The sequence below is a fragment of the Nicotiana tabacum genome, chromosome 22, assembly GCF_000715075.1.
Source record: "Nicotiana tabacum cultivar K326 chromosome 22, ASM71507v2, whole genome shotgun sequence".
Classification (NCBI taxonomy): domain Eukaryota; kingdom Viridiplantae; phylum Streptophyta; class Magnoliopsida; order Solanales; family Solanaceae; genus Nicotiana; species Nicotiana tabacum.
This window is the reverse complement of record NC_134101.1, coordinates 79,887,998-79,960,086: the sequence shown is the minus strand read 5'-3', so window position 1 is coordinate 79,960,086 and position 72,089 is coordinate 79,887,998. Positions and strand designations below refer to the sequence as shown.

General features: G+C 37.8%; 1 protein-coding gene and 1 non-coding gene across 4 annotated transcripts; one reads left to right on the top strand and one right to left on the bottom strand.

Annotated features, from left to right (window-relative positions):
- Positions 1-24,000: 24,000 nt before the first annotated feature.
- Positions 24,001-39,967, top strand: LOC107759513 (CBS domain-containing protein CBSCBSPB1-like). 3 transcript variants are annotated; one of them, XM_075243863.1, is made up of 14 exons: positions 24,001-24,451; positions 31,877-32,045; positions 32,208-32,340; positions 32,414-32,584; positions 32,740-32,821; positions 32,913-33,026; positions 33,135-33,201; positions 33,409-33,514; positions 33,599-33,657; positions 34,599-34,705; positions 34,791-34,924; positions 37,871-37,956; positions 38,060-38,149; positions 39,458-39,967. In XM_075243863.1, exons 1-14 carry the CDS (start codon positions 24,300-24,302, stop codon positions 39,638-39,640), a joined length of 1,653 nt encoding a protein of 550 aa, XP_075099964.1. In that variant the 5' UTR covers positions 24,001-24,299; the 3' UTR covers positions 39,641-39,967. The 3 variants fall into 3 exon arrangements, 2 of the variants coding, with proteins under 2 accessions (XP_075099964.1, XP_075099963.1); XM_075243862.1 differs by having other exon boundaries at positions 39,422-39,967; XR_012704903.1 differs by having other exon boundaries at positions 24,015-24,451; positions 37,871-37,978; positions 39,458-39,476.
- Positions 39,968-43,874: 3,907 nt separating this feature from the next.
- Positions 43,875-43,956, bottom strand: TRNAS-UGA (transfer RNA serine (anticodon UGA)). The gene has a single exon. It is a non-coding gene; the product is annotated as a tRNA-Ser (tRNA).
- Positions 43,957-72,089: the final 28,133 nt, after the last annotated feature.

Below are 72,089 nucleotides of genomic sequence, written 5' to 3'. Positions count from 1 at the left end.
TTCTCCAATGTAGACATGTCCATACCATCGAAAAAGGAGTTGACGGGGTCATCTCAACCATGCACTCCCTCACATGATTTTTCTTTGCTCGCTTAGGACTCCTCGAGTATGGACTCGGTATAGGAGGGCGTTTCTATGATGTCTATGACACCGGTCGCCTCCTTAGGAAGAGACCTGCTTCCTCGGAGGTCACATCCTCTATCTCCCCCTCAGGTTCCCGAGCCTGAAGGGATTGGCCTCGTGGCTCCCTTTATCGGTCGTCGCCTGCTCCCCGGTGGGGGTCGATCCATGGGCGACGAATATGTCGTCTTCTTCAGGCTCATCCCTGAGACGGTAGAGATAGCCAGGATCTGGTGCCCTAGACTTGGTATTCTTCTTGTGCTTCCAGGCCCGGGTGGCCGCCCTTGTCTTCCTCTTTCGGGGGGGGAAGAACCCGAGGACTTTCTCTTTTTCTTCTTCTCCTCCTTCGCGGAAGCCCCGGGCTATCTCGAGACGAATGGCTCAACAGGCAAAGACGTATCTTTGTCCTCATCGAGCGGCCTAAGTTCAGTGGTCTTAGGCAGACCTGCGAGAAAAAGGGAGAAGTTAACACTATGTAAGTTAAAAACGTGATGATAACAATTTCGGGAAGGAACCTCACCATGAGAACGGGCCTACCATCTGCCCTTTGAGAGTCCGCGCCATGCGCGCTAAGAGTAAGGCATCTTCTTACAAACCCTCATGATCCACTCCTTGAAATGGGGGATTACATCTGGAACTCGGGCAATGGCTGCATGACCACAAACAAAATCGATGAGAAAAAAGAAATAGAAGGGGAGGAATACTAAGAAAGACAGTACTTACGGGATACGTTCCACTCCTCGGGGAATGACAGAAACTCAGGGGGAATCAGGTCTCCGCTCTTCACCCGAACGAACAGCCCCTGCCAACCTCGGTCTCGGTCCTCGTCAATGCTCGAGTAATAAGCCTTACATGCTCGACATACTAGCTTGATCAGTCCCCCTCGAAAGATTCGGGGACTGTATAAATAGAGTAGGTAGTTGAGAGTGAACCGGTGAGACTCGGTGTTGTTTACGAAGTAGCGTAGGAGGATCACGATCCTCCAGAAGGATGGGTGGATTTTCCTGAGACATACCTTGTACCTCTTGCAGAAAGCAAGAACTATGGAATCCATATGGGAGAATGTAAAGGGGTAAGTGTAAACACTCAGATACCCCTTTCACTTGAGTGGTTATATTGTCGTCAGGCCCAGGGACAACCACGTCTTTACCTTCCCACTTACAGTCCGCTCGGACTACATGTAAGGTTTCTTCGGTGATGGAGCATATGTATCTCGATGCTCCCTCACGCCGTTCTTGTTAGCTAGAAGCCTTCTCGACCTTCAAGTAATCCCCGATTGAACAGCCTCTGAGTATAAAGCTTTTCATAAGGGGCTCTGGGGCTACTTCGGCATCTGTGATCCGGTGGGAAGATGAAGGGACAACCTGCTGAGGAACTGATTTGGAAGTTTTAGCCATCGTGACCCAGGAAGATATGAAGATTTGAAAGAAAAGTATGGTGGTTTGAAGAAACAAGTATGAAGGTTTGAAGAAAATAGTATGAAGGTTGAAGGTGGGATGAAGATCTGTGTTAGAAATCTAAGAATAATTATGAAGATTTGAAAAAGTTGAAATCCGCTTGAAAATTCGAAGGTAAAAGCTAGGATCGGAAAATAAAAGAAGTATAAAAGGTCGAAGCTTTTATAGGGAAAAATGTAATCAATACGCGACGTTTTGGATTCCAAAGCAACCAGCCGATGATCGACACGTGTCTGAAGCCATAACGACACGACTGATGGGACGTTTCAGCTTATTCGTCATCTCAGTTGTAACGTACGAAGGAAGGAACCGGGGTTCATATATTGTTTTTCATCATTTCGGCAAACCTACTCTCTCAGAAATGAGGGGACTATTTGTATATGAGTGAAACTGGGGTGAACACACACCCCGATTTCCCGGCGGGTCAAACGAAGCAAGGGTATGAATACATGGGATTGAAGTCAAAGCTGGGGTCTTCTTGTACCAAGGCCCGAACGGAGTGCTCACCAACGAACTTGATAAAACGATACACCCCGGATTCGGAATGAGTTCTAAGACTTCAGGAAGCGCATGAACGGTTGTAGGCGATAGATAGAGGGTCGTGATATTCAAAACCAATCGGATATCACGGCACGGATCTCGCTCTAACGAGAGAAGATGATTTTCACCTTTTCTTAGACTTGTACTAGAGGTGAAACTCTCCTACTAGATAAAGGGGAAGTTTTTTCTTTGATAACACACATTGTAACACGCAAACCAAGGCAATGCAAATTCATTTACTCTGCTTTCTAGCTATTGCAAAGTTCTTATTTTATTGTTGTTCTTCATATACAATTGGCTTCGAATCGAGGGTCCGATCAAGGCAAAACTATTGTTCATCCTGAATCCGAGCTTGGCCGTAACATCACAATTGGTTTGGTTATTCATTCTATATTTAATTCATTTATCTAACATTCTTGATTATTTGCATTGAATCAATCCACATATCTTTAAAATGACGTATAAATTTATTTGTTATCCATTTTAAGGGTAAATAATTTGGCACCCACGTGGGGCTAAGGATAATAGTGGTTATTTAATACAAATCTCTATAACACATCCTATTTTACGCTTGTTCTTTAAAGTCTTAATTTCAGGTCAGTTTAGAAAACATTAAATTCTCAGTTTGCTCACTTGAACGTTGAGGTTGAGTCTGGCCATCATGGCAAAACAACAATCTAGAGCCTAGCAATGAGGTGCCCCCTGCTGATCCCAACGGAGTCCCAATTGTTGATCCGATCGATGCCAATTCACAGGTTGTTATCGACGTCAACCTACTAACTGACCCCAAAAACAGCGTTCGCGGAGGTCCCCGACCAACAGTTTGAGAAACGCCTGAGAGCGAAGGTGATAGGATAAGCCTACGGCTAATCTTTGAAATATTGTAGGCTCAACAGATGATGATAGCGCAGACACAGAATCAAGGTCACACCCCTAGCAGGGACGAGCCCGAACGGTCCCGGGAGAACACCCGAAGAAACGAACAAATCACCGAGAGGTCGGGTGAAGTCGAGCCCGGAGTTAGTCCCGAAGTAATGAAAATGCTTGAAGCATTAACGAAGCATGTGGAATCAGGTGAAAAGAAAATTGAGGCCAACGATAAGAAGGTGGAAACATATAATTCCAGGGTCGACCAAATCCCAGGAGCACCCCCGATATTGAAGGGGTCGGATTCCAAGAAGTTTATCCAGAATCCTTTTCCTCCGAGCGCGGCACCAAAACCGATCCCTAAGAGATTTTGTATGCCCGACATTCCAAAATATAATGAAACCACGGACTTGAATAAGCACGTGACCCCCTATACATGCGCAATCAAAGAAAATGATTTGGAAGATGATGAAATCGAGTCGGTGTTACTAAAGAAGTTCGAGGACACTTTGTCCAAATGGGAAATATTATGGTACCAAAACGTACCCACAAATTCCATTGACTCATTGTATATGCTCGCAGATGCTTTTGTGAAGGCTCATGTCGGAGCCATCAAGGTCGAGATTAGAAATCGGACCTTTTCAAGGTTACGCAAAGAGACAACGAGATGCTCAGGGAGTTCGTGTCTAGGTTTCAAATGGAATGGATGGATCTGCCTCCGGTTGCGGATGATTGGGTCGTTCGGGCATTCACTCAAGGACTTAACCCCCGAAGCTCATTGGCTTCGCAGTAGCAAAAACAAAATTTGGTAAGTACCCAGCAGTAACTTGGGCCGACGTCCACAACAGGTACCAGTAAAAAATCAGGGTCGAGGACGACCAACTTGGAGCCCCTTCTGGGTTCATTTATCCCATCAAAGCCGATGACGGGTCTAAGAGAGATGTCGATCATGAGCCAAGACCGTTAGGGGATCGATACCAACCATACATCACAGATCAACGGGGAAATAGGTCTGGGCGTTAACCTACAAGGAACGAAAAGATAGGTGATTGATGGCCTAGTAGCCAAGGTCTGATGAGCAAAAATGGTTTCGATAGGCCGCTCGGGGGTAGATATGCACCAAGATTGTCAAAATACAACTTCAACGTTGATGCAACCAACATCATATTAGCCATCAGGCACATCAAGGAAACCAAGTGGCCCCGACCGTTACAGTATGACCCTACCCAAAGAGATCCTAACTTGATGTGCAAATATTATGGCACTCATGGCCACAGGAGCGAGGATTGTCAACAATTGAGAAAAGAAGTTGCTCGATTGTTAAATAATGGGCACCTTCGAAAATTTCTGAGCAATCGAGCCAAAACTTATTTTAGGAACAAGGACGCCAACAAATAGTCTGAACTTGAGGAGCCTCAGCACGTCATCAACATGATCATTTGAAGGGTCGATATCCCTCAAGAACTAATGATAAAGCGCACTAAAGTATCTATCACAAGGGAAAAAACATACCCAAGATTATGTCACGGAGGGAACCATCTCGTTTAACGATAAGGATACCGAGGGCATCGTGAAACCACACAATGATGCGCTGGTAATATATGTACTTATCAATAAATCTCGAGTTAAATGTGTATTGATTGATCCGGGTAGCTCGGCCAATATCATCAGATTGAGGGTCGTAGAGTAGTTGGGGTTACAAGACCAAATTGTGTCGGCAGTCCGGGTGTTGAACGGATTTAACATAGCATGTGAAAATACTAAAGGGGAGATAACCCTGCTAGTGAACACCGTCGGGACTATCCAAGAGACAAAGTTTTATGTAATCGAAGGGGATATGAGGTACAACGCCCTATTCGGAAGGCCATGGGTTCATAACATAAGTGCGGTACCTTCAACCTTACACCAGGCACTGAAGTTCCCTATGCCGAGAGGAGTCAAGACGGTCTACGGATAGCAGCCGGCCATAAAAGAAATGTTTACAGTCGAAGAGGTAATCCCGGTACCCACAGTTTTGACATCAAGGAACCCAGAATCAACCAGAAAGAAAGAAATTAAATAGCAATCACCGATGTTGGCCCCGACCGAACCGGAGGAGCGAGGAGTAGACGGGGAGGATGATTACGGAGTTCCGAGGTCATTCATAGCTCCTGATGATACCGACGCCACCAAATCTATGGTCGAGGAGTTAGAGCAAGTCATATTAATCGAACATCTACCAGATCAAAAGGTATACTTGGACACGGGGTTAACTCCCGAGCTCAAGAAAAAACTTATTGAATTTCTTAAAGCTAACATAGACTGTTTCGCTTGGTCCTACCTTTACATGATAGGGATCCCCCCCGGAAGTGACCACTCATAAGTTGAGTTTGGACCCAAAGTTCCACTAGGTTAAATAGAAGAGAAGACCACAGTCCGAGGTCAAGCATGCATTCATCAAGGACGAGATATCTAAACTCAAAATATGGTCCATTCGGGAAGTTAAATACTCAGACCGATTAGCTAACGTAGTGGGAGTGCCTAAAAAAGGAAATAAGCTAAGAATATGTGTAGATTACAAAGATCTGAACAAGGCATGCCTTAAGGATTCTTTTTCTTTGCCTAACATCGATCAGATGATCGACGCATTGGTCGGGCACGAGATACTCAGCTTTCTCGATGCCTATTATGGGTATAACCAGATTCGGATGGAACCGGGCGATCAAGAAAAGACTTCTTTTATCACTAAATTCGGCACCTGTTGTTATAACGTAATGCCATTCGGATTAAAGAACTCTGGTGCCACCTATCAATGCCTAGTAAACTGGATGTTCGAAGAACAAATAGGAAAATCAATGGAAATTTATATTGACGACATGTTAGACAAGTCCCTGCGAACAGAGGACCGTTTGAAATATTTACAGGAAACCTTCGACATATTAAAGAAATATAATATGAAGCAAAACCCGGAGAAGTGCGCATTCGGGGTTGGATCAGGAAAATTCCTCGGGTTTATTATATCCAATCGAGGGATCAAGATCAAACCCGACAAAATCATAGCCATAAAAGACATCACCATGGCGGACAACGTCAAGGCCGTTCAGAGGCTGACCGGGCGTATAGTCGCCTTGGGCTGGTTCATATCGAGGTCCTCGGACAAAATCCATCGGTTTTTCTCACAAGCTTTGAAAGAACTTTTCCTAGACCCCGGAATGCCAACAAGCTTTGAAAGAACTCAAACAGTACTTATCGAGTCCGCCCCTGCTCCACACTCTGAAGGCAGACGAACAATTGTACCTTTACTTGGCAGTTTCAGAGGTGGCGGTAAGTGGAGTATTAGTCCGGGAAGAGGAAGTATGCAATTTCCTATTTACTATGTCAGTAGAACTCTAGGCGAGGCCGAAACAAGGTATCCTCACCTGGAAAAATTGGCGCTTGCTTTGCTAAGCGCCTTCAAAAAGTTAAATTTGTATTTTCAATGCTACCACATATGTGTCGTAACCTCTTACCCACTAAGGAACATCATGCACAAACCCGAGCTCTCGGTCCGGCTAGCCTAATGGGCCGTCAAAATTAGCGGGTACGATATCGAGTATCGACCCCGAACCACCATAAAATCTCAAATTTTGGCAGATTTCGTGGCCGACTTTATGCCGGCCTTAATACCCAAAATCAAAAGGGAATTATTGCTAACCTCGGGGTCTACCTCGAGAATTTAAACCCTTTTTACGGACGGTGCCTTGAATACAAAGGGGTCCGGGCTCGGCATCGTGTTAAAACCACCTACGGGGAATGTAGTTAGGCAGTCTATTAGAACTGTGAAATTGACTAACAATGAGGCAAAGTATGAGGTCATAATTTCAGGTCTCGAATTGGCAAAAAGCCTTGGGGTCGAGATGATCAAAGATAAGTGTGACTCCCTCCTTGTGGTAAATCAAGTCAATGGGATTTTCGAAGTGAAAGAGGAACGAATGCGAAGGTATTTAGACAAATTACAGGTAACGCTGCATCAATTCAAGGAATTAACCCAGCAGCACGTGCTCTGAGATCAGAATAGTGAGGCCGATACTCTAGCTAACTTGGGGTCATCGGTAGATATTGATGAATTCAGTTCGGGAATAGTAGTACAGCTCATGAAGTCGGTGATAGAAAAAGGCCACGCCGAAGTAAACTCAACGAATTTAACTTGGGATTGGAGGAACAAGTACATAGATTACTTGAAGATCGGAAAAATTGTCCTCGGATCCTAAAGAATCAAGAGCCCTGCATACCAAGGCTTCGATATTTAGCTTGGTCGAAGGGGCATTGTTCAGGAGAACGTTCAGCTACTAGCTAGCCAAAAGCTTAGGGTCAGGAGATACCGAATACGCCTTGAGAGAAGTTCACGAAGGCATTTCTGGGAACCATTCGGGGGCAGAATCTTTGGTCCAGAAATTAATCAGGGCTGACTATTACTGGACCGAAATGGAGAAATATGCGAAGGACTTCGTATGAAAATGCGACGACTGCTAGAGACACGCGCCGATGATTCATCAACCGGGAGAGCTACTCCACTCGGTTTTGTCCCCGTGGCCATTTATGAAGTGGGAAATGGACATCATCGGTCCCCTACCGTGGGCATTCAGTAAGGCTCAATTCATACTATTCATGACCGATTATTTTTTCAAGTAGGTCGAAGCTCAAGTGTTCGAAAACGTCCGGGAGAAAAAAGTCATTGACTTCATCTGGGACCACATAATATGTCGATTCGGGATACCACCCGAGTTCATTTGCGATAATGGAAAATAATTCAGTGGCAGCAAGGTAAATAAATTCTTCGAATATCACAAGATTAAGAAGATTCTATCAACACCTTACTACCCTAGTGAGAACGAATAATGAGAATCAACAAACAAGACCATACTTCAAAGCTTGAAAAAGAGGTTGACCGATGCCAAAGGGAATTGGAAGGAAATCCTACCCGAAGTCATGTGGGCATACCGTACGACCTCGAAATCTAGTACCGAGACCACCCTATTTTCGTTGGTCTACAGGACCGAAGCCTTAATACCAGTCGAAGTGGGAGAACCGAGCCTCATGTTCCAATATGCATCAAAAGAGTCAAACAGCGAGGCCATAATCACGATCTTAGAACTATTAGATGAAAGGCGGGGCTGCCCTAGTCTGGTTGGCCGCCTAGAAACGGCGTTTAGAAAGATACTACAACCAAAGAGCCAACCTCCGACACTTTAAGATCGGGGACTTGGTATTGAGGAATGTAATATTACACACCTGGAACCCGAACGAGGGGAAGCTGGGACCGAATTGGGAATGACCATATCGAGTCGTCAGAATTACCGACAAAGGCTCGTATAAACTTGAAGCAGAAAACGATGTGCAACTACCAAATAACTGGAATGTGACACACTTAAATTGGTACTACTACTAAGGTACGAACTCAATTACTCTTTAATCATGTTATGAATCGAACTAATATTTTTAGGTAAATGTCCAAGGATGGATATGGCTATTAGGTCTGAAAGCACGTGTTGCACTCTTTTTCCCTTGAACCGATTTTGTCCCAAAATGGGTTTCTCGGCAAGGTTTTTAACGAGGCAAAAATAAAATGTACTAACTTAGATTCAAAGACCGATCTCAAACTGGAGCCAATGATCGTTCACTTCGTATCAACTGTATCCGGGCCCTCTCAAGCTCGACCTTGAATACTAGGGCCATTACCCTCGGATTAAGGTTTTTAGTAAGGAAAAAAGAAAAACCTTATATGCTAGAAGCTAAGGCTTAGTGGTTAGGATTCATTGTAAGGGCCAAACAGTCATATGAACCGTGCTCACATAGTCCACTCTAGTCATGATACAAGTTTTTATGCACTTTCGATCATGTACTTTACACACTGAGAAATGAAAGAAAGTTTTGTCTTGCTATTACGCATTTTCTTGCTTCTTCAGTTCCAAATCCTAAGAGCCCACGGGCTACCCCTACTCGGGGACTATAGAGCCCATGAGCTACCCCTACTCGGGGACTATCGAGCCCAAGGGCTACCCCTACTCAAGGACTGTTGCCCGAAGAAAGTTTGGACAATCCGGGATACCGAATCCTGGAGGCACCAAGCCTATTAGGCGGTGACCAAATACAAAAGGCTACGACCACCCTAAAAATGACTCGAAAATATCCGAACCTCGCAATTAGAAAGTAAGGCCTTTATAAAAACTCAAAACCTGCTAAAAGGTTACCCTCGACAAAAGCATCATTTAAAATCACTTAATTATCTTGAAAATTTCCGGTCACACCGAGGTTTCAAAGCCTCGAGCAAACAAAGTTGTATCGAAGTCAAGCTCTGTTCAGACCTCCTAAAAATGAATATTTGATTCTATGCTAAGGCATCAAAAACATTACATGAATAGAAATTATAAAAAGATGTTGTAAAAGTAAAGGCACGATATTGCCAGAAAGGGAAAATTTCATATATATTCCCAAATATATTTACAAAGGCCCATTTGTCAGCTTTGTCCTTCACCACCTGGAGTTGGTTCTCAACCGATGCCAGCTCCGCCTTAGTGATTTCCTTCTCCGAAGCTATCAGGTCCATTCTGCCTTTCCACCTTTCGGCCATGGCCTTGACCTCGTTCATCTCGACTCGAAACTGGTCGATCAGGTCAATTTTCTGTTAGACCTGCAAGGTTATGTTATTAGGCATCGCGACTAGCTCCTCATTTTTAGCTTTAAAGACCTTTACCTTTTCAACCATGTCAGCATGTTCCCGCTTCAGGGTCGAAGCTTCCTTCTGAGCCTTGTCTAGCTCGGCTTGGAGGTCCTTGAGGGCCCCGTCCTATTGCTCACTGAGAAGCATGTACATGTCCTTCTTCCAGACCTGCTCTTTGATCTCAAACTCGAGTTGGTTGATTTCCAAGCATTATCGGAGGAAGCTCTCATGGTGGAGCAATGAGGCCTACAAAACGACAAAAAGAGTAAGAGACACCAAAACTTAAGCAGAATTCACGAGGGGGTGTAAAAGTGTTGATGCCTTACCCAGTTCAGTGCATGCATCGCCTCGTTGAAAAGACTTGATGCGCCCAACTCGTTTATCTTTTCCTGGTCCTCCTCGGTCACCAGGCATCGGAGGTAGCTGGCTACGCCCACTGGAGCGGATATGACCCTCACATCCTCCAGGACTATAAGAATGACTGTTATCTTGCGGCTGGGTCCACGCTCGGTATGGGAAATTACTTCACTAGTTTTAGGCTCGAACTCGGCCTGCCAGCTCCCGATGGCACGTCCGTGTTCGGGATCTCCAGGTCACCCAGCCTGGAAAAGTCCTCCAACGTAGACATATCCATACCATCGAAAAATGAGTTGAGGGGGTCATCTGAACCCTGCACTCCCTCACTTGATTTTTCTTTGCCCGCTTGGGCCTCCTCGAGTATGGACTCGGTATAAAAGGGTGTTTCTATGATGTCTATGACACCGGTCGCCTCCTTAGGAATGGGACCGGCTTCCTTGGAGGCCACAACCTCCATCTCCCCATCAGTTTCCCAAGCCTGAAGGGGATCGGCCTCGTGGCCCCCTTTATCGGTAGTCGCCTGCTCCCCGGTGGGGGTCGATCCATGGGCGACGAAGATGTCATCTTCTTCGGGCTCATCCCTGAGCCGATAGAGATAGCCAGGGTTCGATGCCCTAGACTTGGTATTCTTCTTGGGCTTTCGGGCCCGAGTGGCCGCCCTTTTCTTCATTTTTTCCTCCGGGTTCCGAGGAACCCGAAGACTTTCTCTTTTTCTTCTTCTCCTCCTTCACGGCAGCCCCAGGCTTACCCGAGGCGGAGGGCTCAGCAGGCAAAGATGGATCTTTGTCCTCATCGAGCGTCCTAAGTTCAGTGGTCTTAGGCAGACCTGCAAGAAAAAGGGAGAAGCTAACACTATGTAAGTTAAAAACATGATGATAACTATTTCAGGAAGGAACCTCACCATGAAAGCGGGCCTCCCATACTCCCTTTGAGAAATTGCGCCATGAGCGCTCGGAGTAGGGCATTTGCTTACAAATCCCCTCGATCCACTCCTTGAATCGGGAGATTGCATCTAGAACTCGGGCAATGGCTACACGGCAACAAACACAAGCGATAAGAAAAAAGAAATACAAAGGGAGGAATACCCAAGAAGGACAATACTTATGGGATGCATTCCACTCCTCAGGGAATGGCAGAAACTCAGGGGGAATCAAGTCTTCGGTCTTCACCCCAACGAACCACCTCTGCCAACCTCGGTCTCGATCCTCGTCAATGCTAGAGAAAGAGCCTTGCATGCTCAGCGGACGAGCTTGATTAATCCCCCTCGGAAGATTCGGGGACTATATAAACGGAGTAGGTGGTCGAGGGTGAACCGACAAGACTCGGTGTTGTTTACGAAGTAGCGCAAGAGGATCACGATCCTCTAGAAGGATCGGTGGATTTGCTAGAGACACACCTTGTATCTCTTATAGAATGCAAGAAATATGGGATCCACATGGGCGAACGTAAAGGGGTAAGTGTAAACACTCAGATACCCCATTCACTTGAGTGGTTATATCGTCACGAGGCCCAAGGATAACCACATCTTTACCCTTCCATTTACAGTCCGCTCGGACTACATGTAAGGTTTCTTCGGTGATGGAGCATATGTATCTCGATGCTCCCTCACCCCGGTCTTGTTGGCTAGAGGCCTTCTCGACCTTGAAGTCATCCCCGATTGAATAGCCCCCGAGTATAAAGATTTTTATGGGGGGCTTTGGGGCCACCTCGGGAGTAGCCACTTCGGCATCTGCGACCGGGTAGGAGGATGAAGGGGCAACCTGCTGAGGAACTGATTTGAAAGTTTTAGCCATCGTGATCTAGGAAGATATAAAGATTTGAAGGAAAGGTATGGAGGTTTGAAGAAAAAAGTATGAAGGTTTGAAGAAAAAAATATGAAGGTTGAAGGTGGGATGAAGATCTGTGTTAGAAATCTAAGAACAAATATAAAGATTTGAAGATCATAGATGAAGATATGAAGATTTGAAAAAGTTGAAGGCTGCTAGAAAATTCGAAGGTAAAAGTTAGGATCGGAAAGTGAAAGAAGTACAAATGGTCGAAGCTTTTATAGGGGAAAATGTAATCAATACACGGTGTTTCAGATTCGAAGGCAACCAGCCGATGATTGACACGTGTCTGAAGCCAGAATGACGCGACTCATGAGACATTTCGGCTTATCCGTCATCTCGGTTGTAACGTACGAAGGAAGGAACCGGGGTTCATCTATCGTTTTCTATCATTTCGGCAAACCTACTCTCTGGGAAACAATGGGACTATCTGTATACAGGTGAAACCGGGGCTAACACACACCCCGATGTTCCGATGGGTCAAACAAAGCAAGGGTATGAATACATGGTATTGAAGTCGAAGCTGGGGTCCTCTTGTACCAATGCCCGAACGGAGTGCTCGCCATCGAACTTGATAAAACGACGCACCCCAGACCCAGGATGAGCTTTGAGACTTCGGGAAGCGCATGAACGGTTGTAGGCGACAGATAGAGGGCCATGATATCCGAAACCAACCGAATATCATGACGCGGTTCTCACTCGATGGTGGTTACATATCAGTAATTAACGAGAAAGGATGAGTTTTATCTTTTTTAGACTTGTACTAGGGGTGAAACTCTCATACTATATAAATGAGAAGTTTTTCTTTGATAACACACATTGTAACACACAAACCAAGGCAATGCAAATTCATTTTCTATGCTTTCTAGCTATTGCAAAGTTCTTATTTTATTGTTGTTCTTCATATACAATTGGCTTCGAATCGAGGGTCCGATCGAGGCGAAACTACTGTTAAGCCTGAATCCGAGCCCAGCCGTAACATCACAATTGGTTTGGTTATTCATTCTATATTTAATTCATTTATCTAACATTTTTAATTATTTGTGTTGAATCAATCCACATATCCTTAAATCCGTGTATAAATTCAATTGTTATCCATTTTAAGGGTAAACAGACCCGACCCAATAACAATTTTTTCAGCAATATGAAAATGATTGTTTAAGTACCATGTTTCCTAGACAAGTCAATTCATGTAATTAACTTTCCTAGCAATAAACGCAGTTTCTTTTTTAACCAAAAAAAAAACAAAAACTTACAATATAAGAAAATGCTCATGGAGATTTCAAAGCATGCTTGTCATGCGCTATGTTCTTCTTTTGGACACCATTAACTACCATGGCAAAAAGGCAACCAAAATGAAGTGCGCCATAGATGGCTAGCCTTTGTTTCGACTCTAAAAAGCTTCAATTCTTTACAAAGCACAAAAGCAGGCTTCGTGACAATGCTGCGTAATTTGATTAAATATGAATGTTAGGAACTTAACCACAAAAGCTAGCTCAAGAGTGAAGAATATGATACAATAATAAGAAAATGAACCTTGAATTTAATTCAATTTCAAAAAGTTAATATTAGGGAATACTATATAAAGAGATTAATTTGCCCTCCCACAACCATTGTGGAACAACACAATTCGCCTTTTAACTCTTCCGTCTTTCAATTTTCTGTAAACAGTAGTGCCTTGAAAGCAAATTTTTCCCGCGAAACAGATAAATATTTAATTTCCAAACACATAAACGAACCACAGAAGATTAGAAAAAAGGATTCTGACCCTTGATATTTGTTACTCATGTTACCACTAGAGTGGTATTTTTAGTATATATTTAATAGTAATATGTATTAAAAGTCCTCTTTCCAATTCTGCTAGACAAATTTAGATTCATAATTTTTCTTTGAAGGATATCATAAGTTTTTAGTTTCCCGTAAAGGGGAGACATTGGCTTAAGAAGAAGTGTTTCCATTTGTCTGTTGGAAAGAGTGGCATGGAGAGCAGCTGAAAAGAGAACTTTTGCGATGGCCAGCATGTTGTGTTGTTGCTTGTTTTGTCCCTCTTTTCCTTTTTTTTCCTTAGATTAATTAATGTCCTTTTTAACTTCTTATAACTACGAATTACTCTTAATTTAAAAAAAGACATTTACCACCTCATGGTTGATCATTTTGTTATAGGATGAGTCCTGGCATATGCTTTTCGACGTTGATAGCCGGCATCGGAGTTTAGTGTGGCTTATATGCTTACTAATAGCATGTTTGACCAAACTTAAAAAATGAACTTATTTTAAAAAATATTTTTTTTAAAAGTACTTTTAGTGAGATATAGTTTATGTTTGAGTAATTTATATTTATATTATATTAAAAGTACGAAAACCTTTAGCGAAATGTCAATCATCTTTTTTACCCTTTGAAAATAGATTTCTTATTGGATTAAATAGTGATTTCATAATTTTCTAACATTATGAATTTTCTAATCAAATAATATTCTTTTACTAAATTCTTTCCTTATTTAAACTTTGTAAAATAACCACAATACGTTACTTTTCCTTATTTGAAGTTAACGAAAGTTCCATAATACATTCCAAGTTACTTTTCCTTATTTGAAATTATGTTTTTACTATCAAATCTAAATAAAATCCATACTTAGGTTAGAAAATTACATCTATAAAAGAGCAATGAACGATAAAATTGAGTGTAGCCACAATGCCCATAACTCTACTGCTTATTAAGTTATCAACTGCATTGCTTTATCTAACTTTAAATTGGTTTGATTATCGGTTTGATATTAGACGCTATAATTTTATAAATTTGATTATGTGTTCTTTGGTTTTACTATAATTTGTATGGTTTCCTATGTTCTATGCTATCTATTGCTATATCTTGTATATTTGGTTTCGGCTAATATCATTCTTAATTTTTGTGTTGTGTTTCTAATTCCTAATAATTCATGGTGCTTTATCTATGTTTTTTATTTCGTGTTTAGGTAATATTAATTTGAAAAAAATTGGGAATGTCAAGATAAAGAAATTATTTTTTGGGGGTGAACTCTATTTTCTAGCAAAATAGAAGCTGTGATGATTGGTGGGTGTGAATCTTAAATTCCCTTCGTTGAAAACTAATTTTTTGCATTTTAGACTTTATCAGTATTAAACGTTAAGTTAAGATATAATATTTTTTCTACTCGTGGATTGTAATGGTCTAGTGCTTTTAATTAAGAAATAAACTTTAGTTGGTGTTGTTTTAATGCCAGGAATATGTACTGCTCCGCTTAAGGCTTGAAAATTTCTACTATTGTATCTTCGTCCATTCAGGTATGCCATACAACGCTATAATAACGCTTCATGCAGAATTGCAATTCGTTTATGCTTGAATCAGTACTATTGTATTAGTTCGATAGTAATTTTAATATATTACATTCATGGGTTGTTTAATCATTAGGAAAAAAGCGAAGTTAAAAATCAATCAACGTTAATTCGTCTCACATCAAAAAAAAATTTCTCTAAGTACACAGATTTTAAAGATTAAAAAGAACCTCACAAATTCGAACCTCTTGAAGGGCCATTAAATAAAATGTTAAAAGGGTTTTAACTTATATTAGATCAAATAGCAAGATTTTTAATATAATTAGGTCACTTTTATTAGGTTACATAATCTCACTTTTATGGAGTGTTACCTATAGATATCTTTTGGATGATCTAATAAAATAAAACTTCTTTAAACTCGGCATATTCAAGTTAACTTATGTTAAAATTCTTTTGGGTGCAATTTAGTTCCAAGTTGTTCCCCGTGGTATTTTAGTTTTTAAATTTTTTTTTGGATATACATGATAAGTCCTTGAGATGTCGACATGCTTCGCTATGACAGACCAACTTTATTATTCGTAAAATTGGTTTGAAACTTTCTTACATGATTTCTTTGAAAAAATACATAATGGGCATAAACTAAAGTAGAAGTACCATCTATATATATATATATATATATAAAAAAGAGGGAATGTAAGAGCTGAGGTGGCACCTGGCCATCAATAGTATTTATCTCATTTCTGATTTTTTGGTCTTTTACCTTATTTTATTAATAAAAAAAATTCAATATATTCATGAAGTTACAACATAATTTAATGTGTATTTACAACTGTAAAATAAATACCAACGAGGACAATGATGAATTGTGAAAGAAACAAAGAGGATTGTCAGATTTTACCATCTTCTTTTCTTTTTTTCTCCTTCTTTTAGTTAATTTCCTCTTCTTTAAATCCCTTACCTAACGTTTCGGTTATAGAATTAAGTTTCATCTTTTAGAGGAAGACGTTTAGGAAAATGAAAGGTCAGAAAGTCCTATTCCCCTATTTAAGGTGTTTACACATAGTAACTCTCAAAATGAAACTGCAAAGTGTAGATTAAGCGGTCCCTATTTCTAAGTCTTTGTCTTCCGCAATCCATTCATATTTAGTTTCTATATATATGAGGATGTGAACACAAGTTGTTTGGAACGGCTTTTTTTTTTTTTTTTATAAAAAAAGATATAGCCGTTGGGCTGTCAAAAATAGCCGTTGACTATTTATAAAATAGCCATTTAACCCCCCCAACTTTGTTTTAATCCCAAACTTTTTATAATTACACTTTTTCCCTATTTTCAACTATAAATACCCCATCATTCTTTTATTTTTTCTTATAAAATCATCAATCTATCATAATCTCTCTCTAATTTTCTTCTATAATTGCTACTATTGCTTATTTTATTGTTACAATTTGTGAAACAATTGTGAAGTTGGTGAATTGAAGTCTTCAACGATAATCAATTTCCAACAAGTTGTTCGTCAATTCGGTAAACTCGTTCCAACTCTTAAGTTTTAATATTATAATTTTGTTTGTTTTATTTATTTTCTATTACTTTAGTAATTAAGATGGCTTCCTTAAAAAAACTTTTTGGTAAAAATAAGGGAAAATCCAAGAGTGACGAATCTAGTGCTCAATTTGTTCCTCCCCCACTGCCCCGGGCTCCCCGAACCAAACTCCATATACGTCCTACACCTGCTATTCTTGATAGCGATAATAGTTTATTACAATTTACTGAAAGTCAATTTTGCCATAATATTAGATCTGGTGAACAATTAGACCATGAATTAATGAATGCTCTTTATTCTAATCCAACTATTGATGAAAATGATGACGATGAAATAGATTTTGATGAAACTCAACCGGATGATGATACACCAACTAGTCCTGCTCCTAATGTTAACCCAACTAGTGGTAACCCTGCTAATCCAAATGATGCCCCATTTGATACTCCTGTTACTACCCCTACTTTTTCTAGATAACCTAGCAAACAGACGAAAACATCTCCCGTTTGGCCATTTTTTACTCAACTAATTCCAGAAAATAAGGCTAAGTGTAAAACTTGTGGCACGGAGTTAGTTTTTAAATATTTTGGATCGCGGGGGAGGGGAGGGGAGGGGACGGGAACTTTGGCTAGACACATAATGAAACACCCTCAAGATAAAGTGAGATATCTTCATCTGAAAGCTTTGGCCGAGGGGAAAAGTTTACCTACTCCTAGTCAGGTTGACCCTAGTACCGGTTCAAATCAATTTCAACCGGGAATTAACACTATTACCGGTAGTATTTTATATTATGATCCAAAAAAAAGATCGGAAAGAATTGGCAAAAATAGTAACTGTTATGTGTTTACCCTATAGTTTTCCTTCTGATCCTAACTTTGTGCATTATATTAGAACAAATTTTAATCCTACTTATAAAGGTTTTCCTTGCATAACCGTAAAGAGCGATATTTATAAATATAAACATGAATATGAACAATATTTACGCTATTTATTTACTCATATAAATTGTCGTATTGCTATTACAACTGATATTGGTAGAAGTAGTAACGACTGTGATTACCTTACTGTTACCAGTCATTGGATTGATGAAGATTGGATAATGCAAAAGTGCATTATTTCTTATAGAATAATTAATTCACGTCACACAGGGCAGTTTATTGCTAGCACAGTTACAGATATTTGTAAATATTTTTGCATTAGTGATAAAATAATGTCAATTTCAATGGATAATGCTACTAGTAACACAAATGCTATAGCCTTGCTTACCACTACGCTAAATCCTATATTTTAGTGATATTTTTCATGTTAGATGTATTTGTCATATTTACCATTTAATTATGGGTGATGGTATGAGAATTTTAAATATTGAAATTGAAAAGGTTAAAATGGCTCTTAACTGGCTTTTTTATTCAAACCGTAGAAGTAGACTTAGAGAATATTTTAAAAGATGCGATGAATTTGGCCAAAGAGAAAGAAAGGTTCCTAAACCTTGTCCAACTAGATGGAATTACATGTATAAAAGTTTGGTTGTTGCATATGAATATAGAAACCCCATAAACTCAACATTTAATGCGCATGTAAGTGATGATGATGAGCACCTTACAAATGGGGATTGGGCTAATATTAAAATACTTGTAGAATTTTTAGAAAAATTTCATATTGCTACAAATGAATTTTCTGGGCAATATTATCCTACTATTTCTAACTGTTTAGTTTATATTGCAGAACTTGCAAATTTGTTTGCTCATTTTTCAGAGGGTGGAAAAATTTATAAACTTGCTATTGATTCTATGAGAAAAAAGTTTAAAAAATATTTTTTCCCTATTCCCCTTATTTATGGTGTTTCTGCTTTGTTAAATCCTTGTATGAAATTAGGAGGTCCTCATTTTTGGTATGAAACTGTTTATAATGGTTTAGCACTTAAAGATGAGGAATTGTCTCAACTTCCGAAAATAATTGCACTCAAACTATTTTTAATACTTATCAAGTTGCATTAAATCATGCTAGACCAAATGTTCCAACTCATTCTTCTTATGATTCTCAATCATCTAAAAGAATTGCGGGAGTAAGAGCACTTAGTGCTTGGGCGGGGTTTAGGGTTCTCAAGGTTCTAGTAGTAGTGATTTTTCATAACTAAATGAGCTTGAAGTTTATTTGTCGCAGGGAATTGAGGAAGTGAATCCCGACGGTTCCTTTAATCTTTTGGAATGGTGGAAAGACAAAGAAAAATACTTTCCGGTTCTTTCAAGGATGGCCCGAGATATTTTAACTATTCAAGCTTCAACAGTGGCATCAGAGAGCGCTTTCAGTCAAGCAAGACTTCAACTCGGTGATTATAGAGCGTCTATGAGGGAGAGTTTGGAAAAATCAGTACTTTTCAGAGATTGGATCCGGTCGGAAAGAAGAAATTTTGGACTTGCTGAATCACAACCAGATGAAGACGAAGCTTACGAAGAAATGCTAGCTGAACTTGCGGAGGATGTTGCTTCGCCCGAAAGTGGCGATGACCAAGCAACTTTTCCGCCACCACCAACGGAAATTCCTCCGGACCTTGATAGATTTATGAAGTTTGTAAGAGATACCATGTAACTTGTATGAATAAAAATTAGTATGTATTATGTAACTTATATTTTGGCACATCTTGATTAGTTTATTTTTCTTCTCAATGGTGGTATTAGCACCTTGTTGTGCTCATTCCATAGGGGGATGAAGACTAAGAAAGATATTGCCATATTTTTTAATGCTATAATAAAATTACAAGGCATATCTCTTTACAATATTTTTGTCTTTAGACTTAGATATTATTTTTAACATCCTTTTGTCTTTAGACTAATATATATACTATACTATACTATATATACATCTTATATATTGTATATAAGCTGTATATATAGCTTATCGAATATAACTTTTTTATACTATACTATATATACATCTTATATATAGTATATAAGATGTATATATAGCATATCGAATATAGCTTATATATAAATATACTATATATACATCTTATATCGTATATATATATATATATATATATATATATATATATATATATATATATATACATACATACATACATACATACATATTCGAATATCTATACATCTTAGAAATATATTTATTTTAACATCCTTTTGTCTCTAATATCTATTTTTTTTTTAAAAATAAATAAATATTGGGCACACTTAGCCCACTTAGCCCGTTTAGCCCGCGGCCCGGGACCGTTTAGCCCGGGACCAAACGGTTCCGATCCCGGACCGGTCCTTAGAAAAAGCCCATTTCGGCCCGGGCCCGAGACCGTTTGGACCGGCCCACCTGGCCCGTTTAGGTCCAGGACCGGCCCACTTGCCAACCCTAATATACTTCATGATTCATTTCTAACAGTAGTTTATTTCTACCATATAAATTACGTGGCGTAGCACTGTCATTTAGGGCTCTAATGTTCTAATTCTGATTATATATAACTGAGAGCCGAAAGCAAACTTGCGAGAATTTATCTGTAATATGTGTAATGAAGAGGATACTACCTATGCATCAGAAATATATATAAGGGTAACCGCTTTCTACTATTTTATTTCCTCTGCTAATACTTTTATGTTCTTTCTTAAAATACAATTTGTATTTCATGTTTTTCCTCTGCTAATACTTTTATGTTCTTTCTTAAAATACAATTTGTATTTCATGTTATCAAGTAAACATCAGTGTTGCCAATCCAAGTAAGATGGGACTTGCTGAGGCAGAGTTATTGGTTAATCCATGACTAACGGGGCACAACTCTCAATTGCCCTGAGCATTAATTTTCTCTTGAATTAATTTGCTTATATATATATATATATATATATATGCACATTCAATTTTTACTCCACGCTTTTTGGAATAAAATGTTGCATACCTTTCGGGAAGAGTTGAAGAATGATTGTTCTCAACGTTTTGCATTAATTAACGCAAATAGGCATGTTGTTAAATCTTTAACTTTACCGAGTAACTATGGGACATTCACAATGAGATGAGGATAGTATAATTTTTTTTATTGGTTTTGCTATCAATTAGTGTTTGATTAATTCTTGAGCATATTTTCATGTAGGCTCTGCAATGTTAAATGAAAAACAATTTTTTCTTTTTCTTTTTTAAATCTTTTTCCAAAAGGAGTTTCCTCTAGATTCCCATTCCCTCCCAACGCACAAGGTAAAAAGAAATGGGAAATAATTTCTCATTTTTCTTTGCCTTTCACCCCTATTTTAATCTATTTTTAGTATTATTGTAAAAATATAAGTTTCAACTGCTACAATCTTTCCTTCTGATCAATTTCTATGGCGTATTAACTTATTGAGATAGCTCTGTTTTTTGTATCTTTTATTAATAGGAAAAATAAGTCTTGGGTCTAAGGAAAAAAATGAATATCTCTTCTATCTCGATTTAATATATGAAATGATCATTTTTAAATTCACTAATATACCGCGCAAGCACGGGCAATTTTACTAGTTCTTAATGTGCATAATATCTTCTAACATCTCACTCACTATTCATTTAATAGCCAATTTAATCAAAGTGCTGCAAGAAGCATATGATCTAAATGTGGAAGATCAATAATCTCGCTATTTTCAGTTTGATAAGTTTATTGCATATGTCAGAAATATTTATCATCCGATCTTGATATTTTTGACTACTCTTTTAAAAAAAATTATAGTCTTTTTTCAGAATTCTTTTGATTGTTTTGTACTTGTAGTTAAGTTATTAATTTGTACTTCTACTAGTATAAATGTGCATTTCTTACAAATCTAATAGCAGCTGATTGTACATAATCAAGTAGCCTCATAATATTTGAATTTCAGCATCCTATTGATTTGTTGTGTTATGACTTTTAAAATTTTGAACCTGGTTAAAATGTCAATCACTTAGAGATTTTTCTTTGTAGGTTCATTAATTAATTTTTTTTTGCTTTAAAGTTATTATTACATTAAAAAATTTAAATTGTAGTGAGTCGTTATCCTTCATTAATTATGTTAAAACTAGCCAACCTTAAACAAATAATCAAAATGCTTTTCGTTTTCTTCTCATAGACTTTTTGTTCGCACAATCGCACATATATAAAGAATTTCATAAATATGTCGAGTAATTTTCTTTATAATTTCGTCAAGCAGAGAACGCACTCTTAAGGAGTGTATATTTTTTTAACCTCAATAATAACATACTTATCTGAATATGATTTACAAGTAATTAAGATGACATGTGATAGTTGGAGATGAGATGTCTAAATCAAACTGACACGTGCAGAAGAAGCTTTACGGCACATTGAAAAATGTGGCTATGAGTATTGTCAATAGTTATCGTTATTAAAACACCTATTTGTTAAGTTTGTGAATAAAGAAAGAAAGTCTCACGGGTAGAAACTTTATGACGAAAAATTGGTAGAATGTCTATGGTCTAGATTAGATATCCAAGATATTTAGTATAATTATTTTGATGCCGGCATTAGTCTTATGAGGAGTGTATTAAAGAAAAATCTTTTGGGGCTGAAGTGTCTAGAACGGCTATGACTGTCATGGTGTATTATGTTTGGTGCAACGGGTATTAAATGGTATTCCAAAATACAAAGAATGATGTTTGCTTCATCATAAAGCAAATTGTTCAAGATGTGCATTGCACAGGAGTTTTGAAGTGAAAGCTTTTCAATTAGCTGAAAAGGATCAATTTCTATCATATTTAACTGGCTTCAGATCCTAGCACCATGTAGTGCTGGGATGTTGTTGATGTTTTCGACTAATACCGGGGCTTGATGGCCACTAATTTACATGCTGGGTGTTGTTGATGTTTTCGACTAATACCGGGGCTTGATGACCACTAATTAGTGTTTTTATGTACTTACACCCAAAATTTTGTTAATAAAATATACACCAAATACCAAGAACATCATCTACAAAGTATGTAAGATCAAATATAGCAACATAACATATTATTATCTCATATAATGAAATACTTATAATTACAGTATTATACCTAACACACCTAAAATTTCAGTTTTATAGGTTATAGATTGCTTGAAATTCAACTATTTTTGTCAGTGTAATAACATTTATTTTTTTTATTTAAATGAATGTTGCATCTGTCTTGACGTCAATTGCTATACGCATAATCTATTCTTATTCTATATTCCATATTTTTTTTATTAACAAACGCAGAATACACGTGCATCACACGTACATTATAACTAGTTAATTTAAAAAGCACTTTTGAGTAACAATTAGTGATTGAATAACAATTTTATACTTCTACTCAAAAATATTTTTTTTCTTTTAAAAGCTTTATCAAACACTTTACCTTTAAAAAAAATCTTTTTAAAATAAAATAATACTTTTGAATTTAAAAAAACTTGGCCAAACAGACTATAAGTAATACGGATGCAACCAGAGGGCCTCCAACTTGACCTTGAAGTAGCTATCAAAGGAATCTATCTTGGAAGAAAATGCAAAACTATCCCACATGGGTTGAAAGGAGGCAACGGGAGGGGAGAAAGAATTGATTCTAAAGTAGCTGTTATCTATTTTCCGTTAAATCATTTTTATATGTAATTTAAAGTTCCTTCTTTACATGAATAATACTATCAAATAATCAAAATTTTATTGACAATTGCTATTTTCTCTATCTTAAAAAGAATAAAGAGGTTTAGAGTATGAGTATTAAATTCTTCTAATTTTGACCTTTTAATTTTACAATTAAATATTTTTTTTCAACTAACATAAAATATTGATATTATTTAGAAATTATATTAAACCTATGATGTCACGACAAATAGCCCATGACACGTATTGTCCGTGTTGGGTCTAGGCTCGTATAGATTTGTCTTTTGGGCTACGCCACCTCAAGCCCCAAAAGCGCACGTACCATGTGATTTGTATTATATTTTATAAAGCTTTTCACTTTACTCTCCCATTCCGATATGAGTTTCGTCTGAGGTAATATGTCCACCAATTCTTCACAAGCTTGTCACTTGCCAGTCTAGAAGCCTTACGGTCCTATTTGAACCGCACTCGTTGGTCCGTCCTATGTCATAGGCTTCACATATGAAGTATAATTTTTATAATTAAAAAATCTAATAAAAATGAAAGATTTATTTGTAATAGTGTTAGATAAAATGAAATTGCGAATGGAAAAAGAAAGTTGAGGACTCCCAGGAATAGCAGTAAAATCCAAAATAGAATTTCACTGTCTCAATTCCAACCTCATGTCCTCCAGTGAAATTGGAATCCTTGTCATTGGTTAACGTGGTACAATCTTATTGGCCAAGGTCCACTCAGCACACGCGTCCTCAACAGATTATTCACTTCAACCCAGAGCTCAAACGCTAATCCTCTCTTTCCCTCTCCCATTTCGTAGGGTTTCCCTCCATCTCTTCCTTTTCCTCGCCGGAATATTCTTCCCGGAAACCCTATTCTCCGCCGTTGACTCCACTCTTTTTTTTAATTTCATTTTCTTTTGGCTCCAATTTTTAATAACAAAGCTTTCTTCCATTATTTGACTGTTGAAAACTATCCATTACGTGAATATACGATTTTTGGTTGTTCAATTTTGAAATCTTAAATTCAAAGTTAATTTTGGATAATTTTGATTGCTGTGGAGTTCAGATGCCGACAAGTCAAGGAGGAGGATCATCGTCGAGGAGAAGCATGTCGTTGACGAGCTCTTCGTCTCTCGTTAAGAAGAAAGCAGCCGCCGAAAATGGAGGAGCGCAACCTGATTCCGCTTACCGGAAGTCCATTTCTTCATCTCGTAACATGTACGCTTCATTCTTTTATTTGAACTGATGCTTAATTTGTATATATAAAATTTTTGTGGCCATCAACATCAGTACTGTTTGATTTTGTCTTGCCACTGACGCGAAATGATTAGTGTTATTCCCGCCAATATTGCTGTATTTGTAAATAATAATTCTGCAAAATATAAGTTAACGTAATGAAACAATAATAAATTCGAGCCCACTGAATTCACAGTGTTTCCTTAAGGAATTTAATCCCCTCCTAGTACCCAAGGTAATGGATTATTTCCTCCCAGGATAGAACGAATAACACACTGATGTAGCGGTACTTCAAACCCCAGTGTTTCAGCGAACACAAAGTTCGGTAGCAAATCACACTTACAGTTGCTTTGTTTGAAGTTAAAAACAATGCAGAACGAAAGAGTATAAACTCAGAAAATCGTATGGAAATGCTGAGAGGAAGGAGTGCAAATGTATAGCCAATTTGTTGAGCGAATTGTGTGTTGTGTGTTGAGTGTCTTTCTTCAACATCTGCTGCACATATATATAGCAGCAAAAATGTTGAAGAAGACCAAACGTCCACCCTCCATGGTGGAACAAACATTACATGTTTGTGGAGCAAGCACTTCATGTTTGAGGAGCAAGCACTTCATGGTGGGAAGAGCATTAGGCGGCTGACAAATGGTCAATATACGGATTGGAAAATATCCGTTACAAATGCGGATAATCTTACGTTAATATTTACTATTAACAAATAAATTTGGTCTAAAAAATTAATCAATCAATCGATCATTTGACCAAATCCAAATCCAAATCCAAATCCAAAGCCGAAGCCGAAACCGAAGCCGTAGCCGTAGCCGAAGCCGAGCCGAGCGAGCGACGACGACGACGGCGCGAGGCTTGCTTTCTTCTTAACTCTTTAAGAGCTACAAGAAGAGCCACCAAAAATGTCTTCCTCTTCCAATATGGGACAATGTCTCATTGTCAAGAGGGGGAAACTTAAAATTTTACTCAAAATTTCATTTTTCCTCCATTTCCCATTCACCCTCATTTTAAGAATATTTCATCTTAAAAACAAAACCTCAACAATCCCCCACATGAATGGGGAATGGCTATATCACGGAAGTATGCATGGAAAAACTGTGTGATTTACAAGTAAGGATTAATCGCATCTGGATAAGTAGGTTTCCCTTTGAACTTTCCGTAGTAAACTTATGTCGGATATACTCGGTCAATCGGTAGAGTTGATATCTTTGAACCGTCGATCTTTGGTGTATACCTAGACAACCATAAGTCACACAATCAACCCTTAACCGTCTTTGGTTCTCATTGTTGTGTTCGTTTCAGCCATGAACACCGCCTGGTTTCATAAGTGCGTAGAGAACTGGCCTTACAAAGTTCTCCTTGAAGCGGCTAACACTTCACACTTACATAGGTGATTCCTAAACGTGTCATCCTGTAGATACACTATTTGATATACCCCGTATCAAATTTAGAAATTATTAAAAAGCCTTAATGCTTTATCCTTGGTACTGAACATTGTCTCATCACGAGAACGGACTAAAATTTTATTTGACAATGTTGAACCGTCATTAATGACTTTGTTTGATCTCCTTGAACCTAGATCTTGGGATCTCCAGTCTTCTAGGTAGAGTTACCGCCACAATGACTTGTTCTCGGCCATAGCCCCATTCTCCTTGATGATTTCTCAACTACCTCTCTAGTTAGGCCTTTTGTAAGTGGATCCGACACATTATCACTTGACTTTACATAGTCAATCGTGATAATTCCTCTAGAGAGTAATTGCCTAACGGTTTTATGTCTTCGTCGTATATGACGAGATTTACCGTTATACATAACGCTCCCAGCCATTCCAATTGCCGCTTGATTATCACAATGTATGCATATTGGTGCCAACGGTTTGGGCCAAAATGGAATGTCTTCCAAGAAATTCTGGAGTCATTCAGCTTCTTCACCGGCTTTATCTAAGGCTATGAATTCAGCCTCCATTGTAGAGCGGGCAATACATGTTTGTTTGGACGACTTCCAAGATACCGCTCCTCCACCAATAGTGAATACATATCCACTCGTGGACTTAGAATCAGTTGACCCGGTGATCCAATTTGCATCACAGTATCCCTCAATCACCGCAGGGAAATTACTGTAGTGCAATTCAAAGTTCTGGGTATGTTCTAAATATCCCAAAACTCGTTTCATTGCCATCCAATGAGATTGGCCTGGATTGCTCGTATATCGACTCAGTTTACTTATAGCACAAGCTATATCTGGTCGTGTACAATTCATGATATACATTAAGCATCCCAACACACGAGCATAATCCAATTGTGATATGCTTTGGCCTTTGTTCTTTGCTAATGCAAGATTCACGTCAATTGGAGTCTTTGCAACTTTAAAGCCCAAGTGCTTGAATTTTTCAAGTACTGTCTTAATATAATGAGATTGTGACAATACCAGACCTTGAGGAGTCTTATGGATCTTAATTCCCAGAATTAAATCAGCAACTCCCAAGTCTTTCATATCAAACTTGCTATTGAGCATACGCTTAGTAGCATTTATGTTGGCAATGTCATTACTCATTATTAGCATATCATCCACATATAGGCAAACAATGACTATGTGATTTGGAACATTTTTAATGTACACACATTTATCACATTCATTTATCTTAAAACTATTTGACAACATTGTTTGGTCAAATTTCGCATGCCATTGTTTGGGTGCTTGTTTTAGTCCGTAAAGAGACTTAACAAGTCTACATACCTTCTTTTCTTTACCTGGAACCACAAACCCTTCAGGTTGTTCCATGTAAATTTCTTCCTCCAACTCTCCATTCAAGAAGGCAGTCTTAACATCCATTTGATGAATTTCAAGACTATACACTGCAGCTAATGCTACCAACATTCGTATGGACGTAATTCTTGTAACTGGAGAGTATGTATCAAAGTAGTCTAGACCTTCTCGTTGTCTATACCCTTTGACTACGAGCCTTGCCTTGAATTTATCAATAGTGCCATCATCTTTGATTTTTCTCTTAAAAATCCATTTAGAACCCAAAGGTTTATTTCCAGGAGGAAGATCAACCAATTCCCATGTATGGTTGTTCAATATGGATTCTATTTCACTATTGACTGCCTCTTTCCAAAACAATGATTCCGAAGAAGTCATAGCTTCTTTAAATGTTTGAGGCTCATTCTCCAATAAGAAAGTCACAAAATCTGGTCCAAATGAAGTAGACGTTCTTTGACGTTTACTACGTCTTGGATTCTCATGATTACATGTACTTTCTTTTGTTTCTTCCCGAGGTCGTTTAGATCCTTCATCAAACGACTCACATTCCTTTTTATACGGATATATATTTTCAAAGAACTCAGCATTATCTCATTCTATAACCGTATTATTATGAATGTCGGGATTTTCTGATTTATGAACTAGAAATCGATATGCTTTACTATTTGTCGCATATCCTATGAAAACACAATCAACGGTTTTCGGTCCTATCTTTACCCTTTTGGGTTTAGGAACTTGCACTTTTGCCAAACACCCCCACACTTTAAAGTAATTCAAGTTGGGCTTCCTTCCTTTCCATTTTTCATATGGAATGGATTGTGTTTTGCTATGGGGCACTCGATTTAATATTCAATTAGCCGTAAGAATGGCTTCCCCCACAAGTTCTGTGGCAAACCAGAACTTATCAACAACGCATTCATCATCTCCTTTAATGTGCGATTCTTTCTTTCCGCAATCCCATTAGATTGGGGCGTGTAAGGGGCTGTTGTTTGATGAATAATTCCATATTCTAAACATATTTCTTCAAAAGGAGATTCATATTCACCAGCCCTATCACTTCTTATCATTTTTACTTTCTTGTTAAGTTGCGTTTCAACTTCATTTTTGTATTGCCTGAATGCGTCTATTGCTTCATCTTTACTATTCAGTAAGTAAACATAGCAATATCGAGTACCATCGTCAATAAAAGTTATGAAATATTTCTTTCCACCGTGAGATGGTATTGACTTCATGTCACAAATATCTGTGTGAATTAAGTCTAAAGGATTTGAATTCCTTTCAACTGACTTATAAGGATATTTAACATACTTAGATTCCACACATGTTTGACATTTTGATTTTTCGCATTCAAACTTGGGCAGTACTTCCAAGTTAATCATTTTCCGCAAGGTTTTATAATTGACATGACCCAAACGTACATGCCATAAATCATTTGACTCAAGTAAGTAAGAAGAAGCTGAAATATTATTATTATTTTCCACAACCATTACATTTAGGTTGAAAAGGCCCTCGGTGAGGTAACCTTTTCCTACAAATATTTCATTCTTACTAATTACAACCTTGTTTGACACAAAAACGCACTTAAAACCGTGCTTAACAAGAAGTCCAGTAGAGACTAAATTCTTTCTCATTTCGGGAACATGAAGGACATTGTTCAAAGTCATGACCTTGCCAGAAGTCATTTTCAGAAATATCTTCCCATATCCTTCAACTTTTGCTGTTGAAGCATTTCCCATATAAACTGTCTCTCCGGGTTCAGCAAGAGCATAAGAAGCAAAAGCCTCTCTAACTGCACAAACATGGCGAGTGGCTCCTGAATCAAACCACCACAGTTTGGGATTTCCCACCAAGTTACATTCAGAAAGCATGGCACACAAGTTATCAACATCATCATGGTTTACTACCATGTTTGCTTGACCTCTTTTCTTGTCTTTCTTCGGAGCACGACACTCCGTAGACTTGTGTCCAGTTTTTCCACAGTTGTAGCAGTTTCCACTGAACCGCTTCTTGCTTGGGTTGTATTTCGGACCAGAAGCCTTCTTCCTCTTTTTGTTAGCTTCAACAATATTTGCTCCCATTATTGTTGAATTTCCACGGCCTCTCCTTTCAGCAGCTTTATTGTCCTCTTCGATTCTCAACCGAACAATGAGATCTTCAAGGGACATTTCCTTTCGATTGTGTTTCAAATAATTTTTGAAGTCCTTCCACAACGGAGGCAACTTCTCAATCATTGCTGCTACTTGAAATGCTTCGTTGATGACAAGACCTTCAGCAAGTAGATCATGAATAATCACTTGCAATTCCTGGACTTGGGTAATAACAGATTTGCTATCTACCATTTTGTAGTCCAAAAATTTTGCGGCAACGAATTTCTTCATCCCGGCATCTTCAGTTTTATATTTCTTTTCAAGAGCATTCCACAATTCTTTTGAGGTCTCCACGCTACTGTATACATTATACAGATTATCATCCAGTCCGCTAAGAATATATTTCTTGCATAAAAAATCAGAATGCTTCCACGCTTCAATCACGAAAAAGCGTTCATTCTCTGGAGTTTTATCTGGCAGATCAGGAACATCTTCCTTGATGAACTTCTATAGACATAACGTAGTTAGATAGAAGAACATCTTCTGCTGCCAGCGCTTGAAATCAATCCCGAAAAATTTTTCGGGTTTTTCTGCCGGTGCCAACGCCGGTGTTCGGCTTGTCGATGCGTTGGCAGTTACCATCGGCACAGCTTGGTTTTCGCTTTCAGTCATCATTTTTTTAATTGCTTTGTTTGAAGTTAAAACAATGCAGAACGAAAGAGTATAAACTCAGAAAATCGCAGAACGAAGGAGTATAAACTCAGAAATAGCCAATTTGTTGAGCAAATTGTATGTTGTGTGTTGAGTGTCTTTCTTCAACATCTGCTGCACATATATATAGCAGCAAAAATGTTGAAGAAGACCAAACGTCCACCCTCCATGGTGGAACAAGCATTACATGTTTGTGGAGCAAGCACTTCATGTTTGTGGAGCAAGCACTTCATGGTGGGAAGAGCATTAGGCGGTTGCCAAATGGTCAATACACGGATTGGAAAATATCCGTTACAAATGCGGATAATCTTACGTTAATATTTACTATTAACAAATAAATTTGGTCCAAAAAATTAATCAATCAATCGATCATTTGACCAAATCCAAATCCAAATCCAAAGCCGAAGCCGAAGCCGAAGCCGAAGCCGAGCCGAGCGAGCGACGACGACGACGGCGCGAGGCTTGCTTTCTTCTTAACTCTTTAAGAGCTACAAGAAGAGCAATTATATATATACCCACCAAAAATGTCTTCCTCTTCCAATATGGGACAATGTCTCATTGTCAAGAGGGGGAAACTTAAAATTTTACTCAAAATTTCATTTTCCCTCCATTTCCCATTCACCCTCATTTTAAGAATATTTCATCTTAAAAACAAAACCTCAACAATTACGACGTGAAATTTAAGCTTTATTTGATGCTTTCACTGCTTATTTGTTTCCCAACTTGAATACTGGAGATGGATATGAGCTCGGGTTGGGGGATATTGAATATTTATTTGCTGCTTATTTATAGCAAGATGAGGGAAAAGAAAAGAGTTTATACTTTATAGTTAGAATATTGGCAATGTGGAAAAGAGGTTTTGTAATTGGGATCTCAGCTTAATGATTGTCATTCTCACTGTGCTGCCGAAGTCTAATTTAAAGTTAAAAAACTGCATCATGGAAGTGCTTAATCACGTGTACTGCAATTGTCTGTCATTGTTGTCAAGGGCTCATTTGAGGCACGCTTAAGCCCTGATGCTCAGACAAGTTCAGGGTAGGCGATTTGCCTCACTTAGGCTGTGCTTCAGTGTGTGCAAGGCAGTAAGGTGTGCACTCCTAATTGCCCATAGTTTCTATCTTGAATAGAGCGGTACTAATATGCTTGGCAAAAAGATATATTACTTTTTAAGGAAATCACCATGAATGAAGTTGTTATTTTTCTCTTGCATTACATATGTATATTTTTTTTTTCTTCGTTGTGCCTTTTTTAATATAAAGCCTTTGCGCTTAAAGCCCCGATAGACCTGGGGAGCTTTTAAATGCTTTTCGCCTTTGACAACACTGTTGTCTGTAGATGATCTGCAACTAACAAATGCTACTTCGGAGGTCATTTTACTTGGTTATTTGTCTTGATTCACCTATGTATAGCTCTTTTAATAGCATGTAAAGGTTGTTGGCTATACACCAGTGTCCAATACTCAAATGCTCCCACCATACTTTTGAGTGGTTCAGTAGGCTACAGTGTGCAGGCTTCCTTGAGGTTCTGTTCAGTTTTTTTGGTTTGAGTTCACTCTGCCTTTTTAGGTTGGTTGATTTTTTATTTTTTTTTTGGTTTCTGATGCAGCTTTTGGAGGTTTTAAAGTCTTTGATTCTTTATTATATTCTTGGCACATGCTGTGAAATTTGATTAAGTAACAAACTGTAGCTAAGAGATTCCTTTGCTAGTAAGGATATGTAATATTTTAAAAACTTGTTTAGATCATAGTTGGGATCATTAATGGTCACTCTGAGTTGAAATCATCATTTTTTTGTGATTATTTTGAGTTTTGATAGTTTGTTCTCTCGCACATTTGGAACAGGGGACTGACTGGAGAGCGCACAGTGAAAAGATTGCGGCTGTCAAAAGCCCTAACAGTACCTGATACTACAAGTATTTATGAAGCTTGCCGCAAGATGGCTGCTCGCAGAGTTGATGCTTTATTGTTGACTGATTCAAATGCATTACTATGTGGTATCCTGACGGATAAGGTTTGACCTGAATCATGCAAAAATGCTGTAGAAAACATTTAGTAGATAGAAGTCTGTAGAGCTGCCTATTTCACTGATGCTTTTCCTATACCTACTAAAGGTGATATCCTTAACTAACTCTTCATGCATCCTTTTCTTTTACTTCCTTTGGGCATATTGAAGGATATAGCAACAAGGGTTATTGCTCGAGAAGTTAATATACAGGAAACACCTGTTTCAAAGATTATGACGAAAAATCCCGTTTTTGTGCTTTCTGACACACTTGCTGTGGAGGCTTTGCAGAAAATGGTGCTAGGTTGGTTTATCTGAAATAACTCAAGTTAACTTTTGAAAGCCTATCCAACATCTTATTTTTGTCCTGACGACAGGAAAATTTAGACATTTGCCGGTTGTAGAAAATGGAGAGGTCGTTGCTTTGCTTGATATAGCAAAATGCCTTTATGATGCAATTGCTCGCCTCGAAAGGGCAGCTGAGAAAGGAAAGGCCATTGCAGCTGCTGTTGAGGGAGTTGAAAAACACTGGGGGACATCTGGTTCTGGTTGGTTTAGAACTTTGTGTTGTTACTAATTTTCACTTATATAGTGTAGGACTGTCTATGTATTGACTGTTTGCCCAGTTCCTGTTATTGGTTGATGTTATTTGATTGGGCTTGCAAGTATATTTATTGACCTTTTCATATTTTCTTGTTTATAGCAAGTTCTAATACATTTATAGAAACACTTCGAGAGCAAATGTTCAGGCCTTCACTGTCTACCATCATTTCTGAAAATTCAAGGTAAATAATATCTTCACTTTTTAGAATAATTTAATCTTCTAAGTAATCTGCAGGTTAGTCACTATTTGTTGTGGATCTGTGGTGTTTCTAGGATTGTTACAGTTGAACCAAGTGATACTGTGTTAGCCACAGCAAAAAAGATGCTTGAATGTCGAACAAGCTCTGCAATTGTAACAGTTGACAACAAACCACGAGGGATTTTAACGTGAGCAGTTTTCCCTTGCATCCACTTGTTTACATTCATAGATTCTCTGCTATGGTGTAATAGCATATTAATCATCTCATGACAAGATATGCGTCATGGACTGTGCAGTTCAAAGGACTTATTGATGCGAGTCATAGCACAAGATCTTTCCCCCGAGTCCACTCTCGTAGAGAAGGTAATCTCTCCTCTTGATAACTGAGGGGATATCTTTGTTTGGGATAACTCTCTGTTCATTATCAAAGTAAAAAGGTTTAAATAATAGTTCTTTAAATAATTAGAAATTATTTTTCCTTTCATTATCTTTTTCCTTCCTTTCTTGAGGTTTGATAGCTAATTTATCTGATCTCTGATAACTTTCATCTTTTTTGCATGTAACATCCAGGTAATGACACCTAATCCAGAATGTGCTTCAATAGATATGCCGATTGTTGATGCTTTGCATACAATGCATGATGGGAAATTTTTACACCTTCCTGTTGTTGATAAAGGTATCATTTACCTCCAATTACACTTTGAGACTGGTTATCTTCTTTTCTAGATTTGCTTAAATTTGCAATTCTTATTTGCGGCAGAGGGAATTGTTGTTGCTGTTCTTGATGTGCTTCATATTACTCATGCAGCTGTAGCCACGGTAAGGCAGCACACACAAACATGTTAATTTCTCCCTTCTCAACTCATCATAAGCAACTGATATCTTTTGAGCTATCATTTTGGTGGTCAATTCACCTTCTGAATTCTGCCTTGTACTCAATTACCTCATTCAAGTAAAAACCTTCCAAGGGTTCTAACTACTTTGATGAGCTTTCCATTTGTCCGTGTACATCAAAAACGTATAAATTCTAGTCTGGATCTATCAAGTTGAAATCCTGGTTACCACTTTGCTAAGGCTGACTTCTTAAGGAAAGTAAAATATGTTGTCAATTTACCAATATTAAGAAAATTCCAATTTCGTTGAATGTTTGAACAGAATACTGAAGGATGTTTATTTTATATTTTATTGCATTTTAGAATTAACTTCGGTCGCGATCCACAAAAGCGATCTGCTCTAGGATGTTTCAAAGAATTTTGCATTTGATTATGACCTCACTGCTAGTATTAATATTCAGCCTTTTATTTTAATTCGGATCAGTGAATATTTCAACCAATCCTTTAGCCGTTATGGCTGATGTTTTTACTTTCTGTACAATGTGTTTGCTGGACAATATGTTTTTGTTCCTGAGTCCTTCGTATTTCATATTGACATTTAAATATTAATTGGTTAAGTTGTCATATTCACTTTGAGTTGGAAGCTGCTCAATAAGCACATGTGCTATTTCTTAAAAATTTATTGTTTCATTAATTGACTAGAAACTTTACATGAGCGTTAAATTTTGTGAGGCATTCTTCAACTATTAATATGTCAAAATCAAGGTAATCTAGGATCTAATTATTGTTAAAGTAGCAAACAACCTTGTGGAAGGCTGAAATTTTATCGCATAGTATTTAATCTTAGTTTCAATATTTAATATGTTAAGTCCTCCTTTTCTCAAAGATTGTGGAGATTTATTTCAAGGACTGTTACTCACTAACCAGGTGGGAAATACTGCTGGAATAAATAATGAAGCTGCAAACTCTATGATGCAAAGATTTTGGGATTCAGCTATGGCATTGACTCCAGATGATGACGAAGAGACGCGGAGGTTAAGGCCTTAATCTCCATATCTGTGAACTCATATTTTCTTTTCCTTTTTAATTATGTCTCACATTGTTTATTTGACATTCCAGTGACAGTTCATTGAAATTGGCTTCTGAAGGGGCAGAAACAGGAAGATCTATTCCCTATCCTTCATCGAGCCAGCCAAATAGTTTTTCATTCAAGATTGAAGACAAAAAGGGAAGGATGCACAGATTCAACTGTGGTATGTTTAGAGAATATGTTTTTAGTTAGTAAAAGTAATTAAGCACTTGTTAGTGCTTCATATATGACCAAGTGTATCTTTTACCTGGAAATTCTTGCTGCATTGGACGAATTAGTTTATATATGCAATTAGGATGCTGAATCATGCAGTACCATTGATATCATGTTAACAGAGCTAAAAATGTGAACCTCTATTTTCTCTTTTTCAGGCATCTTGAAACTTGCCTTCTGAACTGTCATACTTTTCCCAGGGCTCCTGACTCCTATCAAATTTATGGAGTTATGTCCTTGCAACTGTTTCATATCACTTGTGTTTTCCTTTTGTTCTTCATGTTGGTCCTCTTGAATTTCCAGTTTTCCACATTATGCATTGTATATTTAGCCATGCTGTTGCTTATTCATATTTTTATTATTAGAGGGACATTGAACTATGGTTTTCCCATTATTGGAAAAAATTTAAACTTGTTTGTATATATTGTCTGCTGAAACTAATTCTAGGAGGAGAAGTGGGGACGCAAGGGCTATGTGGACCACGACTGCGCAGTGCATTAGGGAAGCCGCGAGAGAGGTATTAGGGGTCTCAAAGGGTTACTCTGGTGACCACAAGGGATACTGGCGGTGGGAGAGGTGCAAGAAAAAGTGGAAACCAAGAAAGCTGCGTATCTGAAGCTAGTGGAAAGTGTAGACGAGGAGGAGAAGAGGGCGAATATGGAGCAATATAAGTTGGCTAAGGAAGAGGCAAAGCTAGCAGTTACGACGACCAAGACTGCAACTTTTACTCGTTCGTCTGAGGAACTCGAGGGCCGAGGTGGGGATAAGAGGTTGTTCAGGTTAGCCAAGGCGCGAGAAAGGAAGGCTCGTGACTTGGACCAAGTGAAGTGCATCAAAGATGAAAAAGGTAGAATTTTGTTGGATGAGGGGATTATCCGTCGGAGATGGCAGACCTACTGCCATAGTCTCTTGAACGAGGAGGGGGACAAGAGCATTGTATTGGGTGATTTGGAACTCTCTGGGAGTCATTGTGACTTTGGGTATTGTAGGCGGATTAAAGTTGATGAAGTGGAGGGGGCTATGCGTAAGATGAGCAGGGGCAAGGCGACCGGGCCGGATAAAATCCAGGTGGAATTTTGGAAGAGTGCGGGCAAGGCAGGCTTAGAGTGGCTCACTAGATTATTTAATGTCATTTTTAGAACGAAGAAGATGCCCGAATAGTGGAGGTGGAGCATGATGGTTCCTGTATACAAGAACAAGGGTGACATCTAAAATTGCAATAACTATCGGGGTATCAAGTTGCTTAGCCATACTATGAAAGTCTGGGAGAGAGTGGTAGAGCTAAGGGTGAGGAGGAGTGTGTCTATTTCCGAGAACCAGTACGGGTTTATGTCAGGGCGTTCGACTACAGAAGCCATCCGCCTTGTTAGGAGATTGATGGAGCAGTATAGGGAGAGGAAGAAGGATTTGCATATGGTGTTCATCGACTTAGAAAAGGCGTACGATAAAGTTCCGAGGTAGGTTTTGTGGAGATGTTTGGAGGCCAGAGGTGTATCTGTTGCCTGCGTAAGGGTGATTAAGGACATGTAAGATGGAGCAAAGACCCGAGTGAGGACGGTGGGTGGGGACTCGAACCATTTTCCTGTTATGATGGGGTTGCATCAGGGGTCGGCACTCGACCCTTTTTTGTTTGCCCTGGCGATGGACGTACTGACGCGCCACATCCAAGGGGAGGTGCTGTGGTGCATGCTATTTGCAGATGATATTGTATTGATTGATGAGACGCGAGGCGATGTGAACGCGCAATTAGAGGTATGGAAGCAGACCCTGTAGTCTAAAGGTTTCAAGTTGAGCAGGACTAAGACAGAATACTTGGAGTGTAAGTTTAGTGGTGAGACTCAAGGAGGGGAAGGGGAGGTGAGGCTGGACTCGCAGGTCATCCCTAGGATAGGAAGTTTTAAGTACCTTGGGTCTATTATTCAAGGGATGAGGAGATTAATGAAAATGTCACACATCGTATTGGGCGGATGGATAAAATGGAGACTCGCTTCCGGTGTTTTGTCTGACAAGAAGGTGCCACCGAAACTTAAAGGTAAGTTCTACAGAGTGGTGGTTAGACTGACGATGTTGTAAGGGGCTGAGTGTTGGCCAGTCAAGATCGCTCATATCCAGAAGATGAAGGTAGCGGAGAAGAGGATATTGAGATGGATGTGCGGGCACGCCAGGTTAGATAGGATTAGAAATGAGGTTATTCGCGACAAGATGGGTGTGGCCCCTATTGAGTACAAGATGCGGGAAGCGAGGCTTATGTGGTTTGGTCATGTGAGGAGGAGGAGTACAGACGCCCCAGTGAGGAGGAGGAGTACAGACGCCCCAGTGAGGAGGTTGACATTGGAGGGCCTACAGAGAGGTAGAGATAGGCCAAAGAAGAGGTGGGGAGAGGTGATTAGGCAAGACATGACACAACTTCAGCTGACAGAGGACATGACCCTTGATAGGAAGGTATGGAGGTCGAGGATTAGGGTAGTAGAGTAGGTAGTCTAAGAGTGTTCATAACAGTAGTATTGGCACGCAGTCTCGCTTTCTGTTGGTAGTAGGTTTTTATGACTAACCGTTGTTTTCTTTCATTGTTGATCACCTTACTATCTTGTTGTTTTTATTCTGCTTTTATATGGCTTTTTGGTGCTGCCTTTTCTTGTCTATATTTTCATTAGTGTGGTGCTTATGTTTTTTTGGGCCTAGGGTCTATTGGAAACAACCTCTCTATCTTCACAAGGTAGGGGTAAGGTCTGCGTACACACTACCCTTCCCAGACCTCACTGTGTGGGAAAATACTGGATATGTTGTTGAAACTAATTCTAGGAAATTGATAGGATGTCTGCTTTGTTCTCCCTCATAATTCAACCACTATGATAATTTTGACTTTCATTATGGCTCTAATGTTTCTATATTTCAGATATTCGGAACATGACAGATTTAATAGCTGCAATCATTCAGAGAGTGGGGGATGACATTGACCGGGACAATCTTCCTCAGATTCTGGTTGGAATGCACTAAGTTCCTCGTACATTTGAATGTTTCTCCTCTTGGTTTTCCTTGTTTGAGCAAGTTGACTATTATATTCAAGGCAATTACTCTCTTGCAGTATGAAGATGAAGATCATGACAAGGTTGTATTAGCGTCAGATAGTGATCTTACAGCAGCTGTTGACCATGCAAGATCTGCAGGTTGGAAGGTATGATTGGCTTTCCTCTGGCCCTGGGTTTTGATGCATGATTTAGTTGATTGAATGAGCATATACCCTAATACCAGGAAAGAAGATTGAGTTAGGATTAGTTATTAGGCAAAATACATAGGCAGCCCCTTTAAGCTGTTCACACTTTTCACTTAGACACTTTATGTTAAGTTCTTTCCATTTGAACACTCTAACCACATCTCAAATGTGTCATTTAGACACAAACTTGATAGGCAGCCAACCACAAAAGATGCGTGTAATTCACATACCAAAGTGACAAATAAGATACGGACACGTGGATTTAACTTAAATAAATTTTTAAAAAAAATTTTGAAAAAAGAAAAGAAAAATGAGTAAAAGAAAAACAAGAACGCACCCCCCCCTCCCCGACGAACCCCCCTCCTTTTGTCTTCTTCCCCAATCCCCGGCAATCCCTCCTCCCTATTTCGTCTCCTTTAAGAAACTCTCAGCTGCCACTGTTTCCCCCCTAGATCTGTCAAGTGTGGAAGCAGACAATGAAATTAATAAGTTTAAGATTTCATGTTACAAATTAACAATCTAAACATATATATTGGAATACTCTGTATTAATCTTCCTTGATGATCTGTAAATTCTTTGCATATGTGATAAATGTATTTCCAAATACACTTACAGATTTCAAGTGGCAATTGAACCCAATTACATAAATTTAAAGGAAAGTTACGGGATCATTCCCATTTACATTGGTGAAAACCCAGTTCTAAATTAAAAAATAAGATAATTTTTTGAGAAGAGATGTTAATGATAATTTGAAAATCGGAGCAAAAAATGCCTAAAATCATGAGTAGCTTCATAAAATTTGCTTTAACATCAGTTAGTTTGATCAAAACTAACTCAAAAGAGCTAGCATTCTTAAAAGAGAGAGAGGAAGCATTTGTTTAGAGTTCTGGAAAAATTTCATCAATGTCCATCGCCTAAGCTTAGTGTTTTTCGAAAACAGAGATTGGTCGGGGTGGGTGGGGTTGGGGAGGGAGGGGTCAGAGAGAGTAGATAGCATTCGTAAAGTGAGGAGTTTGTTTTTTTGGACTATTTCACGCGCTTGAAAAATGTGAGAACACTTATCTTGCCATGTCAGCTTTTTGTATCTAAATGACATATTTGAGATGTGGTTAGAGTGTATAAATGGAATAGACTTAAGATTGAATGTCTAAGTGAAAAGTGTGGACAACTTTAAGGATCTGTCAATATATTTTGCCTAGTTATTACATGTTGTTTCCATCTTATCTTGAATAGGATGTAAGGACTGATGACAGAAATCAACCTGAACAGGGGCTAAAATTGCATCTGGACTATTCAGGAACAACTGGCCATCGGAGGGGTTCAAGCCCCAGTAGTTTGGATTATGCTCATACAGAATCTGCTTGGGCTTCAGCCTACAGCACTGTAGCAGCCGGTGCTGCATTAGTTGCGGGTTTAGGCGTACTAGCATTCTTAAGGAGATCTGGTAACTGATTATTTGAAAGAAGTTACCACTTGATAGACTGAGGAATGGGAATAGCACATCGATTCATGTGAGCTTGATCGGTTAATTTGATTTGAATGGATGTTGGTGCTATGGTTGGATGGTTGCTCTATACGGGAATCGTTTTACTTTTACCTTTTGCCTGCGTCCAGATTTGCAGGTTGTGGTTTATCCTTACGCCCTATAACTCCCTTACCTTGGAGTAGTCTTCAACAATGAACTGGCAACTGTATTCAATTTATTGTGCCAACAGTGTCAGGAATTCAAATGTGGGCTGCGATATTTCTTACAGAAATAAAAGAGAAAGGAAGAAGAAACATAAGGAATGCACTTATCCTTCCTGTTCGGTCTCTCCCTGAACGCCTTCATCCCGAATTCCAACTAACCACTAAGCAACCTTTTATTAACTATGCGTTCCATCCTTTGCAACCGGTGGTTGACGAGGTCCTTTCATATGATTTATAAAAGAAGATGCTCAAAATAATTGCATTAGATAACAATAAGGGTAATTTAAGAGTGTTATTTTGCAGATATCAATCACCGTTAAGCTATTGAAGCTTGCGTATAACATTAACCAAACAAAAAACAATTCGGCGCATGTTGTAGTTTGCAATGGTGTAAGACTGATTTCTGTTCAGACGGAATCTAGGATTACAAGCCAATTGGGTCGAAGTGTGTGTTCTCAATTTTCTGCTATATATAATTCGAGTTTAGATAGCAAGTGCGGACACATCAGCTGCTGAAAGGTTGTACCCGTCCTGTATTGTTTTATTCTTAGTTGTCATTCAGTGGGATACCGTAGAGGTGCTTATCGGGCGAATTAGGTGGATGATTACGCTCAATTGTTCGGTTTATCGGTTATCGAATTATAAATGTAGTAATCCGTTAGCCATCCAATAAGACAATGAGCGGATTGGTATCAAATTAACGATTATCAGACGGTTATCGGGCGGTTTATCGGCTAAACTAAATAGAAATTTTTTGAACAGTTAATACCAAACGGGTGAAGAATAAAAATAGAAAGTCTACATTGAATCTACTCTCTAGCGATAAAGTCTACCATTTCGAGGAAAGATTCTTCCTTGAATCCATCGAGAGATTGCGATACACATTTTATTCTTATATCATTCGATCCATCACACCTTTGTCTCTGTTCTTAAATCTGTATCTTAGGGCTTGTAGTCAATCAAAATCAATTTAAAAAGGATGTTTTTGGTCGATTGGTTCTATGGAATTCTCGCATCGCTTGGTCTGTGGCAGAAAGAGTCTAAGATCTTGTTTTTAGGCCTTGATAATGCCGGCAAAACTACCACATCAGACTTTATCGCTAGAGAGTAGAATCAACTACCACAGTGTTTCAATAGTACTCTATATACATAGGGGTAAAAGTGTAAATATAAAAATTCTTAACGGGTTAACAGTTTAACAGTTTACCCGATAAGAAAATTGAGTAATCCTCCTCCAAACCGTTAAGTCGTTAATTATAAAATCTCAATCTGTTCACCATCCATTACCTCGATAATCCGATACCAATAAGCCAATAAGCTATCGATTGAGTTCGGTTAACAGTTTCAGTTCGGTTTTGAACAGCCCTCGGATATCGGATATGAATATGACAATTGCTCAATGTTAGGAAGAGAAAAAGATGCGCCTTCCTGCTGTGAACCGATCGAGTAACAAAATGGAGGGGTGAATGGCCCAATTACACATAAAAACGAAATTATTTACCATTGCTTACCCATTTACTTTTTTACCCATCAAACTAATTACCTTTCGTATCCATGGAAGCTTTTGTGGGTAATTTCCCTCTTTTCTCCTTTCTTTTTTATTTCTCTCCTTCTTTTCTTTCTTCTCTCCTTTTCTCTGTTCTCGTTTTCTTTTTATTTTTTTTTTATTTTTTCTCCTTTTCGGTTCATTTATTTTTTGACCAAATCATATTATTATTATTTTTATCATAATTTAATTTCACACTCAATTTTTGCTCATTCTTTATTTATTTTTCTTTTTTCTTTTATTTATTTTATTTATTTCTTGTTCCTTTTCTAATTTCATTACTCCTTTTTCTTTTATTTTTTTCTCTTCATAATCTAATTTTATTTAATTGTTTTGCTTTTTTTTTAATATTCTTCTTTTTTTATAAAATAAGAAAAGGTAACTGATATAGTAAATATTTGTTCATCTTTTTTTTATAAATATAACTGGTATAATATAAATTTTGTCTTTTTTTCTTATTTTTTTTAATTCAATTATTAGAACAACTTATACATTATAACTGTTTTCTTTTCTTTTTTTTTTGTTTTTTTTCTTTTTAAATTTTATTTATTATTATTTCAAATTATTTTCCTTTTGTTTTTCAGAATCTAATTCTGCACACATTTTTTGGCTTCTTTATTTTTGTTATTTTTATTTGTTTTATTTTTTTTTATATTAATTATAAATAACTTACTTTAGCATATAGCATATAAAAAATAATATATTAGTAGTAGTTGAAGTATATTATTGCAGTAAATTATGATACCCACATGCTATATATCATATATACTGATAGGGTATATGATATAGAGAACTCTGTTAAAAAATTGAAAAAGAACCCATTGAATTTTTTTTGGATAATTAAAAAAAATACCAAATTTAACTAGATAGTTACATTACACCATATATTGTAATAGTATACTGTTACAATAAATTATACACTATTGAAAATTAAATATTATATACTAAAATGGTATATAGTATGTTATTTTGATATATAGTACAAATTATTCTTTTCCGCTAGATCAACTCAATTTCAAAAATTTACTCCAGGATTTTTACCAAATTAACTCAAACTTTAGCCACAATCGCCAATCAAATATTTCAAACTAAATATTTTGGTTTAAGAAAAAAATAAAAAAATATGAAAACTCCGTTGAAAAGTTGAAAAAGAACTCAATGAACATTTCAAAAAGTTCTAAAAGGACTAAATTGTAATAGTATACTATTACATTATAATATGTTGAAAAGAACTGTATACTAAAATGGTATATAGTATACCATTTTGGTATACAATACAAATTCTTTTTTGCCAGTTCAACTCAGCTTTAACCCAAATTTAAAATTTTTAGTGCGAAATCTTCACTAAATTCGCTCAATGTTTAGCTACAACCTCCAATTAATATTTCAAACAAACCCAGACAAAATTGGATCAAAATAACTACAAATTCAACAAACCCAATATATGAGTTTCATGCTTCAAGGTTCTTCAGGGATAGGAATTTGCAGGAGTGTCGACAACAGGGTTCCCAAAACCAACACGGATAAAGGAAAGGGTAGAAAAAAGGAAAAAAGTAGAAAATTTTATTGGGTTCCCAATACCCGACGAGCTTGGAAGAGAGAATTTTATAATAAAAGGAATTACTATCGTTCGAAGAATATGAGGAGAAAATGAATTGATATCATAAAAGGAAGAAAGAGAAAATAGGGAGAAAAGTAGGGGAACATATAAGGCAGCTTTAAACTATACAATTGTAGAGAAAGAATGGTTGGAAGGTCGGGTAATTAATATGGGTGGGGTAGGTAGATAGTGTAACTATTTTCAAAATGGGTAAATATTTTGGTTTTTATAGGTATATAGTGTAGTTTCCTCAAAATGGAGAGGGAGCAATTAAGGAAAGCAGAGCATTAGAACGTGCTTAAAACAAAATCAACACAGATAAAGGAAAGGGTAGAAAAAAAGGGACAAAGTAGAAAATAGGAATTTGCAGGAGTGTCGACAACAGGGTTCCCAAAACCAACACGGATAAAGGAAAGGGTAGGAAAAAGGGAAAAAGTAGAAAATGAATTGATGTCATAAAAGGAAGAAAGAGAAAATAGGGAGAAAAGTAGGGGAACATATAAGGCAGCTTTAAACTATACAATTGTAGAGAAAGAATGGTTGGAAGGTCGGGTAATTAATATGGGTGGGGTAGGTAGATAGTGTAACTATTTTCAAAATGGGTAAATATTTTGGTTTTTATAGGTATATAGTGTAGTTTCCTCAAAATGGAGAGGGAGCAATTAAGGAAAGCAGAGCATTAGAACGTGCTTAAAACAAAATCAACACGGATAAAGGAAAGGGTAGAAAAAAAGGGACAAAGTAGAAAATAGGAATTTGCAGGAGTGTCGACAACAGGGTTCCCAAAACCAACACGGATAAAGGAAAGGGTAGAAAAAAGGAAAAAAGTAGAAAATAGGAATTTGCATGAACGTCGACAGCAGGGTTCGAACCTGCGCGGGCGTAGCCCAACAGATTTCAAGTCTGTCTCCTTAACCACTCGGACATATCGACCTATTATTGGAATATGTGTGCATGTTTTAAACATAACCTAGGATTTAGGTTCTTAATAAGGAGAAAGAGTTGAAATCCCCACCCACTTTTCAAGTAACAGTACGTTAGTCAAAAAGTCTAAATTTAAATCAAAATATCAGTGAGTTTGAGTATTATCTTGCCTCTTTATTTTGTTAATTTCTAAATTGAACGCGTAATAATTTACATTCGTACAAATTACTTTGTAAATCAAATTAGCTTGTGAGTTATGTTAATGGGCTATCTAAATCTAATTGGTGTAAATTATTATCACCGTCAATTATTATTTTAATGAGTTTAACTTTCATACATTACTAAAGTAATTTTTTTTACAATTAACACTATGTGTCACCTTAAAGGTAATAAAATGAATAATATCTGGAATTAGTATCCTTGTTCACCACTCTTCTTTTAATATAATATAAATATATATTTTTGTTTCTCCTAAAATATTTTTTTGTTTGCTTTAAACTTGTAGTCTATTATTCACAATTATTGAATTGTCTAAATTATGAATAGTATTGTTAGTACCATATATCTAATTAAATATACTCATATGATATCTATCCTTTTCTCTCTCTCTCTCTCTCTTTTTGTAACTATTAGTAATTTTATTAATCACCGGTATAAAACTATACAAAGTCACATCTTAGCTACAACGTAACTCAGTTAGCTATCTAAGTATCACAAACTAAGAAAATAAATTTCTAAAGCAAAACTTTCTAGAGGAAGTAGGCACAAGGGATTCCATGCTTTCCCTATCAAACAGGGAGTACTACTAAACAAAATCACTACAGAAGTTTATCTCTATAAGACTGAAGTCCCTGATGTTGAACATATATATACTCTCTCCGTTCCAATTTATGTGAACTTGTTTGACTGGACACATAGTTTAAGAAAAAATGAAGGTTTTTGGAATTTGTAATCCTAAACAAGTCAAAAATGGGCCCATAGTATTTGTGTGGTTATAAAAGCTTCTCATTAAGGATGCAATCGTAAGTTTAAACTAAATTATTACCAAATTTAGAAATGAGTCATTCTTTTTGGAACGGACCATTTCTCATCCCTACATTCAAGCATCTTTCTCCATACATGAGATCCATTTCTCCAAGGAACCACCAATGCTTTCAATTTTTTACAATATTTTTGACTCATGAATGCGCTCCACAAAGTAGGCTTTGCTTTAAAGATCCACCATAGTTTACAAAATAAGGCTTTAGACACGTCATGTAACGATCTAAATCTAACCCGTCCTTCTTTTTGTGGAAATCACAATGTGTCCCATGATGCCCAATGTTTAGCTCTTCCTCCTATTGAATTACTCCAGAAAAAACGAGCAAATAATTTATGAAGTTTATTAATAACAGAGGCTGGAGGGTTTACAACTGACAACAAATGTATTGGCATGCTTTGAAAAACATATGAAATCAATACAACCCGACCACCAATCGATAGAAGTTTACCTTTCCATGATTGAAGCTTGTCAAGCACTTTGTTAACAAGCCCCTGATAGTAGTCCATTTTCCTTCTAGCATAAAAGATTGGACAACGTAGGTAAGTGAAAGAAAATTCCTGCTTGCCAATTCTAATCACTCTTTGCACCTTGTTCAAAACCTCCAAACTTGTTGAATGGTGCATATAGATTGCTGATTTTGCCTTTTTAATTGTCCAGAAGCTACCTCATATGCACCAACACCTCCATAATTAGTTGTAATAAAGTAGCATTAGACGATGAGAAGATGATAGTATCATCAGCATACACTAGATGATTAACCTTAGGACTCCACTTTGGCAAGCCAAATCCACAAAAGTATAACTTAAGATGAAGAGAATTCAAACCTCTAGACATAGCTTCAGTAGCTAAAATGAATAATGTAGGTGACAAGGGGTCCCCTTGCTTAACTCCTCTGGTGGACTTGAAAAATCCATACGGCTGGCCATTAATTAATACTGAATACCAGTTGTTAGACACAATGCCAAACACTACACCAATGAACCTTTCACAAAAGCCCATTTTCCTCAACACTTTAGTCATGAATATCCAGGAAAGCCTATCGTAATCTTTGGTCATGTCTAATTTCATCACTACATTAGGTCATGCCCTTGTCCTTAACCTAATGTCAGTAATAATTTTTTGAGTTAACAACATATTTTCTACGATGCTTCTTCCTTTAACAAAACCTGCTTGTTCATCTGAGATGAGATTAGGCAAAAGAGGAGCAATCCTTTCATGAATAACTCTTGAAAAAACTTTGTTTAACGAAGTTGCTCAAACTAATAGGTCGCATATCAGAAAAAGTAGTAATTTCCTTCTTCTTAGGCAATAGCACCAGATTTTTGTGAGTGATAAATCTTGGTAGTTCATGACCATTAAAGTACTTCCTCACCATGTTAAATATATCATCCCCTATTATGTACCAACATCTATGAAAATTTTTTCCAATGAATCCATCTGGTCCTCCAGCACTATCCCCATTTAAGCCAAAGACAACCCTCTTGACTTCATATTTCGTAGGTTGTTTCACTATTTCTTGATTCTGATCAAAGGTTACTATGTTAGGAACATGATCAATGATCCCAAAAGCAGTAGGAATGACATCCTCATGGAATTAATTATGAAAAAAATTGACTGCTTCATCTGCCATTCGTTCATTGCCCTCGATCCAATTACCTTCACTATTCTGAATTCTCTTTAATTGCAATCTTCTTTTCCTACCATTCACTTGTGCATGAAAGAGTTTAGTGTTGCGATCTCCAGCCTTAAATCATGACATGCCAGACTTATGTTTCCAAAATTTTTCTTCGAGAGACAAAACTCTGATAAGTTCTGCCTGAACTTTGTTAAGCCTTTCTCTATTAAATTTTGTTGCATTGATTTCAAACTGTGCTTCATGAACAAGTACCATCTCTTCCAAACTAGCAATCTTTTGGAAGATATCCCCATACGTAACCTTGCTCCATACTAACAATGCTCGCTTCAACTTCTTCAATTTGTGATTGAAAATTATGAATGGATAACTACTAAAGTCTATCGTCTAGTTTTCCTTCACAACATCTTGAAAGGTGTCATGTTCTGTCCAAAAATTAAGGAATCGAAATTGCTTCTTCACAGGTATAGAATCTGGAACACACGTGATTAGTAAGGTACTATGCTCATTCTGCTGGCTTAATTATTTGAACTTATAATTGAAATTAATTTAGAAATAAATATATGTATACTAGGCCGAGCCTTATTACCTTGATTTGTTGGCTAGTTATTTGAGAAACGGTAAAGATTATATTCGCTTTGTGCTCATGTACTGTATTGTAAGTACGTATCTCGTAATTCGATAACTTCTTTCCTTTCTAGTGGAGCGGGCCTAACGCCTCGACATTATAATAGATACATCTGTAGTTCATGCCGCTCGACCTTCGACAATGTACATATTATTCTGGATCGGACTAAACGACCTCGGCATAATCGTGAGTTATATCGCTGGTAGTCCGAATATTTATGAGATTATCTTTCCACTGACGCCCAACATTTTTATATGGTACTTCTGATCCGTTTGTTACTGGTACTTGATACATCTGAGTTGTTGAGGTAGAATACAATACTGATAAATTCATATTTTAAAAGAAATATTTGGAAGATTAGGTTCATACTTTAAAAGTAATATTTGAAAGATTAGGTAACTTACAAATTTATCTCATTATTGCTGTGTGCTTCACATTTGCTTATGATTTATTATATTGCTTTGTTGGACCTCTAGTAAGTATCGATGTCGACCCCTCATCGCTACTTCTCCGGGGTTAGGCTAGATACTTATTGGGTACGCATTGATTTACGTACTCATGCTAACGTGCAAGATCTGACAGGTTAAATTGGTGGTCATTTTGGCGCGCAGGCATAGTTGCTGAGGAGACTTTATGGTGAGCTGTAGTCCAAGCTACATATCGCAGCCCACAGAGTCTCCGTCGCACCATTTACTTATTCTGTCTTATTTACATTCCAAAAAAAGGTTGTATTATTTTTGTACTCCTTAGTAAAAGCTCATGCACTTGTACCGGATTTTGGGGGTGTTCTAGAATTTGTAAGATTTACTTTCACTTATTATTTTAACGAAACTGTACGTAACTATGATTTATTTTAATACACTAACCTCGTCATCTAAGAAAGATTTACGATTTTAAAAATGATAAAATGAATAATTAAGTGTTGTCTTGCCTAACGACGATGTTGGGCGCCATCACGGCCTATAGTGGATTTTGGGTCGTGACAGAAACTCCCTCTAAAATCCGATTCTTGTATATATACACTGCATCAATCCTCACAAGCTGTATCGAGTCATAAATCTACTTCTAAGATGTAATCACAAAAATTCCCCATAATTCATATGCCCAGTCACCATACTCACCAAACACACGTGTATCAACAACAAGCACGTAAAATGCATAAACATAACCATGGGGAGACGAATAGTATAATGTGCTACGAAAAAGGTAAGAACGAATAAGGGGCAATAAGCAAGTCAACATTCCAAGAGCCATCTCGCTCATACACCACAAAGCCTGAACAGAACCACAACATGCGTGTGAGTAATCAAGTCATCTCACAACCCATCATAGCGTAAGAGAGTAACGCATAAAATAGATCAAGACATGAATAAGATTGATTCTACCCGATGACACACGCATAGTGAATGATGCGGTAAGTAAGTAAATCCAATCCAGTGTAGGATACACATTCTCATTAGGGCTACTAATAGTCCCAATCCGATTCAAACCATTCCGAAATAGGTAAATAACATTCCAAAAATCCACAGTGACCCTAACCATGATACATACAATCAGTTGTCTAACCCTTAACACACTTTCATAGTCCACAACCAAAGGAATAGTCTGCCTCTGAGAACATCCAATCTCTAAACCTCAAGAATATAGGAATGTCCATACATGATCTCTAACTCTCCTACTTAAATGACTATCGTCACGCATAAATAATCACCTCATGAGAGATACTCTTATAAACCTCCCACGTCAAGTAGCAAAACTTGAACATTTTCGGTTACCAACCACACGATTTTTGTATTACTAGTCAAGCATCAACAAATGAATATATAATGCATTTTCTACAACACACGCCCTTCTCAGGAGATACAAGATAGTGCCAACATTCTCTTAAACTTCTGAAATCTCTCATGCTGTCTAGAACTTATGACCTTCCTTTCGAAACTGAACAACAACCTTGTCCATTCAATCCCAGTTCCACACGACTCAGTGCATCTATCATGCTATGAAAATATGAGAATCCTGTTATCAATTCTGAATCACAAGTAGGATGGTCCTCCTCATAAACACTCCATTGAACTGAAACTTTCCACTTAACTCAATTCAAGAGAAATCACAACACACAACAAACTTCCATGACTGTTGCGGCCAAACACACACGCAAGTATACATGATCGTCAAGTTATAAAGTGACTAGAAGTCGAATGTCGAACCCACAAGGACTTGGTATCAACTATTATCTAAATTAGACTATCCTAATTATTTAAACAGGGATTAAATCCAAAAGTGGTGATTCGAAACTAATTAAATTGAAAGAAAATAAATATTAAACTTCGAACAAAGGAAGAGCAGATTTTTATATTATCAATGTGATGAAAATGATCTAGGGTTATGGGCTATCTAATATTCCTATTGTATTCTTCAATTGAATTGAATAACTAATTTATCTAGTTTATTGGTTGACAGGGTTAATATTGCTCATAAGAATCTATCGATCTCTTACTCGCCTATTCAAGCTAACCTAACACCTATATGTCTATAGAGTTAGAATCAACAAGAACGCATTCGTAATTTCTATATAATAACAAAACAAGGAAATTAGCATTTGTCTATCCTAATCACGAATCCATTCCCCGATACCCAGGTTCAAGAACTTGCTCAACTCAATCTTATATGCAATCTAGAATTCCCACTTTCAATTTCAACTCTAGATTCGTAGATAGTATTTAATTGGTGATCAAGCAGTCAAATAATTAAGCGCATGATTGAAAAATTAACCAACATGATAAATTAAGAAATCAAAATTAATATTCAGATAATAATATTCATGAAAGAACCAAAACCCTAGAATGTGATGTTTAGCTTCACATAGACATGGTAGCCAAACAACAAATCATACAAAGAAACATAAAAATTACTAAGTTTGGTGGAAGAAAAGATGAAACCTAGCCTCCACGACGGTTCTGTGCTCGTGTTTTTCTCTCAAAGTGGCGTCCTCCCCTCCAAAATACGTTTAGACTTCTTTTTATACGAGTTGGGGATGTGTAGGGCCGTCAAAACTTTGTCCCGAGCTAAGTACGAGAGTGCCCCATCACCCATCATCTATGGTAGCGTGTCATGCTAGCCCTGGCACTGGCCTATTGGCCAAAATATTCAGATCTGTAAACTACGCCATGGGTAGCGCGATGCACTACCCAAGGTGCTACACTGGCCCATTTTTTTCATTTTGTTCCCTTTTTGCTTCAAATCATGCACTTTTATCCCACATTACCTTCGGGTGACTCCTACATATAAAACTATCACGAATTAGAATAAATCATTACATTTCACATTCAAAAATCCACGAAACATGAGTAAAATACGCAACAATATACATATAAATATACATACTTTAAGCCGAATATCAACACCCCACACTTAAACATTGCTCGTCCCCAAGTCAACCAATAATTTACACTATTCTTAAGCACTTTATATTTATACATTTGAAGCACACTACACCAATGACCATGGTTGACAGCAACAATTATACTGTAGCATATGCAATCACTTACACTTCCCTTTGCTTATGCTATTCTTCAAAAATATTCACAACAAAGACAACGTGCTCATAACAATCCTAGCCTCAAAAACTGACTGAATGTCACAATGCACTCATGGCATGAACACCCAACATCATAGAAAAATATAATAACGTTACCTATCCCTCATGAAACCATGTGCCCTCACAACAAGAACAAGAGAATAAGTTGAATCCACCTATTCAGATCAAATGCTCAAATTTATTTTAAGGACTCATATATATCAAAGAAAATCACTCACTCTCACAAAAGAAGTCACATGCATGCAATTGGTACCATAGGCTTGTCCTTAATGTAAACCTCCACTAATGTAAGCTCACTCGATCTAAAATTAATTAGGACTTTTTCATGGTTGTAATGTGGGCTAAGGGACATATAAAATATATTTAGAAATAGTGGCTAACCCTCCTAAGCACTTTAACACATCACAAAATTAACTTTAAGCGCAAATTTCTTCAATTCACCTTCAATTTCACAAACAAGATCACCCCCAAAAACGTTCTCCTTTTCTTTAAGCACGACCTTAATTCATACCTCACTAGCTAGGACAAGATGTACTTATTTATCCACACATATTTTTTCAGATTATTTTTTCTTTTGCAATTCCCGCTAGTGGTGTATCTCTTACAACACAAGTGCATCTTTCTTTCTTCCATTGGTTTCACTCAAAAGCCAACCAAGTTCCGTCCTTACTCATTCTAGCGCTCATCTTATAATAAAAGTGCCTTATGAGGTAGTAGATCAAAATAATGTTAATTAAGAACAAAAGGGAATATGCTTGTAATGTGGGTGCCAAGTAAAAATCTATAGGCTAAAAAGAGTTAACTAGGAATAGATTTTCTTTGTGATAAGCAATTAAGCTCAAAACGATCAAAGAAAGCCTAAAATCATTTTTCAAACCAAGCATCACCTCAAGTTTCGCTTCAACTCACATACCGGGCAAGTTTTATACACAAGTACAATACATGGACTACACAAAAATCTCATCACACATGGTACATGACTCACTAAGGACGGTCCCATTCCGACTCTCAACTAATGCAAATATTCAAAAAGCCACGAAATATTAAGCATTAAGCACAAGACGAACAATAGTCAAGAGAATGAGACATAGGCATCAATAACATGCTATCCAGATAAATAAGGAGTCATGGACAATTTCAAAACATAAGGAAGATACTACACATGCTAAAGCTTACATATGCTACTATCAAACAAGTCAAAGGCGCCTAGGTTCATCTCATCCTTCTTCCTCCATTTTATTCCCTAATTTCTAATCTACTAAAAAAAAAACTTCCTAGATCAAAATACATCCCATGGAAAAAAGCTGAGGCACAAAGAAAAATCACGAGGGATTATTTCTACCTAAGAAAAACTAAAAGACATAGTTTTTGTTTAGACTTTATTCCCTCAAGAAAGCTGTCCACAAGATCCACATCGGGAAAAATCCAAATTTTTTGATTTTTTTTCCTTTTTCGTTTTTTATTTTCTTAAAATTTTATTTTTATTTTTTTTAACAAAAACTACTACACTAAGAAAGAGTACTACAACTAAGCTAAGATAACACATAAAATCATTCTGAAAATCTCCTCACCCCACACTTAAAATTATGCAATGTCTTCAACGCACACTATAAATAATAAGAAGGTAAAAGAGACTCCCTAGTAGGCCAAATACCGAAGCAATAACATCTCACATGGTACTCATACTTCTCCCAAGGGTGGTCCTTTGTGTGAGTACCTTGCACTAGTTCCAACTATCTGGCTCGCTTTTGCACCTTCTAGTGGCTTTTCTTCCTATGCTCATAATCCTACAAAATAAAAACAAACACTACAAAAATAATATAATAATAAAAAATAAAAATAAAACTAAATAAACAAAAACAAAAGAAAGCAATAAAGCTGGGTTACCTCCCAACAAGCGCCTAATTTAATGTCGCGACATGAATTGAACCACTTTTTGTCTCCACCTCGAACTTATGAATTGTACCCCTAACATGGAATCCAGTCTGCGGCTATGCTCCTTTGGTGGGGCTACAAAGATAACTAGGCCAGGTAATAAATTTTTTACTCTACACTTCTCGACCTTTAGATAAGGAATATAATTCTGTCTTTCTGGCACAATAAATTCCAGAATGTAGGCACCTTGTTCCTCGTCCGTTGAATCCTCCAAAAGCTTACATGACTCAATTTCCATGTCATCATCCAAACACAACGTCGAAAAATGTATAGAATGAGGACCAATATGCCCAACTTTAGAATTGCGTTGCTATTTACATCCTCATATGTACACATACTAGAGTCTTCAAGTGCAACATTTTCTACTTCCTCACATGACTCTAGTGTAGTTTTCTCAAAATGGGCATCATCAACAAAAATATGGTCGAATGATTGACTCTCCATTTTTAGCTCCTCAATTTGGCGTATAAGCTCCTTTTCAGCTTTACACAACTCATAACTATTTTGTTGGGCGTTAGATGTATCAACCTTTGCACTCAATTGAGCCTTCAAGTCGTGAATAACAATGCCAAATTGTCTGATCTCTTGTCTCAGTTCAGCTCTTTCTTCTATTAAGTGTCTCATCCCACTTGCAATTTTCTCCCATTGAGCCTTATATTTCTCTTTCGTCTTGTTCCACTAGCCACATATGGCTCAAAATCTCCACTTTTTTAAAATTGTCCCCTTGGTGGAACTCGCTCTCATCATTTAATTCTTCCACATTGGCCTTCATTCTTGTGATTGCTGCCCTCAATCTTTGCATATCTTTTTTGAGTTCATCATGTTGCTATGCTACTTGCCTCAAAATGTTCCTAATATATGCATCACGTTCTATATCCTGCACTTCATTGCTCCTGTCAAACTCACAAGCACTGTTAGAAATATCATAATAAGGGCTGAGAGAAGGATAAAAGAATGAGGACAACCATCCCAATGGCCACCTTGACCACTACAAACATTACAAATATTCCACTAATAGGATTAAGATTGTGCGCCCAACTAGCTCCCGGGAATATTCTGACAATTTTGCCACCAGTGGGGTCCTCCACATATGGATAAGGATCATCAAAGTAAGAATAACCATCATTCAAACAATTTTTATTCCAAGATGCCATGTAAAAAAAAAAAAAAACTAAACGAAAGAAAAAAAAATAAAAACAAAAACTTGAGTAAATAAAAAGTAAAAGTCTAATATAGAAAAATAGCTTATTCTAAGTCCCCGACAACAACGCCAAAAACCTGTTGTGGCCAAGCGCACATGCAAGTATACGCGGTTGTCAAGTAATAAAGTGACTAAAAGTCGGATGTCGAACCCGTGATGACTTGTTATCAACTATTAACTGAATTAGATTATCCAAATTATCTAAACAAGGATTAAATCCAAAAGTGATGATTCTAACCTAATTAAACTGAAAGTAAATAAATATTGAACTTTGAACAAAGGAAGAGCAGATTTTAATATTATCAATGTGATGAAAATGATCTAGGGTTATTGGCTATCTAACATTCCTATTGTATCTTCAATTGAATTGACTAGCTAATTTATCTAATTTATTGGTTGACATGGTTAATATTGCTCATACGATTCTGCCGATCTATTAGTCGCCTATTCAAGCTAACCTAACACCTATACGTCTATAGAATTAGAATCAACAAGAACGCATTCGTAATTCCTGTAAAATACCCAAGCAAGGCAATTAGCATATGTCTATCCTAATCGCGAATCCAGTCCCTGATGCCCAGGCTCAAGAACTTGCTCAACTCAATCCTATATGTAATCTAGAATTTCAACTTTCGAGTTCAACTCTAGATTCATAGATAGTATTTAATTGGTGATCGAGCAATCAAATAATTATGCGTAGGATTAAATAAATATACCAACACGATAAAAGAAATCAAAATCAATATTCGAATAACAATATTCATGAAAGAACCACAACCCTAGAACGTGAAGTTTAGCTCCATATAGACATGGTAGCCAAACAACAAATCATATAAAGAAACATAAAAATTACTAAGTTTTGTGGAAGAAAAGATAAAATTCGGCCTCCACGGCGGCTCTGTGCTCGTGTTTTTCTCTCAAAGTGGCGTCCTCCCCTCCAAAATAAGTTTAGACTTCTTTTTATACGAGTTAGGGTGTGTAGGGCCGTCAAAACTTTGTCTCGAGTAAAGTAGGAGAGTGTCCCATCACCCAGTGTCAAGGGTAGCGCATTCCGCTAGTCCTGGCATAGGCCTGTTGGCCAAAATTTTCAGATATGTAAACTTCGCCACGGGTAGCACAATGCCCTACCCAGGGCACTACTCAGGTCCAGTTTTTCATTTTATTCCCTTTTTGCTTCAAATCGTGCACTTTCATCCCACATTGCCTCCGAGTGACTCCTACACAAAAAAAAATCATGAATTAGAATAAATCACTAGATTCCACATCCAAAAATCCACAAAACATGAGTAAAATGTGAGGCAATATATACATATAAATATACATACTTTAAGCCAAATATCAATGACCGTAGAAGGCATCCATCTCAAGTCATGGTCAAAGCCAACGTAAACTTTTCGAAACCCTTTTGCACATAACCAAGCCATCAGAGCTGAATCCCTCTAAATCAACCAAGTCTCGCAGACTGCTAAATCCAGAAGTCTTGCCACAAAACACATGCAAGGACATATGATACCAAATGAACCAATCATTTCTGTTACCATGCTAATCCAAGCCACTGCTATACTGATCCCACTCCTTCGGATTACTCATAACCCACCTTCAAGGCAACACTTATCTTCCCCAGTACACTATGGCCCTCAATCGAAACTCATCCCAAGTGATCCCACCATGAAACTAAGTCATCCTAAGACCCATAAGCCACTTCATTCTCCTCATGAACTCAAAAGTACCTCAACCCGAAATGCCTGCTCTAAAGAGACTTTCAATGAATCTGAAGCTATTTTTTTTAATCTCTAAAAAACACCGCATTGAAGAATTGATAATGATAAAGAAAAAACTCCAAGTTTCTCTGTTGCATCCTATTTTGCGCGAGTTAAAACAAGATTCAACTATTGGTTTCCCTATTGATGATAAAAGAGAGTCGCCACCTAATATTTAAAGGTATACTAGGGTACCTATTTTTATTAAGATCATTATCCTATTAGTCTGCTAACCAGTGAGATTTGGGTAAGAGTTCTTGTTCTTCTAAGAGGAAGGTGTTAGGCACACCCTAGAATCTACCTATGGTAGCTCCATAGGACTTAGACTAGGTTCAGGAAATTAAATGTCTATATTCTACTTGGTTAGTGCTTACAATGTATAGCTTACTCTGCATCATGTTTGAAACTTATCCTTTTGAAAGGAAGATAGTATATGTACTTTGAAAAGAGATCATAGGCTTTGAAAAGTCCTTTGAAAGATGTCTACATAATTGAAAGAGTTTTGGAAGTGTATTTACAATGTCTAAATTTGTAAACTTGTAAATATGGCTTAGTTTAAAATACTTTACCCTTGAAATAAAATGACTATATATGTAACTTTAGTAAAGTAAGGCTATTTAAAGAAGTAGGCTTTATATATACCTTAAGATTTTACAAGAAAATCGTTTGAAGTATCCTTCAACCGCGACTATGTTTCATTTTATTTTGGCAAACATGTCTTGGAAATATTTTCTTGATTCTGTGTTTTAAAAGAAGGGAAGTCATTTTCTTTTCAAATCTGCCTTGATCTTCAAAGAATTTTAAAAAAATGTTAGTTTTAAGTGAAAAATGAAAAACATATGGCAGAAGAAATTAAGTATGGTGATGTTATTTAACTAATGTAATAGACAACAATTCCTTTTAATTTTACCTTTGGTTTTAGCTTGCCTAGGTTTCTAAAGTAATTCAAAGATAATAAAGGGAAAGCATTCACTAAATATTACTAGTGTTATATACATATAGAAAGCAACAACAAATTATGTAAAGGAAAAGCGATAAAGGAAAGGGAAATGGACTCATGGTTTAGGCATGAAGAATGTTAGGCCTAGCAACAACGAACAACAACAACAACTTTAGGTGACTTCAAGTTTGGGCTAAGAGTTTGGGCCTGAGTTCTTTGAGAACTCGGCTGGCCCAAATCAGATTTATGCAAAAAAAGAGAAGGAGAAGGTCATTAGATACACAACCCAATTCAACATTTGAACACAAATAATATTAGTGTAGACCCAAGATAATGCTGCAACAATTATCAATAGTTAGGGGTGCAAATTAATGTGAAGTCACACAGAGTAAAGCAATTTACAGTGAGACCTTTATTTCTATTTAACACTAAACCTAAAGAGATTAGCAAATGTCGATAGATTAAGGGCGTAAGGTAGAATTCCGTTAATGGCCAAGATACCCTTAGGATCCCTGGCACTTCAAAGTTCACAAGGGTCTCAAGTACCTCAACCAAGAACTAAACTCTACTCTCAAATACCCCTAATTACTCACACTCACTCTTCCCTACAGGTTTAAGTGCTAATAATGCACTCAATGTAAACCCCAATATCACAGTAGTGAGTACACACAAGGAGAGATATATTTCTTGCAAATAATTGTCCAGAACACTATAGATAACATCAAAGAGATCATGGTTTGCACACAAGCATATAATACTGTCACGACCCCAATTTCCCTCCGTAGTATGTCGTGATGGCACCTAGTCTCTACGACTGGGTAAGCCTAATATTTGATAACAACTTGACTGATATAATTAACAGAAATGCTAAAAACTGGTCTAAATAACTCATATAATCTTCCGATACAGAATCTCAATAATACACTCCCCCAAACCGGTGGAACTGAGTCATAAGCTCTACAAAGTAAGCTAAAATGTCTACTACATCACTGTTTGAATGAAAACTACACAGTAGAAAAAGTAAAGGAAGGTGACTTCGAGGCCTGCGGATGCCGAGCAAGTATACCTTGGTGTCTCTGTAAGCAGATAACAGTCGATCACTAACATCCGACACGAGCAGACATACCTAGATCTACACAAAAAGATGTGCAGAAGCGTAGTATGAGTACACCACAATGGTACCCAATAATTATCAAGCCTAACCTCGGTAGAGTAGTGACGAGGCCAAGTCAAGACACTTACTAGGATATAAATAAATAGTATGAAAATATAATAAGGATAAATAATGGAAAACGGAGAAATAACTGATATGAAATAAGTGAGTAACATGAACTGATACCGAAATTGTAAGCATGGAAATAACATAAATGAAACAATTGAAAAGAACCACATTGATCATATACGGACAACAACTGATAGAACAAGGAAGAACAAAACAACAAGAAGTGTTCCCACTAAAACTCTTTGCAACACGAGATAAACAACAAGAATCACAATGAAATACCGTCTCGTGTACAATAAGAATCACAACCGAGGTACCGCCTCGTGTATACACCAAGAATCACAACCGAGGTACCGCCTCGTATTCACGATTCACAATCTCAATCACAATCTTTTCTTATATCGCCACGTGAGCCTTACATTTAAATAGTTTTGAAAACAGTTTTCTCGAAATAGCTACACACACTTTAGCCCACCTTATGACGCCGTGTGGCTTCACGTAATACCCATACAATAAACACGCACATAAGTCCCACCTTATACCACCTCATGCACATTAACCCCTAGTCTTATACCGCCGCATGCGTGTCAATATCACATCACAATAATCACTCGTACCATAAGTGCCCATATATCACAACTTGCCAAAATCAACAATATCAGTATTTCCACAACAATAGCCCATGCCTCCACCACAATGTGTACAAGAATATCAACAATAACAATAAATATAAAATGCTCAACAAGGGAGATATCTCAACAATAATAATTTCACCTCAACGTGATAATGACTTTCACAACTTCAGCACCAATAACTCAACAATGAGAGAGATAATATATAACCACGATATTTAATAAGAATAATTCACAATGGAAGAGATAACGTGTAACAATGACCTTAAATAATGGAAATCAACAATGAAAGATATAACATGAACAATATCTTCAAATAATGATAATCAATAATGAAAGAGATAACATGAACAATAACTTCAAATAATGATAATCAACAATGAAAGAGGTAACATATAATAATAATAGAGGCAAAAAGTTCAACTAAAGCATGAGAGCAATTTATCAATTAGGATAAAGAACAAGTGTTAACGAAATCATTTAAGGGCATGTAAGGATAGTCTTACACAAGTAAGAATAGATTGACTATGAGAATTTAGAACATGATACAACAATTCAATTAAAGCATGGAAAGAGTATAAGTAGCCCAAACCAGTCAAATACCACGTACAACCCGTGTACCCACTCGTCACCTTGCGTACACAGCTTTCACATAACACAAAAGACACAATCAATCCCAAATCCTAAGGGGTAGTCCCCCCCCTCCCCCCCCAAAGTTAGGCAAGATACTTACCTCAACTAGGCCAATTCAACTCTCGAAAATAGCTTTTCCCCTAAAATTTACCTCCACACTGCTCAAATCTGACCAAAATCATCTTAATAGCATCAAACAATGCAAGGGAAATCAATTACAATAAATAAAGCTATGATCTTTATAATTTTTTCAAAAAGTCAACAAAAGTCAATCTGGAACCCACCCGATCAAAATGCGGGTCCAATGGTATATTCTGACTATCCATGACCCCACGAGTTCATATATGTGATTAGCTTCAAAATACGAGTCCAAATCGACTCTCAAAACTCAAATTCTTATTTTTCAAAAACTTGACAAAGTTTCACAAATTTTCACTTTGATTCACATGATTTTGATGTTAAAATCTAAGATATATTGATGGAATATGATTAGAAATAGATTAAAATCAAAGGGTCCAAAACAACCCGAAAGCTTTACGGAACGAAACTAACCAACCCCGCAAGTCATAAAACTATAAACACACATGTGTGAAGCATAAAAGGGGGAAACATAGCAATTATACAAAACGACCGGTCGGGTCATTACAAATACACTGTCATATAATTTTATCAGTCTTGAGAGTACTTAACAGAATCCGTTATAGGTGCTAGAAAGTAATGAGAAACACCAATATGCTAATAGAAGAACTCAGAAAAGGTAAGTCATGTAGTTCAAAGGAACATATGAGATATCCTGTGTATTAACCTTACTAATCTCACTGGCAGGTTTATCATCAATTGTAACCATGTATTTAGTCATGTATGCACTTAATGGATATCTGCACACAAACTGGCACTCCACTTCTTACTAATTGTAAGGGTTAACAGTCCATTTCAGGGTTCTTAAAAGACAAGGACATGCAAATACATTTACTCAACAAGTGACAGAACCTCTAAAGATGTAATGACCCGGCCGATCGTTTTAAGAGTTGTAGCCCTGTTCCCCCATTTACTATTCATTTTGTACTTTATTACTATTATGTGACTTGCCGGGGTGGTCGGTTCGGGTCCGATGAGATCTCAGAATGAAATGAGACACTTAGTCTTAAGGTTGAAAGCTTAAGTAGAAATGATTGATAAGATATTGATCTTTGAGTAAACGACTCCAAAACAAAGTTTTGATGGTTTTTTTAGCTCCGTTAGGTGATTTTGGACTTAGGAGCGTGTCCGGATTCTGATTTGGAGGTCCATAATGGAATTAGGGTTGAAATTGCGAAAGTTGAAATTTTAGGAAAGTTTGATCGGGAGTGGACTTTTTGATATCAGGGTGGGATTCTGATTACGGAAGTTGGAGTAGGTCCGTGGTGTCATTTTTGACTTGTGTGCAAAATTTGGGGTCAATCAGATGTGATTTGATAGGTTTCGGCACCGTTTTTAGAAATTAGAAGTTCAAAGTTCATTAGACTTGTTCTTTTCCTTTTTCTCTTTTTAGTTAGATTTTATTTGCTATTTTCTAACTTGATTTGAAGTGTGCTACAAGGATGATAGTTAGATGAAAAATGGTAGACAAGGTTATGTCATCGAAACAGGAAATGCAGACCCCACCTTTTCTTTGTGCGGCTGTAGAAAAGAAAATGCCCCTGCAGATGCCTTTGTGCGGCCGCAGATATCATCTGCGGACCGCACTTGCCAGAGCAAAATTAGATGCCAAAAGACAGGTTCTCTTTACTTTTCTCCTATCAGTGCGGGGCAAAAGTGCAGACTTCTAGAGAATTGTGTTGCCGCACTATCAGTTGTGCGGACCGCACAAGGGTGATTGACCACTGAAGGCCAGGTCGCAGAGTGCCGACTGCACTTGAAATTGTGCGGCCGCACTCGCCTCTTTCACCTTCCACTTTCTCTAAGCATAAATAGAATTGAAGGCCTCATTTTAAACTTTTCCCACTTTGTAAAGTTATTGTTGCTCTGACTTGTTACCTGAGGATTTAACACCTTCAAACACACACCACCATTTTCATTCACTAGGATCTTTGCACATTTACACCATCTGGTATGCTTCATTTCATGTTACATTTTATTTCATTTTAATTTTTGAATTTATTTTTCCTTTTTAGCTTCATTTTAGCCCATCTATTATTATATTCCATCATTGTATCCATGTGGGATAGTTTTGTACTGAGTAAGTTGATAAAGCATGATAGATTGGGTTGGGTTAACTGATTTTTGTGTATATACCATGATGCCAAGTAGATTTGAACAAATCTTTGCATGACCTAGGTAAAGTTAGAACTGCCCGTTTTTATTCTTGAATGTGCGGCCGCACTTTAATTGTGTGGTCCACAATTCGCTAGTTAAGGCAACTTGTTGGATGGTGTTTCTGTGGACACACTTTAAATTATGCGGACCGTAGAATTTCTTGAGAGGTCGCAGAGTAGTCCGCACTGTCAATCAGAGGCTTGCCCTCTGAGCTTCTAAAGTGCGGACCGCACTTATAATTGTGCAAGCCACAGATGGATTATGTGGCCGCAAATGACCTCTGCACTGTCATTCAGAGCGGAAACACCTGAGCCCCTTGTACATCTGTGTAGAAGTGCGGCCGCACTTGGAATTGTGCGGTCTGCACTTCCACTTCTGTGGGCTGCACTCCAAATTATGCGAACCGCACTTTCCCCTTTCCTTCTTCATGTTTATCTAACTTATACTTCATTACTTCTATGTTGTTCTCAATCACTTACATGAGTCTTAACTATTCTGAATCATGAATTTCAACTAAAAATTCTCTTTGTGCTTATACAGAAAATGGTACGATTACGATTTCGAGGTGAATCTTCCAAAGAAAGAGGAAAATCTTCAAGGGGAAGGGGCAGAGGTGCCTTGCCCCCAAGACTGCAGAAAAATATACCCAAGAAAGCAACAGCAAGCCGAGAGAGAGGTAGAGACCTCTCAGAGTCTAGCTCATATGCCCTGTCTAGGGAAACCTCCGAGGGAAACTCTGTATCAATTTCGGAGGAGCACACTGAAGAGCAATCCAGGCCACAAAGGCAGCCTGAGCCTCTAGATATGCCTTCTACATCCCACAACACTTCCCAAGGTTCGAAGAGTGCCAGTCAGGAGTCAAATACAGCTGATGCAGGCTCTAATTCTAATGATGCCTCGGATGATGGGAGAGGGGGTACAAGTGCACATGCAGTTTTAGCTAGGTCAAAGAAGAAGGAGATCTGGGAAGATATATTTGTGAGTCGCCGAGCATTTTCTGATTTCTGAATGTGGTGGAATGTTAGGTCCTTTACTCATGAGCAACAGTTCCTACTTAAATATCTTGACAAATACAACCTCGCAGTCTTGGAGCAGTTAACTAAAAGTAAGGGTTGGATGTAGTTTGTTGAGAAACTAGTGGATTCAAAGGTGAATCTTGTTCGGGAATTCTATACTAACATAACACATATTCTCAAAGGGACAAAGGTCACCAAGGTGCACAATTTGACGGTGAAATTTGATCAGCATACTCTGAATACATACCTGGGGTTTGATGATGTTGAGCCGAAAGAGTACTTGGAGAAATTGGCTTTGAAATAAGAGGCTGGGTCGTGGATTGGGGAGATTCTAGCACCGGGACCCACTTCTCCTTGGACTGCTGCCAGGGTGCCTATCCTCCGGAACACTTTGAGTAACGAGTCCAAAGGGTGGCAAATATTTGTCTGCAGCAAGCTTGACCCATTCTTGAATGAGAACAACCCGCCCATCCCTCGAGCTATTCTGTTGACTTCTATTATGGCCGGGTACCCCATTAATGTGGCTGCCCTAATGTTGGCCAATATCTCCCTTGTGGCACAGCAGAGTCGCACCTCTTACCCCTACCCCAGTACTATTATTGAGTATTTGACATATGCCAAGGTGGAGCCCAGACCATTTGACACCAAAGTCAAGCCGACTGGGCCATTTGATTAGTACAAGCAAGATCCAAGGAACACGAAGAAGAGTCCTTAGCCTTCTACTACTGCTGGCCAGTCAGATGAGCCGGTAGTGGTAGTTTTTGTTCTGTCTGATATTCCATCCACATCAGCTGAGCCTTCTACCAGTGCAGCAGCTGCTATACTTGAGCCACCATTATCAGCTCCTCCTACAGCTCCTACTGCATTTCTTACTCCAGCTCCGAGATCGGTGCCTATGCCTATATAGCCATTATCTACTTTGCGAGTCTCCTAGACATTGGCGAGTCTCAAAAACTGGATGCAGGTAGCTATTTAAAAGCTGTCTGATATCTCCAGTACTGTTATAGGGCAGACGTCTATACGGGCACCCCCGGGCCCCTCTGATATTGATGAGAAGCTTATCAAAGTCTTGGATAACCAGAAGGTCACCATGGATACATTGGCACAACACGGTGCTGTGATTGAGAGATTTACCAAGCAAGTGAAGAAAATGAGGAAGTCGCGAGCCAATAATAAGTCGGTTGATGAGCTTCGAGCTGAGGTGACTTGGATTGCTGAGGCCGGAGATTTGCCATTTGACAAGTTACCTGACCCCTCCCAGCCCCACCTAGCTCCATCTTCGCAGGATGCTCCTACTTCTCTGACTGAGGAGTCGTGCCTTGTTGCCAACAATACTAAGGCAGTGCGTGCTATATTCACTTCTCCGTCCACTCCCAGACTTGATGATGATATTCAGTTGGCTGAGCCAACTAGGACTGATGATGCTGGTGATACAGTGATGACCCAGGACACTTAGGGAGTTTCTTTGCCCTCTCTACTCTTTGATCTTATTTTGTTAAAGCATTGGGGACAATGCTTAAATTTATTCGAGGAGGTAGAGCCTATTTGATACATCTGATACATTTGGCTACTTTAGAGTGTAATAATTAGACGATTCTACTTTGTTTTTATCTATCTTTAGTAGTTGTTACTTTCATTAGCTTCTTTATTAGATTACCTTTGATTTTGTTTATGTTAGTATCTTTTATGTTTTTCTTAGTAGTATGGATAATAAGTCTTTGATTTTCTTAATGCCACGGTTCTTTCCAAAGGTGGTCTTTTGTGTGAACCGGGTGACTCTTCCTGAGGATGAATGGTGTAGGGAATGATCTATTTTATGTTTAGGTAATAATAGTAGTAAGTAGTAATGAATAAAAGCCTAATTAAGTCATTCTCTAAAAAGAGTTATCCATGCTTCATTTGGCACCATCACACTTAAATGCATGCTTATGGTTTGAAATAAGGTTTTTGGAAGAAAATAACTCTAGTTACTGACTTTGAGGTTCTTGAGTTAACTTTGATAATCATTAAGTGGTTGATTGGACCATAATGATCATTAACTTGACTGTGATCATTGTAGGCTTTAGACTCTATCCTCCTTTACGGTCTAGTAGCATGAGAGGTGAGGTGATATTTTTTGTTGCTAGTCCAAGTACTTGAGTGGATGGTCTAGAACTTGCCCCGAATGTGTTTTAAAGCGAAATTCTATGTTTGATTGGTTTGGAAGATGATTGTAGGATTTCCTTGGTCCGTTTGAGCTTTCAATTGCCACCGTAATCCAATAGCCTTCATTACAACCCAAAAGAAGTCCTACTTGATTTTTAACTGAGTGATCTTACATTAGTGGAGATCTACATGAGAGGCAAGCCTATGGTACTTGAAGATTTACTTGTGACATTCCTTTGTGAGAGAAGAGTGAATCCTTTATTGCTCTAGAAATTGAGTGTTAATTAATGAAGTGAGCATGGCAAATGGAAGGTATAGGAGGAAGAGTTTGGAGTCCACCATGATTTACATCATAGAACAAGAGTCCTTGATGAGTGAAGTCAATTCTTGAAGCTCAAATGTCACACTAAAGTTATATGCAAGTAACATATATTTTATCACCTTGTTGAAAATGCATGAGTATTGTGGGTAATTATTGGTCCCAACTGAGTATGAATCACTTAAAATTGACTCTTTGAAATGACCTTTCACTTAGAAGAGATGAGAACTAATTTATTTGCTTGAGGACAAGCAAAGACTTAAGTTTGGGGGAGTCGATAAGTGTGGATTTTACTCACTTATTAGTACCATCTTGCTTTAGTTTTAGTCCGAAGGTATTGATTTTTGTTTTCAAAACTAATAAAATTATGTGAATTGCAGGCATGTTGGAGTATTTGAGCTTAACGAAGAAATATAACTCAAAAAGGAGTATTCCATCTCAAAAAGACAAGAAGGAGAACTACAAGCAGAAGTGTGGTCCGCAAAAGTAATTCTGCGGCCGCAGATTGTCATGTGGCCCGCAGAAATAGAGGTGCGGCCGTATATTAAGCCTTGAATCCTCTAAGGAGTTTTGTAGAAGCACAATCTGTATAACAAATTGTTCGTCCGCAAAAGCTGGTCGCACTAACAAAGTTTGACAAGTTCAGAGAAGGTTCAAAAGACCAAGTGAGAAGCCTCTTGAAGATGCGATCTGCAGCCAAATTATGCGGCCGCAGAAGCTGAAGTGAAACCGCGGAGATAATTATATGGCCGCACATTTCCTCCTCATGCAAGAGCAAAAGAAAAATGTGGTCCGCACATGGAATTGTGCGGCCGCAGAACCTCCCGAAGGGCATTTTTGTTACCGAATTTCTGGACACTATAAATAGACGAGAAACGCTTATATAGGGCAATTTTTGTATTGTAGTAGCAGCTAGCAGTTATATCTAGCTATTTTAGAAGACCCATTAATTTTTACACTTTAATTCTAGTTTTATGTCTTCAATTACTTCTTCTCATTATTCTTCTATGTCAATTAGTATGAGTGGCTAGATTTTATCTTGGGTTGTGACCCAACCCTAGTATGTAAATCTTATGGGTTGTTAATAATAATGCTTGTTTATGATTGGGTATTTATTATTTTACAAATATTGATTCATGCCTATTTAACTTAGTTCTTACTTAAGAAAGAGGAACTTAGTTTAGGAAAATTTGGCTAACAAGTAATTGAGCTAGTTAAGATTTTGGCTAGTTTGATTAAATGGTTTGAACTAAAGATAGGAAAAATCCGACTTGGATTCATATCAATTGCTTATATTGCTACCCATTTGGTCTTGAGAAAGCCAAATTGGGCAAAACCGCTCTATGACCGAGAGGTATTGAGGGGGTACTTGCGAATCGAGAGTCATAATACACCCCGATCTATCGAACAAGCATTAACTTAGTATACCCATTAGGTTTACACCTAGGTAGAGGTTACATCCCTCAGCTTTTCCTCAATTGATAAAAATACCAAAAATAATTTACTCTCTAGTTGCTTTAATTAGTCTAACCTCTTAGTGTTAAGTTAGATAACAATCACCCTCTTGTTTGGAAGTATAATTTAGTTATTTCATGTTCTCTCTTCAAGTATTTACCTTAATACCGATTACAAACTCCCTGAGGAATTCGACGCCGGCTCAAGTTGGGTATTATAATTGTAACAACTATTTCCCACTTAATATTGAGTGTGGATTTGGACATGACCAACACGCATATACGCTCTTCACCTCGTACATGCATCACTCCCGCATGTAGCAAACAATATCAATTAGTAGGAAAAATTCTCCCAACAAAGCTAGCCACGATACTTACCTTTTTCGAAAACAAGTCAACAATCAACCACGAGTTTCCCTTTAGAAAAAGCCTTCAAACCAATCCAATCTAGCCAAATATCATTCAAACAATTCAAAATAATCTTTAGAAACTATCCACAAATGAAAAAGGTTCAATCTTTAGCTAAATTGAAAAAGTCAACAAAAGTCAACCCCTGGCTCGCTTGGTCAAAACCCAAGATTCGGGCCAAAACCTTATTACCCATTCACCCCCGAGCTCGGTTATGTGATTTGTTTCAAAATCCGACCTCAATTTGAGGTCTAAATCTCAATTTTACAAAATCTCTAAATTATACCCAAAACCCCTAATTTCTACCATAAAATTCTTAGATTTGATGTTAAAAACTCATGAAAAGTAACTAAAATCGACTGAAAACTAATTAAAGATGCTTACCAATGAATTTGGGAAGAAAGGTTTATTCAAAAATCACCTCTAGAGTGTTTGGGGTTGAGAAAAATGTAAAATGACCTAAATTCCGATTTCCCCCTCTTTTATCCCACTCCAGGTATCGCAATTGTGAACTCTTGTTCGTAATTGCAAAGCCGGCATTTGCGAAACACAGATCGAAAAGCGACCAGTGGAATAGGTCCCCAAGAAGTCACAATTGCGACAAAATGTTCGCATTTGCGATCAAAGCCTCACATTTGCGAATCTGGCCAGCCTTCCCAAGTGTCGCAAATGCGACAGGTATATCGCATTTGCGGAGCTCCTACAGTCCACATTTGTGATCAAAACTTTGCATTTGCGAAATGCCCATTCCCTAGCTCCCTTAGCAGATACGAGTAGTCACTCGCATTTGCGAGTAGTATTTTCACATTTGCGAGATCTGCAAGTTGACACCAACAACAGCTATGCATCAATTGTTCCAAACTCATTCGCAATGCCCCCAAAACTCACCCGAGCCCCTCTGGCTCCAAACCAAACATGCACACAAGTGTAATAACCCTACAAACTTGCTCGCTCACTCAAATCATCAAAATGACATCAAACAACAAGAATTGATCATCAAAACTCAAAATTTTCAAGTTTAAAACTAATATTTTTAATTATTCACATAATGCGCCGAAATATGCTCGAGTCACCCGGGACCCCAACCAAACATACGTATAAGTCCAAATATATCATACGAACCTACCAGAATCGTCAAAACACAAATCCAGCATTGTTTACTAAAAATGTTGATCATGGTCAACTTTAGCCTCTTTTAAGTCAAAAAATTTATTTTCTTCAAAATTTTACGTAACAAATTTTCGAAAAATGACACGGACAACGCACACAAATCAATAAATATCAAATGAAGCTATAGGAGATCTTGGAACACTATAATTAAAGCTAGTTTTCAAAATGACCAGTCAGGTCTTTACAGGTAAAATGATCAAAATAATATCAATTAAGAACAAAAGGGTATAGGCTTGTAATATTGGTTTCAAATAAAAGTTTATAGGATCAAAAGAATTAACTAGGAATAATTTTATTTGTGGAAAGCATTAAGCTCAAAAAGGATCAAAGAAAGCCTAAAGTTATTTTTTAAATCGAGCATCACCTAAAATTTCGCTTCAACTTGCAAGCTGGGTAAGTTCTAGACACAATTACAATAACATGGACTACACAAAAATCTCACCACACAAGAAACATGACTCGCTAAGTACGGTCTCATTCCAACTCTCAACCAATGCAAGTATTCACAAAGTCACAAAATATTAAGCATTAAGCACAAAGTGAACATAAGTCAAAAAAATGAGACATTGGCGTCAACAACATGCTATCCAATTAAGCAAGGCATCATGGACAATTTTAAAATATAAGGAAGATACTACACATGCCAAAGCCTAAATATGCTACTATCAAACAAGTCAAAGGCGCCTAGGTTCATCATTCTTCCTCCTTTTATTCCCTAAAATTTAATCTACTCTAAAAATAAAAAAAATACTACCCGGTTCAAACTACATCACATGGAAAAGAACCGAGTCACAAAGAGAAACTACGGGAGATTATTACTATCTAAGAAAATAAAAGAACATATTTTTGGATTTTTCTATTTGTTTTATGCGTGTTTTTTGTTTAGACTTTAATCACTCAAGAAAATTGCCTAGGAGATCGATCGTCGGGAAAAGTCCAAATCTTTCAAATTTTTTAATTTTTCTGATTTTTCAAAAATAAATAAATAATAATAATAATAATAAATATATATATTAGAAAATATTAAGCTACTAAAACTAGTACTAAAATACTACACTAATAATTCCAGTAACTAAGCAAGCAAAAATAAGAAGCTAATACTAAAAATAAGAAGTTAACATACTAATATAATAAGAACCGAATTATCCAAAGGAGTTATATCGCCACACACTTGAAAGAGTTCATTGTCCCCAATATGCAAATAAAGTAAGAATAATGAGGGTGGAAAAAGGATCTCCCTGGAAGGCCAAAGGCCGAAACAATATCAGCTCACGGAATTCTCAGACTTTACCTATGCATGGTCCTTTGTGCGGGTACCCCACACTTACTTCCAACTATCTAGCTCATTTTTGCACATCTTATGGCCTTGCTTCCTATGCTCATAATCCTACAAAATAAAAATAAACACTACAAAAATAACATAATAATAAACAAAAACAAAAAATAATAATAAAGCTGAGTTGCCTCCCAACAAGAGCCTAATTTAACATCGCGGCACAACATGAACCACTTTTTGCCTCCATCTCGAACTTATGAATTGAGCCCCTAATTTAGCTTCAAGCTTTCTGCTATGCTCCTGGGGCGGAGGTATAAATCTAATTGGGCCGAGTAACCATTGTAACATTCTACACTTCTTGGCCTTCATATGAGGTATGTAATTATGTCTCTATGGCACGGCAAATTCAAGAATATAAGCACCTTGTCCTTCGTCCGTTGAGTCCTCTAAAGGCTCAGATGACTTTATTTCCATGTCATCATCCAAACACAATGTTGAAAAATATATGGAATGAGGAGTAACACGCCCCAACTCTTGAATTGTATTACTATTTATATCCTCATATGTGTACACACTAGAGCCTTCAAGTACGATATTATCTACTTTTTCACATGACTCTAATGAACTTTTCTCCACATTGGCATCATCAACAAGAATATGGTCGAATGATTGACTTTCCACTTTTAGCTCCTCAATTTGGCATATAAGCTCATTTTCAACTTCATACAACTTATAACTATTTTATTGAGCGTTATATGCATCAACCTTAGCACTCAATTTAGCCTCCAAGTTGTGAATAGTGGTGCCAAATTTACTGATCTCTTGTCCAAGCTCACTTCTTCTCTCTATGAAATGTTTTATCCCATTTGTGATTTTCTCACGTTGCCTTATATATTTCTAATTTTTCAGCTTGTTCCACAAGCCACGTTTGGCTCAAAATCTCCACTTTTTCAAAATTTTCATGTTGATGAAATTGGATCTCTTCTTCAATTTGAGACTCTTCTTGAATATTAACTAAGTCTGCATCTTGTGTATCACCGAATGTTTCAACCCATTCTTCTTCTTTGGCCTTCATTCTCTTCATTGTTGCCTTGAGATTTTCCATCTCTTTTTGGTATTCATGAGTTTGCTCCACTAGCTGCCTCACCATATCCATTATATGAGCATCATGTTCCACGGCCTCCATATTGTTATTCCTATCAAACTTACAAACATTATTAGGTCATAATAAGGGCTCGGAGAAGGATAAAAAGAATTAGGAGAGTCATCCCAATGGTCACCTCGACCACCACATATATTATAAATATTTCACTCATAGGATTGAGATTGTGCGCACAACTCGCTCCTGGGAGCATTTTGGAAATTTTTCTACCAGTGGGGTCCTCTACAATATCGACAAGAATCATCAAAGTAAGAATAACTATCATTTGAACAATTTTTATTCCAAGATGTTGTAATGACCCGACCGGTCATTTTGAGAGTTGTAGCTCCGTTCCCCTATTTACTGCTTATTTTGTACTTTATAGCTTCTATGTGACTTTCCGGGGTAGTCAGTTCGGGTCCGGTGAGATTTCAGAATGAAATGAAACACTTAGTCTCAAGGTTGAAAGCTTAAGTAGAAATAATTTACCGGATGTTTATCTTTGAGTAAATGACTCCGAAATGGGGTTTTGATGGTTCTGTTAGCTCCGTTAGGTGATTTTGGATATATGAGCATGTCCAAATTGTGGTTTGGAGGTCCGTAGTAGAATTAGGCTTGAAATGGCGAAATTCGGAATTTTTGGAAAGTTTGACTAGGAGTAGACTTTTTGATATCGGGGTCGGTTTCCGATTCCGGAAGTTGGAGTAGGTCCGTAATGTCAAATGTGCCTTGTGTGCAAAATTTGAGGTCAATCGTACGTGTTTTAGTAGGTTTCGGCATCGTTTGTAGAAATTGGAAGTTCAAAATTCATTAGGCTTGAATCTATGTGCGATTCATATTTTTGACGTTGTTTGAGGTGATTTGAGGGCTCGACTAAGTTCGTATGATATTTTGGGACTCGTTGGTATGTTTGGTTGAGGTCCCAGGGGCCTCGGGTTGGTTTTGAATGGTTAACGAATCGAAAATGGGACTTAGTGCATTGCTGAAGCTGGAGCTCTTCTGGTGTGATCGCACCTGTGAGGGGTTAGCCGCAGGTGCGATGCCGCAGATGCAGCTGGTTTTATGGAGAAGCGGAGCTGGGCTGCCCTGGGCAGAGCGCAGGTGAGAGGGGCTAACCGCTTCTGCGAGCTCGCAGGTGCGAGCGAGGCTCCACAGATGCTGAGTTGAGGGAGAGGCATGTTTCCGCAGAAGTGGATAGAAGGCCACAGAAGCGGCTTCGCAGGTGCGGAACCTAGAGCGCAGATGCGGGCCTGAGGGACTTAAGTGATTTCCGTAGAAGCGGAGGATGTATCACAGAAGCGGAGGATGTACCGCATAAGCGGTTCCGGAAGTGCAGATATTGGGCCGCAGGTGCGAAAAGCCTGGGCAGATTATTAAAACAAGGGTTCGCGATTTTGGCTTCCTTTCAAACATTTCAAGCGCGGTTTAGGCGATTTTTGAGAGGGATTTCGAGGGGATTCTTGAGGTAAGTCCCTTGTGCTCATTATTGATCAATAATATTACTTCTCCATTGATTTTCCCACCTAGTTGGTAAGTATTTAAGGTGCAAATTGGGAGTTTGAGGCTAGGGAATTGGAGGGTTTGATTTGGGGATTTGGATGATGATTTGGTGTCGGATTTTGATAAATTTGGTATGGATAGACTCGTTGTTGAGTGGGCTTTCGGATTTTGTGATTTTTATCGAATTTCGAGAC

Bases quoted from the DNA above. Each gene is read 5' to 3' on its own strand.
- LOC107759513 (XM_075243862.1), top strand. From the start codon at position 24,300: ATGCCGACAAGTCAAGGAGGAGGATCATCGTCGAGGAGAAGCATGTCG. The intron at 33,027-33,134 runs GTGAGCAGTTTT...TGGACTGTGCAG, and splicing joins AAACCACGAGGGATTTTAAC to TTCAAAGGACTTATTGATGC. The intron at 37,957-38,059 runs GTTGGAATGCAC...ACTCTCTTGCAG, and splicing joins ACAATCTTCCTCAGATTCTG to TATGAAGATGAAGATCATGA.